This window comes from Marmota flaviventris, chromosome 12 (genome assembly GCF_047511675.1).
Source record: "Marmota flaviventris isolate mMarFla1 chromosome 12, mMarFla1.hap1, whole genome shotgun sequence".
NCBI lineage: Eukaryota > Metazoa > Chordata > Mammalia > Rodentia > Sciuridae > Marmota > Marmota flaviventris.
The window spans coordinates 72,111,360-72,178,520 of record NC_092509.1 but is presented as its reverse complement, the minus strand read 5'-3'; the positions used below and the strand labels follow the sequence as shown (position 1 = coordinate 72,178,520).

The following is a 67,161-nucleotide window of genomic DNA, read 5'->3' as shown; positions in this document are numbered from 1 at the left end:
GTTGATGGTTGCCATACAGAAGTCCAGGCCCATAGCATGGTGGCACATGCCTGTAATCCCAGAGACTTCACAGGCTAAGACAGGAGGATAGAAAGTTTGAAGGCAATAAGGGAGAACCTGTCTCAAAATAAAAATTAAAAAGGGCTGGGGATGTAACCTAGTAGTGAAGGGCCCCTCGTTTCAATCCCTAATACAAAAAGAAAAAGAAATACAGGCCCAGTTTTACCACTGGGAAAGCTAGGTTTTGATGCAAAAATCTACTAATTTTGTATATATTTGCAACAAATTTTTAATTACATGAGCCATATAAAATGCCCTATAGGATGCGTTATTCAGGAACATCTCATCCATCTTGTTGACCAGTATATTCCCAGGACCTGGCATGCAGCAGGTATACAATACACATTTGCTAAATGCATGTGTATTGAGTTAGTTAATAGCACTCTGATTTTACACATGAGTAAACAGAGGCTCATAGAGGATAATCCCCCAGATTACTTGGAAAAATAGCCACAATTGGGTTCAAATCCAAACCTCTGAACTCCAAAGAGAGAAGTTGATGTGCAAGAAAGATGGAATAAGAATAGAGAGAGTTCTTCCTCGGGCTCTCATATAACCCAGGGCTATCCTCACATATTATTGATGTCCTGTGGATGGCTCCACCTACTTTTCATTTCCAGAGAAACTTCTGATCCCACTATCTGGGACTGTTTTTTTCCATCTTAATTTTTTAGACTTAGGAATCCGAGATGAGGCAGCCCACATACCACCTGTCCCTCCCTAGCACAGCGACATCTGCATAATGCTGAGCTGCTAGTGTAACAGTTGCTTCCAGGCTTTTCAAATCCAAAGAAGGACCCACCAGGCCTATGCTGGCCAGATGCCTGGACAGCCAAATCCCTTAGGGGTAGCCAGAGAAACTTCAAAGCTCTATCTTCTCTAGTTCACTATTTACTAAACATTCATAGCAAAGCTGGCGTGGTTGCTGCCTAAGTACAAGAGGAAGGAGGTGGGAAAATAGTAGACTGAGTTGAAGGAGTATTTGAGGAAATATTATACCAGCACTGGAGGCTTCTAAAATAAGAGTCAGTATTTCTACTAAGCTGTCAGTTGAAATAAAAGCAATCCTTCCTTTCTCTCTTCCTCCCTTCCTCAGTCCGTCAGTCAGTCAGTGAATAGTTAATAAAGACCTTTAATGTTCCACATACTCCATAACTGGCAGGTAATGATTTGAACAATGCCCATGAGCTGAGTGTATCTCATTGTTCATATGTCCATGCATTTTTCTTAAGATAAGGAAGGATGGAAACATTGGTATGTTTTACCAACCACATAATTCTTGGGGGAGGGGAGGTGTTGTTCTGTAATATAATGAGTAATTTACCCAAAATGAGCTTTTCTGGAATCCCTCAAGAATTCTGGAAGGAAAAGTTGTGGTTGAACATGCTGCCCCTCTTTGCCCAGGATTCTCCTGCACAGCCGTTGCCAGTCAGTCAACCAGGTTCATCTTAGACACTTTCTCTTTCTTTAAGTGACTCTATTTTCAAGTATATTGGGGGATTTTTTGGTAACATTTAATTTTAAAAAGAATTTCATCCAAGGTCCCAGAGCTGGTAAGTAGTGAGGAGGAAGCTGGCCCCACCTGCTCAGTCTGACTCTAAGCCTTTCCATTAGGTCATGATGGGGGACTCAGGGTTGGAGCTTTGGAATGTTAATCTTGCCCAGAGGCCTGAAGTAAGATCCCAGGATGTGAATTTGTGTGGCCATCTGTCTGTCCTGGGGGTGGAAGAAAGCAATATGCTCTATCCTTGACCCTGGCTGAGCCCAGGGGCTGGATCTGGAGCTTCAAGGGCCTGGGAAATTTTCTACAAGTGTCAGTGTCTGGAGGCCCCAAGAGTTTCACTCTGGCTCAGATCAGACATAGCAACCTCCCAGTCACTGTTCTGTGCTGTGGCAAGTATCAGCTTGTCTTCCCTTCCCCACCCTGCCAGGGAAACCTGCAGCATTTCTAGTTCAGGCCCAGACCCGTCCTGGCAGCCCAGATTCCATCGCCTAGGCAGGAAGCTGATCTCAGCCCAGTAACCATTTCTCTCTGGTTTTTGTCACAGAGGAATTTCCATTCCAGCAGTTTGGGGTGATGGGGGTGGGTGGCCACTGTTCTCTCTGAAGCTATAGAGCGGTAGGTGGAGGTAAGGGTATAGAAAAGAAAAGATGGGAGGGAAGGGTGGACAAGCTTTAGAGATTCCGTGCCTGAGGCTGCTTCACCCCCAAATTCCAAGTGAAAGAAAGGAGCTGGGAAGTGGGAAGGCTGGACTCTAGGTCCAGCTGTCCAGACTTTGAGGTGCTACCCATGAGCTGAAAGGAGAATTCTCATATTCCCAGATGAGGGTGGGAAAGAGGCTGGGCCTGGGCAGGTCTGCAGAGTCCTTGTTCCCTCTGGGGGAACACGCCCAGACTTGCTGAACTCTCAGGTCTGATTCTGTTAGGTCAGAACCAGGTTGTGATCTTGTGTGTGTGTGTGTGTGTGTGTGTGTGTGTGTACGCACATTTCTGTGTGTTTGGGCAATACCTAGGGCAGACTGCCAGATTTAGCAAAATAATTATACAGGAGACCCAGTTAAATTTAAATTTCAGATAAACAACAAATATACAAATGCATTAAGTAATTATTTGTTGTTTATCTAAAGTTCAAATTTAACTGGGACTCCTTGATTTTATCTGGTGATCTCAATATAGGGGGTCAGAGCTTAGAGAAACTGAACCTTGGCTGACACTCTCCAATTCCATCACTCTCCAATCCCAGTAAAGTGAGATCCAGTTTAAAGACACAGATACCCACCTTGCCCCTTTCCCTTTTGGAAGCAGGAGAATTCCTTGGGCATTGGCTTTCCAGGCCCCTGCCTGGGGCCCCAGCCCACACAGCTAGGCTCCTCTGACTTTAGTTCTCAAACTCCAGAGACTTTCATGTCAACCGTTAATGCCCCATCCTGGAGCCCCTTTGAAGATGAAAAGCTCTCCTGAAAAGTGAAATGCTCTGTTGTTGTAATTAGCATAATTAAAAGCAATTTTTCTCATGGTCCCATAGAAAACTGCAACCCCAGCTCTGGCCTCTGTACCCACCCCATCCTGACTTAGACTGGGTTTGTTTTGATTTTTCTTTCCAGACAATTCTTTGGCAGGAGAAGGCTGCCAACACTCCAGGTACAATCCTCACCCTCTCCTGGAACATGTCTATATGTATTTTCCTATGATGGAAGCACCTTGTGAATAGTAAATCCTGGAGCTATCATTTCAACCATAGCCCTAGACCTAGACAGAAGGAGTGACAGATGCTGCAGTGTCACTGGTCAACCCAATGCCCTTCCTGCTAAGAGCCAACTTTTCCCTGATTCTAACAGTCAGGTTATTGCTGTGCAGAGTGACCATAAAGGAGAATATGTAAGCACTTTTCTCCTAAGGTAGCTGGTCACACAATGGTACTAACAGCAGCTAGAGACCATGCCCAGAGGCCCCAGATGATGCCTATTGTCTTAATTATTTCTAGGATGAGCATCCTTCTGTTTTCCTCAAGGAGGCAATATGTTTGTCCACAGGAAGAACTGCAGCATTTTATTCCCTAAAGTCTAGTGTAAAGGAGGTGCTCAGTGTTACTAATTGTGTTGTACTGAATTAACTTATTCACAATAGGCCAAAGAAGCATCTCTCTCTCTCTCTCTCTCTCTATTCTCAGGACCTTTAGCAGATAGCTCTAGGGCTTCCTGGCATATCTACACTATTATTAGTGTCTGTCCTATAATGTGATTGTCAAAATTACAGAAATGTTCTATGTGGCTTCTGTCTCTGCCCAAACTGGCCAGAAGCTCAAGAATTTTAGATCGTAGGCTAATGATAACAAATGAGCAAGAGATTATAAAATGTCCTATTATCCAGGATCTATTTTTAATATCTTTAGGTTGGTCCTGTGTTAGATTCTCTTCAAAAAACACAAGAAAGAATCTTGGAACTCAGATGAATGTGTTCTCAGGACTGGTCTTTCCAGCCTACTCCTCTCTCCCTGATACACACACACACACACACACACACACACACACACAGAGACACCCCTGCATCCACATGCATGCACACACACTTATCTGTGAGCAGCAGAGCCAACACTTCCCAACCCTTTCTGTTTCACTGAGTTCAACTTAACAGGAACTTGTGCCTCAGCAGTAAATAGTGCTCAACAACATAGTACTAGCCCATTCTCTGCACCACTGACCTGGTTATCTTTGAGATTCAGAGAACCAGAACATGTCAGATTAACTAGGGGTGCCTGCGGAGGTCTAATGACAGATAGATGTGATCAAGAAATGAACTTCTCCACAAGAGGGGAGACTTGTGGAGAAGAGAGCTAGCTCTGGGAACAGCAGGAGGCTAACACAGAAACCTTCTAATCCATCTTCCTTGAAACCCTGGGTGGCCTAGGGAAATGGCCATGCATAAGTGAATTGAAGAGCTTAGATCTGAAAGAGCTGCATGATTGGGAGGTGGTCCTGGCCTGGCCAACTTGCGACTGAGCAACTGAGCGAAAGGAGGGAGAATGGAGGACAATATCTGGAGCAAACTAGATTTCAGCAGTGACTGCTTAGGATGAATGGAATCAGCATCTTTGAAGGATTTGGTCAAACCAATGGAAGAGGGGACTTGCTATTAATCTAATCATGCACATGTTGAGCAGAATTGGGATTACATATTAAAAAGCAAACCTAGTTCTTTTAATTCAAGGCTGAAGCATAGAGATAACTTTCAAAGTAATCGTTTTTAAAATAATATGCCCGATTTAGGAAATAAGCCTTAACTATCTTTTCTTAGAGAAAAGACTAGTGTTTTCATTTTTTAAGCAGGAAAACCCAATTCTCTGAACTTCTTTTAATGATTTTTATTTTCAAGGACTTTTTTGTTTTTTGAAGAGCCAGTACTAGTTCTAGGATATATTCCTGTGTGGTTAATATTTTTCCCTTGGATCCCAGCTGACAATCCTCAACCTTACCCCATCTCTTTTTACACTAGAACCTGCCTTCTCCCAAATATATTCACCATCATCCACCTAAGTCATTAAAAGAACCACAGTTACAGTTATATCAAAAGAACCACAGTTATAGTTAGAGGACAAAATTATCCAAACATTACCCTCGCTCCAAATCCCTAGTTGTATCTTCAGACACAGCTAGAGGAGCTGAAAGTTTGAAGAATGAGGAAAATATTCCACTGCTTTTACCATCAAACGATAAACAGGTTTGCAATCTGCCTTTGTGGAATTTTCAATGCAAAAATTTATCATAAACTCATGAAAGGAAATTTCTTTTTTTTAATATTTATTTTTTGGGTGTAAATGGACACAACACAATGCCTTTTATTTTTATGTGGTGCTGAGGATAGAACCTGGGTCCCGCCCATGCTAGGTGAGCGCTCTACCGCTAAACCACAATCCCAGCCCCATGAAAGGAAATTTCTAGCTAAATATCATTTCTAAATGTCTAGTTCTAACCAGAATGAATGCATGGAGAAATAAAATGCTCCAAAAAAATGATGGAAAATACTTTTTTTTGTACTGGGAATTGATCCCAGGAGGCATTTAACTACTGAGCCACATCCCCAGCACCCCCCACCTTTTTAAAAAATTATTTTTAGTTTTCAGTGGACCTTTATTTTTATTTATATGTGGGGCTGAGAATCAAACCTAGTGCCTTGCTCTACCACTAAGCTCCAACCCCAGCCCCCAGCCCTTTTTTTTTTTTTTTTTTTTTTTGGTATTTTATTTAGAGACAGTCTTACTAAATTGCTTTGGCCTGGCTATCCTCCTGCCTCAGCCTCCAGAGCCACTGGGATTAAAGGCATGGGTCACTGCACCCAGCAGAAGATCTTATTTATTTATTTATTTATCTATTGGATACTGGGGATTGAACTCAGGAGCAATTGACCACTGAGCCACATGCCCAACCCTATTTTGTAATTTATTTGGAGACAGGGTCTCACTGAGTTGCTTAGTGCCTTGCTTTTACTGAGGCTGGCTTTGAACTCACAATCCTCCTGCCTCAGCTTCACAAGCTGCTGGGATTATAGGCATCCACCACCACATCTTGTGGAAAATCTTATTTAGGAGCATTGTATGGTTTTTGAAGTAAAAATGAGAAAATACGATATTTCAGGGGCTTTACTATCTAAAGAAGGAAAGTTGTTCCCAAAAACGAAAGGTAAATTATTGCTCAAGGAAAAATGATTAAGATCTCTGACAACTACCATACCGGATGTAATAGGCAGTGTAGTTGGGGCTGAGATGTCAGGCTGCACTGATGAGTCAATTGGTAACAGTCAAAAGTGGGGGAATATTGATTTAGGCTAATTGGCAATTATAGACTCAATTTCATTTAAGATTGTAATTATTAATTTTTACAAGTAAGACCACAGGGCTGGGGATGTAGCGTAGAGGTAGAGTGCTTTCCTAGCATTTTCCTAGGCCCTGAGTTTGCTCCTCTGCAAAAAAATAAAGTAGGACCACAATGTGTATATATTTTGAGAAATTTTTTCTCCTTGTATCTAGAAGAAAAAAAAATTCTCATAAATCATCACATAGATTGATGGTGTTCCAAAAAGTCATAATTTTCTTAGGCCAGATGATGTGTTTAAGATGAACAAGGAAAATCATACTCATCTTTAAGAGGTGTAGCCTCAGGGGAGAACTTCATGTCATTGGTGGTGTGTCCTAGAAAGGGACACCTTCTTATTCTCTTTTACTTACTGGCCAGGAGGTGAATGGTTTTGCTTTGCCATATAACCCTCACAATTAAGTGTGGCCTCACCAAAGGCCCTAAAGCAAAGGGCTCAACCAATCATGAATTGAAACTTCCAAAACTGTGAGCCCAAATAACCCTTTTCTCTAAATTGATTTAGCTCAAGTTTATTTTTCTTATAGTGATGGAAAGCTGAGACATCTTCTATGACTGTCCCCCACTTCTGGCTGTGAGCTCCCTGCCCATAATGCAGTGATACATATTCAATAATTACTCAGTGAACAAATACTCTTCAGGTCTTATAGTAGATTCAGTGGTAAATATGAAGTGTAAAAATCATTTAGCATCAAATGCATGACTGAGATTTAAATCAGGATTCATTTGAATTCAGCACCCTCCATCTTCATCCCATTGTGAAGAATCTGTCAGTAAATGTGGGACATTACCAACTTTCCTTCTCTTCCAGTGGCTGCTCCTTCTTTGTTGCCTTGCTGGTTACTCTTCATCTCTTCAGCCTCTTAAATCTTTAGGGCTCCAGGGTTCAGTTCTTAAGCTTTTTGCTGTTTATACAGGTGATCTCATCTGACCACTGGCTTAGTCTTTTTTTTTTCCCCCTGGTGCTGGTGATTGAACCCAGAGATGCTTTACCACTAGATACATCCTCAATCCTTTTTAAATTTTATTTTGAGACTGGGTCTCACTAAGTTGCTGAGGCTGGCCTTGAACTTGAGATCCTGCTGACTCAGCCTCCTGAGTCTCTGGGATTATAGGTGTGTGCCACTGCACCAAGTGCTCAGTCCACTTTCTGTTGCTCTAATAGGCCTGAGACTGGGTAATTTATAAAATAAAGATGTTTATTTAACCCACAGTTCTGGAGGCTGGAAATTCAAGAGCATGGTGCTAGCATCTGGCAAGGGCCTTATGCAACTTCATCTCATGGCCAAAAAGCAGAAGGGCAAGTAGGCTTGTGCAGAAGAGGTAAAATAGGAGGGGTGGCCTCCCTTTATAATAACCTGCAATTCCTTGAGAACTAGAACTTGCTCACTTCCTCAAGAATTAACCCAGTCTATAAGTGTGGCATTTAATTCCTTCATGAGGGCAGAGCCCTCACAACCAAACACCTCTTAAGATTCCCCTCAACCATTACATTGGTATACAAAACATGAATTTTGGAGAGGAAAAAACCATATTCAAGCCATAGCAGTCCCATTTATATGCGGATCATTCCCAGGTGTGCATGGGCATCTTGAATCTCTCCCCTAAACTCCAGGTGTGCACACAGATGTGTATACCTCATGAAACTTTCCACTTGAACATCTGATAGGATCTCAAGCTTAAGATGTGAATTGAATTATCTGGGTATGAATTGGGCAGATTGTATGCAGGGTCTCTGGAGCCCAGAAATAAAGACAGAAGACTTTAAAAGCTGTGGGGAGTAGGACCTTCAGGTGATCCATGTTATCCCATCAGTTGTATCCACACAGTGACAAGCAAGGATGACATAGATATCATTCATTAATATTTATTGATACACTGAATTGACTATGGCCTGAGATTATGATGCTTCTTTCAGGAGAGACTTGAGATCCTGATTTCAAGAAATGTTGAGAAGTGGGAGGAATCATTTGGTTAAAATGTGAAAAGGACTTCAAAGTCTTAGTGGAAGCATCAATATTGAAGTAATTGCTTGGGGAAGGCACTGGAAAGGAAGATCTAATAGCTGTGCCACCCACACTACATCACTACAAATTCTCTAAAGTCCAAATCTTATCACATAACCCTTTTGTTTGAATGCTTTAACAGCTCTTCATCTTTTATGGGATTGGACCTAAACCCTTCAGCAAAAGACATAGGACTTTCTTGGACTGGAAACTCACCCCACCCCCCACCACTTCCCTGTCTGCCTGAGCACCATGTGCACTTGGAAGTTCTCCAAACACATATCTACACCTTTGCCCATCCTATTCCCTCTGCCTGGAATGTTCTTTCCTTACTGTTTATCCAGGAAACTGACTCCATTCACCCTCTTTGCAGCTGTTTCAGAGCTTTTCTGTCCCCTTCTTACAGAAACAAGTTCTTTATCCTCTAGGTTCCTATAACCCTTTATACATCTTTAATCCCACAACAATGTAATTATTTGTTAATTGCTTTGTCTTCCAAGTAGATTATGAGATCTTCCAAGAAAAGTCTGAGGTTCAAGCTTTTTATTTATTTATTTAAGTACTGGGGTTTGAACCCAGGGGCACTTTATCACTGAACTATATCCCCCACCTTTTAAAATTCTTTATTTTAAAATAGGGTCTCGCTAAAATGTCAAGGCTGACCTTGAACTTGATATCCTCCTATTTTAGCCTTCTGAGTTGCTGGGATTATAGGCATGAGTCATTGCACTGGGGAGGTTTGAGCTTTTTAAATCCTTAGTGCCTAATGTCATGTCTGGAATACTGTAACTTCTTAGTGTTTGATAAATGCAAGAGTGTGTGTGCGTTGCCAGAAAATATAAAAAACAGAGTGCAGTTATACCAATATTCCAATAAAAGGTGTGATGTAAAAATTTGTCCCCCTCTAACACAGAATTTTAGGCTTGTTTTAAAATCTATCAATATAAACTGATAAAAATATGTTTACTTGTAGACTAGACCTAATGTAAATCAGTCCCTGATAATAAGTCCTAAGGAAACATATTTATCAAAAGTTACTGCATTCCAGACTCTGGGTTTAACAATGGATATTTGTTTTGAGTACAGATTAATAGAAAGAGTGGCAACCATAATATTTTACATTTATACATTTTGAAGAATGCATTAATTATAATTTTTTTCAGATATAATATCATTTTCTAAAATCTGTTCCATCTAGAAAACTTATTACTCTGTATACAATAAATGTTGTAGAATCCAGTGACTTTAGTTTTTTAATTTCCAGTTGCCCTACAACACTCATATCCTGCCTTGAAACACACACACACACACACACATACACACACATTGTTTATCTGATCAGCAGAAACTACTCCTACAGCTTAAGATCTAGACTAGTTAGACCAATTTTGAGTTCAATAGAATTTTCAGTGAATATGCCTGACTGACAAAGGCTCAGCCTAAGCAGATTCTTCCAGCCTGGGTAAACACCATCCTGGCTGTTTCCTTAACATCCAGCACTGATCAGCTCATCGTTTATCACAGTGTATTGTAATTGTCTATGTACTTATCTATATTCAGATGAGACGGTGAACTCCTTGAGGAGGCTGGCATGGATCTTATTCTTTTTCCTAGCTTGAGCGGCCATCCTAGCACCTGGCACATGGCAAGGGTTCAGTAAACATTTTTTGAATGACTAAATTAATTTCATAATTTCTCAAAAGTAGTGAGAAACTAAGGGAAGGCATTGGAAAGGAAGATCTAATAGCTGTGCCACCCACACCAGACATCACTACAAATTCTCTAAAGTTCAAATCTTATCACATAACCCTTTTGTTTGAATGCTTTAACAGCTCTTCATCTTTTATGGGATTGGACCTAAACCCTTCAGCAAAGGACATAGGACTTCATGGATTGGAAACTCACCTTGTCTTTTCAACCCCACCACCACCACTTCACCACCATGTGCACTTGGAAGTTCTCCAAACACATATCTACACCTTTGTCCATCCTATTCCCTCTGCCTGGAATGTTCTTTCCTTACTGCCAGCAATCTTAGGAAGAGGCTCAATTGATTTGGGTGTGTAGAGATATATGTGTGATGGAAGAGCTGGTGTTGCATATAGGAAACTTTTTGATTTAGGACCACTAAGAAGACACATGACCACATGCGTGTACAGGCACACACGTGTACGTGCAGGCATGTGTGCACACACACACACACCTCCTCAGAATCTTCTCAACTCTGAAGCTGAAATGTTGAATTTTCATCCATGGAGTTATACCTTTGGATTATGGATGGTTCCCTCTCAGATGTGACTTTGGTAGTGGATACTGGAGATTGAACCCAGGGGATTTACCATGATTATACCTTCAGCCCTTTTTATTTTTTACTTTGAGATGAGGTCTCTCTAAGTTATTTCAGGTCTCATAAAGTTGCTGAGGCTGACTTCAAACTTGTGATTCTCCTGCCTTAGTCTCCGGAGCACTGGTATCACAGGCATGAGCCACCACACCCAACCAGATGTGACTTTTTAAGAATCACAGTAGTTATCATGTTTCAAATCTCAAAAATACCCAGTTTCTCAGATGTACCCTCAAACTGTGCTCCCCTGGCTCTATTGAGAATCTCAGCTACAACCCTGCTTCCTTTCTTTAGTTTATATCAGAAAGTGTTTTTATCTGTTGCTTTGAATAAGATAGCTATATATTGAATAAGTTACTTAAGATCTCTTTAAGTTACTAATTCAAACCATATATATCATAGATTAGGGATTTAATCACCAATGTAACTCCATGAGTTCATTATGATACTAGAAACAAAATCACAAACTCAATTGTCATCATTTAGAATATTTAGTGACCAATTCTTTATGTTGAAAATTAGCAAATGAAGGGAAATAATTAAGCATGTATTCTTCCTATATAAGCTGTACTACTGGGAGATCAAAATTTATGTAAGGGAAAAGTCTGGCAGTAAGTAAAGAAGAAAAGATAGAATTAAAGGAATACATGCAACAGGAATGCAGGAAACCTGAAAGTAAACCTTAGCTATAAAAGAGGGAAGACCTCCCCCTTCCATAGTTTCCACCTCTTGGGTCTTCCTCTGAGGAAAAGTTTTTCTGCTGTGTGTCCTTTAATAAAGCTTCAACTTCCCACTCTAAAAAAAAAAAAAAAGATAGAATTAAAATATTACCCCTAAGGTAGAATTAGAATGCATTAATGAATTTAGACGTTGTGTATCATGTTTGGTAACATCACAAAAGGAACGTAATTAGACATCATATGCCTTATGATAGAAGTATAACATATCAACTCTTAAAAAATTTGATCAAAAGTCTAGGTCCAGTGCTGGGGTTGTAGCTCAGTGGTAGAGTGTTGACCTTGCATGTGGAAGGCACTAGGTTCAAACCTCAGCATCACATTAAAAAAATAAAATAAAGGTATTGTGTCCATGTAATTTATTTATATATATATATATATATATATATATATATATAGATAGATAGATAGATAGATAGATAGATATAGATAGATATATAGATACACACACACACACACACAACATTCTAGGTCTAACAACCAATTCACAGAATAGAGAAAAGCAGAATACATTAAAATTAAACCAACAAAGTTTAAAACAAAAACATTTATGAGACAATCAGAAAATAGAAAACTAATTGAATATATGAAGGTATTACACAACTAATTTCTTTTAGGTAAAATAATGCCATATGGCTATGTTTGAAGAAAGAACAATTGGTCTTTTAGAAGTGGATACTAAAATATTTATAGATGAAATAATATGATTTCTGGGATTGCCTTAAAAAACCAATACAGCATATAGGCAGGGGCAGTGAATATACAAATATGTAGAACAAGATAACCTTGAGTGATAATTTTTGAATAATGGGTAAATGGAATTCATCATACCAGTTTGTCTAGTTTTGTATTTGCTGTACTTGAAGAAATTTTCCATAGAATGTTTTCTTTTAAATTATTAACAGATTTCTGAATATTTTGATATTCCTGTCCTAATGGGTAGTCATCCTTCTCCCAACTCTTGAGATCATTATCTGAGGGAGTCTTCTGGAAATTGCAAATACGCCAGTAAGAGTAACTTACTAATCCTTTAATATCTCTTTGTAAATATGGAAGATTATCTCCTGCACTACTTTTAACCCTGAAAATACTGAATGCTTGTGAGTAGATGTAAAAGGAGAGAGAAAAGGCAGGGATGAGGGAGGGAAGAAGAAAGGGGAGGAACAATCTTGTCTTCATTACAACGTTCCTAGGCCTTTCATTTGTTGGCATATACATCTTTGTGTGAACTATACTAAGAGAACTTCCACTAGGGACATGAAAAAAGTTTGAATTCTTGGTTACCAGGTTCATTTTTCACAAATGATCCCTTTTATCTTGTCAAAAGCTAATATAAATATTTTGGGGAGAGAGAGGGCTGTTTTCCATTACTCAGCCAATAATAGGTTGGGTGGGTCCAGGATGCATTTTTTTACTCAACCTAATAGGTTAGACCTCTACACTGGACCACAAGGATGTGAAAACTAGGAGACAATAAGCAACACCTCAAGTTTTCAAGAATATAATAATTTTTCATGGAAGATCTCTGGAAGAACACCAAGAAACTGGGTGCCTCTGGGGAGCGAAGCTGGAACAATAGTAATATAGTGAAAGGAGAAAAAGTATGGGTCTTTATTCTTACAACCAGGTTATATTATAATCAGCACCTTAAAACATGATGACCTTTTGCAAACAGTCTTGTTGACTTACTCTAGCTTTTATCTTGAACCTAGACAGAAGACAGATGTCTATTTATGGGTTCCTTGGCTGGGCCAGCTGCTTGGCACCACTGCCTGTTTGTACATTGTCTTGATATTTTTTTCCTCTCCTTTCTTCCCCACTCCAGCCTCTTGAACTCCAATTAGAAGTAGTCAGTGGCCAAGAATGGACAACAATAGCAGTCTGGTAGTTGTATTATAACATCTACAGTGTGGCAGGTTGTTCAGCAAAACTCAAGACTTAGAGGAAAAAAAATGTTTTACTCTGGTTATCCTGTGGTCTCAAACAGGCCCGCACACTGCTGTGTATCTGGGTTCTGGGTTTTGTTTTTTTTTTTTTTTTTTGGTACCAGGGATTGAACCCAGGGGCACTTAACTGCTTAGCCACAGCCCCAGTCCTTTTCATTTTTTGAAATACAGTCTAAGTTGCTGAGGCTGGCTTTGAACTTGCAATCCTCCTGTCTCAGTCTCCCAAGGGGCTAGGATTACAGGTGTGCACAACCACACCCAGTTTGCTTTTCCATCTTTGTTTCTTTAGGCATTTTGCAGTACTGGGGATTGAACCCAGGGCCTCTTGCATGTGCTCTAACACTGAGCTACAGTCCCAGCTCCTATATTTAGGTTGTTATTAAAACATAGTAAAATCCACCCCTTTTAAGTGTACAGTTTTATTTATTTTTTTTGGAAATTGTATACAACATGCAAATACCACGCAATTGAGACGGAATGGTTCCTTCACCTTAAAGTTTTTCATCCTCCTTTGCCCGAGGTCAGGTTTGAGACAATAGATTTAGTTACACAGTCTTCTCTAACATTGACTCTCGGGGTGATTTTAGGAAAGTCACTTCACCTCTCTGGATGTGTTTCTGCTTTTTTCAAAAGAAGAATGAGAGGAAAGATTGTTTCCAAGGGGCTCTGATAATACTCTCAGAAAATTCAGGGGTGAGGATGGAAACCTCACCTCTGAAGCTGGGTTCTTCATGTAAAAGCACACGTGTGCATTAGACAAAGTCAGGTTTTTCATCTCATCTCTTGCTAGTGGGTAACCTTTTCATGCTTACATCAATTTCCTCATCTGCACATCAGGCTTATTAACAAGACTGTGACGATGAAGTAAGATGTGACAGCAACCTTAAAAGTTGGTAGTTTTAACATAGTACAATATTAAAGTCACTGCATTCAACCGTTTCTGCTACTACCCATTTACTCTGGCTGCTTCCCACAACCAACACAGAAGCACAAAGCAAATTCCCAGCCTCTACCCAGACCTATTATCCACCCCAGGAAGTCCCTAGGCCTGCGTAGTCAAAGTTCTGCGGTTCAGAGAACGCAACCAGCTCGCGTGCACACTCTTCCAAAGAACGTCGGCAGAGGGCGGGATCTGGACCCGGAAGTTCTAGCGCCGGTCTTACAAGCGCGACGTAAGGCGGATCTGCTTTATGGCACCGTGCTTCCGCCGTAAAGCGCCGTGGGCGAGCCCACATGCTTGTGTTGATGTGACAATTTCCTGGTGAAAACTTGACTGAGGCGGGAGAAATGGGCAAACGCGGGAGCAGGAGCCAGAGCCAGCTACTCAGTAACCTGACGAAAAAACAGAAGAAGCATCTGAGAGATTTCGGCGAGGAGCATCCCTTCTATGACAGGTCCGGAGGAGCTTGCCTGGGGCCAGCTCTGCTGTCGTCTGTCCCCGGTGTGAGCCGGCATTTCCCAGATTGGGTCCGCAGGTCCCAGGATTAGCTGTTCGGTCCTTTTCCCACACTTCCCCGGCTCCCCCAGTGTTCGGCTGGGGAGGATTCTGGAGGCATCACTCTGGGAGACAGGGGTCTTCACGCGTCTTCTAGTTTTTGTTGAGTCCGAAACTAGACTGAACGACACACTCATTCTGTGTGGGCAGAGCTCTTCTAAGGTGTATGTTTAAATAATTGGTTGGGGCCTTTGACAGTATTCACATATCCAATTACCGTAAGGGAGCAGCTGTATCGGTGATTGTGGGTCCTCTGGAAATGCCCGGATAGGTTGTCTTAGGGCTTATCGACCACGTTGGGCTGCTTTATCTGTAGTTAGAAATATATTCTAATTAAGAAACTTGCTTGGAAAAGGTGAACCTCGAGGCTTTTTTCTGCTAAGTTGTATCCTTTTGGTGAGAGCCAGTTACTATGTGACTCGTTTTTGACATGTCATGTCATTAAACTTCTCATTTGCCAGTTACAGGTTTGTCATAGTCTTGTAATTCTTGTCCAAGTGAGTATGCAGTTTTTACAATTTTTTTTTTTTTTTTTTTAGTGCAAATTGAATCCAGGGACATTTTTACCACAGGCACTTTTTCCACTGAACTGCATCCCCAGGCCCTTTTAAATTTTTTGAGAAGGAGTTTTGCAAAGTTGCTCAAGGCCTCACTAAATTGCTGAGGCAGACCTTGAACTTGTGATCCTCCTGTATAAGCCTCCTGAGTGGCTGGATTACAAGCATGAGCTACCACATTGGGTTATAATGTACTTTTGATAGTATTCTGTCCTTTTCATTTAAAATTATAAGACATTTTTGTAATTATTACAAACTAGTAGAGTTTAACATTCCCTGTTTCTTCTCAGGGTTTCTGGAAAGGAAGCCAAACCACAGATTTGTCAACTGGTAATGCTTTATACCTTCTTTATAATAGTTAGTTCTTTAAGATTTTATATATATATATATGGTTTTATTACATTTCTGTTCTCTTCAGTTAAGATGTAAGCTACTATTTTAGTAATATTGCTTAGTTTTTTTAATGTAAATGACCGTAAAAATTCTATTGTGATAATTTGTACAGAAGCCAGAATTTGAGACTGTCCCTTGATGATAGCCTGTTAGACCCTGGTAAAGAAGTTTATCAGAGGGTGTTTTAATGCATTCTTTTTTGCTTAGCATAAAAGAAGTTACAAATAGAGTGCAAATGAACAATGTTCCTTTATTACAACAAACTCAAAGATACTACATTTTTTGTTGTTTTATAATTTTCCTATTGGTCCTTTTAACATGTAGACTAATATCTGGGACATAAATTCAGTCTCATTATAAACTATAGTTCCATGGGGGTTGTTTGTTTGCTTATTGTCTTACTGGGGATTGAACCCAGGGTCCTATTCATGCTAGGCAAGCACTCTATCACTGACTGCATCCCTGGCCCTTTTAATTTTATATTTAACATAGAGTCTCCCCAGCCCAAGCTGTCTTCAAATGTATGATCTCCTGCCTCAGTCTCCTGAGGAACTGAGATTAAAGGTGTCTGCCATCATGCCTAAGTTCTGTTTTTTAAAAGTCAGTTTTCTAACCATGTGGAGCATTAGTGTTCAGAGAATAGAAGAGCTTATAAACTCCAAGCTAGTTTTCCTGTCTTAAGTAAATTTGGCACTGAGCTTGGTTGAATAGATGAAATTGCATAGAAGTGGCAAAGTTTGTTTTCATTTAAGGAAGTCTGAACCTGTTGGCTTGATAATAGTCTTAGGGTGATCATGAGAAAAATACAGTTTTTGTTCTTAAAGTTCCCATTTTCCTTTTAGTCGGAGAGTTCAGATGGTTCAAATTCAGAAAGTGAGTCAGAAAGTGAACCAGAACAAGTTTCTGGGTACCACAAACTACTCGCTTCATTAAAGAATGTTTCTGAGGAAGAAGTTGAAGAAGAAGAGGAGGAAGAAGAGGAGGAAGACAGTGTTGTAGATGATGCAGAAATGAACAATGAAAGTGCTGATGATGATGTCAGTGTGGAAGAAGAAACTGCAACAGCATCTACTAAGATGCAGGAGAGTAAGTGTTTTGGTGTTGACTCGTTATCTTTGCCAGATGGTGCAGATTGGGCACAGTTCCCTCCTGTATGGAGTAAGTTGGGCATGAGCAGAGATTTAATCTTGTGGGGTTTGACTATATATTGAGAATCTGATGGAAACCCAGAGCTCCCTTGCCAGAAAAATGCAGAAATATCATTTTGCTACTATTTCAGGGCCTTTGTCATGCAATTGAAACATTCCCTGACACCAAGGAAGAACATAATTTTTTATTATGACCTCTCAGTTTTTTGAATAGATTACTGTTCCTTCCTTAGGGAGGTCAAATTTGATGAAAGGTAGACAAAAATGCCCAAAAATTTTCAAGCATAAGATGTTGAAGAGATACAGAGTGGTTGTACCATTGTATACTGACAGGATAAATTAGGGAAGACTTAAGGGAAGAACTGGAATTGAAATCCCAAAGGGACTCCATCTCACTCAGGCTTTTTTTTTTTTTAATTCTGGGAGTTGAACCCAAGGATACTTTACCACTGAGCTACATCCACAGTCTTCTTCTTTTTTTTTTTTTCTTTTTCTTTCTTTCTTTTTTTTTTTTGGAGACAGGATTTCACCAAGTTGTCCAGGCTAGCCTCAAATTTGCCATCCTCCTGCCTCAACCTCCTCAGTTTCTGGGATTGTAAGTGTGTACCACTGCCTGACATCACTCAGACTTCTCAGTGACTTTTTTCTTTAACTTTAAAATCAGTTTCATTAGGGGTGTGTTTTACATACAGAAAAATGTGCCAAATTTAAATGAGTTTTGATGAGTGAATAAATATTGCCATCACAAATCAAGATACGGAATATTTCGATTACCTCCAAAAAGTTCCATTTTGTCTTTTTGTCATCAGTTTCCCACCTTTGACATCAGGCAGCCAGTGGCCTGATACCTTTCACTATAGATTATTTTTATCTGTTTTAGAAATTTGTATAAATTGGATCTCGCACTCTGAACCCTTTCCTGTCCGTCTTTTGCTGCTCACATTACTGTGATGCATTCATGTTCACATCTTACTTGTTCATTCCTTTTTGGTGCTGGAGCAGTATTTCATTCTTGAATATATCCAGGTGACTTCACATCTTACTATCTTAATGCCGACTTTTTCCTGTACTTTAAGGTGTCACATATCATTGTTAGTATTCTAACTAATCAACTTTACTGGGATAAAAATTTATTACCTGAGATTTAGAGTTTATGGAGTTTTAGTTTGGATTTTTTGTTTGTTGGTTTTTATGAATTTTTTTCCTTTTAATGAAACATAAAGCATATCTACTATGAAATTTTAAGAGGGTAGAGTATGGTTACCCTCTATCTTTACCACCCATAAATAAGCACCTTTAATATTGTATCTAGAACTTTTCAGACCATGTTTTTTGTTGTTTGTTTGGGCTTTTTTGGTATTGGGGATTGAACTCAGGGGCACTCAACCACTGAGCCATATCCCAAGCCCTATTTTGTATTTTTTTTTTTTTTTTAGAGACAGGGTCTCACCATTGCTGAGGCTGGCTTTGAACTTGCAATCCTCCTATCTCAGCCTCCTGAGCTGCTGGGATTAAAGGCATGTGCCACCACGCCCGGCAAGACAGTGTTTTTATTGATATGTGTATGAGTTCAAGTATGTACTTATATCTGTATGTATATGTACAGTGGTCTCATACATATTTATAACTTATTTTTTTCTTTGATAATTTGCTATAGGCTTTTTCCTATGTCTGTAATGTAACTGGATTCACTTTAACTTGTAACTATCGTGCTCAGTTGTAAATGATATGTGGTAATTTATTTAACATTCCATTTATAGACATGTCATTTTTTTCCTAGTTATTTCTTACCATAATTAGTGCTGCTTTGAAAAGCCTTTCATGTACTTTTTGGTGTACCATTTCAGAGTAATTTCCTAGAACTGGAAATCAGAGTTCTCAGAGAAACAGAATTAATCAGATGTGTTTATATAGAAAGAGATATATTTTAAGGAGTTTGGCTCATGTGGTCATGAGGCAAATGCAGAATATCTGATAGAGGATGCTGACAGGCTTGAGACTCAGGAGGGAGAGAGTTGCAGTTCAGCTCCAAAGGCAGTCAGGAGATTCAGGAAGAGCCTTTGTTGGAGTTAAAATTTAAAGGCAGTTTACTAAAAAAAGTTTCCCTCTTGATTATAGGATATCGACCCTTTCTTTTGTTCTATTCAGGCCTTCCTTCAACAGTTTGGATAAGGCCAAGTCATCCAGAGTGTACCAATTTAAGTGTAAATTTCATCTAAAACACCTTTACAGAAATATCCCAAGTAATGTTTAACCAGATATCTAAGCATTGAGGCCCAGCTAAGTTGACCAAATTAAACATTATACCAGGTCAACAATCAGGCTTAATTTTGAAATCTATGTCTTCCACCTAAAAGTACAGAATAGCAGTGAACATCAATGTTGATATAAGCTAAAGAATTTATATTTTTCAACAAAAGTATTATTATATTTATGAGTAAATAATATAATAAAATATTTTTCAAAATTACAGATGTGACCTTATCTGTTGACCCCGAGGGACAAGATGGGAAAGAACCACCTGGCACATCAGACATATCCCCAGAGGAGTTCACAGATGCCAAACATGAGTCACTGTTCAGCCTGGAAACCAATTTTCTGGAAGAGGAAAGTGGAGACAACTGTTCCCCGAAAGTATCACAAGGTCAGAGCACAGCATGTATTGTTGGAATTCACCAGGTGCTTGGTGGGTGGGGTTAGACACTAATACATGCTTTGTCTCCTTATACTGGAACTAGCAATAATAAAAACATATAATTTAGTGGTTAAATCTAGAGCTGGGAAAAATTACTTCTCAAGATATTTTGTGTTTTTCAGTAGTTGGTGTTGGGGCATAGAGATGTTTAAGAGCGTGAACAGCTTAAGAATGGTAGTAGGGAAGGCCAATTCCCCAGGCCTCACATTTCTGGATTTAGGATTAGAGAAATACTACTGATTTTCTTCCCAAGCAGGAAAAAAAGAAAAAATAAAATGAGAAAGTACTTCCCATTTTTCTTTCTATACCTTACTTATTCTTCCTGGTAGCACTAAATTTTCAGATTTGTGAGACCCAGAAGTGGCCAGTTTGGATGGTCCTTTTTACCAAGGAGGACCTCTAAAACTTAAACTCCTTTTTGTCTCGCTCATCTTCCTCAGTTTCTTAATTATTTCTGTGTCCAATCAGCATTCAGTTGAACAGGATATTCTGTGAAGGCTTAGGCAAGTCTCTCTCAACAGGTCTTTTTTCAGTCTGTGCCTGGGTGAGCCAAATTAGGTTGGTGTCATTCTGTGTTCTGACTGCCTTTCCTACTCCTAGTGCCCTTCCTCAATCTAGCTTTACCATTAACTGAAATTTTACCCCTCATTTGCTCATTTAGTTGTGTTTGCCATTATGCAAGAGAAGGAAAAATAACAGGTAGAATTTATAGAATTTTAGCACAAACTCCAAACATTCTAAACCAACAAAATTTAGAAACCCTGGAGGAAACATTAGGAAACCTAACTGTCCTAAAGTTTTTCTGGATACTTTTATTAGCACATAGAATTCTTACGTAGTATTGTTCACTATTATCTTAGGCATTTAATACAAGTTGTATTTTATTTGAAGTTTTCTCATTTGGATCCTTAAATGAGTCATTTAACTTTTAATGTTCCTTTTTTGGGAGGTTGGGGGTGTTTAGGAATTGAACCCAGGGGTGCTTAACCACTAAACCACATACCCAGACCTTTTTATTTTTTGAGACAGTGTCTTACTAAGTTTCTCATGGCCTCACTAAGTTTCTGAAGCTGGCTTCAAACTTGTTTCAGCCTCCCAGTTGCTGGGATTACAGGCACATGCCACTACACCTGGCTAAATGTTTCATTTCTTTCTTTTTTTATTTTTATTTTTTTATTTTTTATATTGTTGGTTGTTCAAAACATTACATAGTTCTTGATATATCATCTTTCACACTTTGCTTCAATCTTTCTTTTTTTAAAGAGAGAGAGAGAGAATTTTTTTAATATTTATTTTTTAGTTTTCGGTGGACACAACATCTTTATTTTATTTTTATGTGGTGCTGAGGATCGAACCCAGTGCCCTGCGCATGCCAGGTGAGCACGTTACCACTTGAGCCACATCCCCAGCCCTAAATGTTTCATTTCTTAATGAGCAGACTGGGAGAGAAGGTTGTGTAGTCAGCACTTCAAAGAACTAAAGATTATTCAAAATGTAGTACTATCATTTGTATCATTTGCTCATTTTAGTTGAATTAGGTAGAGCTTTTATGTGTATTTCAATATAAGATCAATCTGACATGGAACCTTCCTTCAGGGATCTTGTTCTCTACTAAATGCACATAACATGTATTGGGAGAGGTGAGGTGTGCGGTAGGGGACTTGAGTGGAGAGAGGGATGACTGTCAGTAGTGAACCTAGGACAGCCACTTAGTGGAGCCAATACTTTGTGAGCCCTTGGGAAATATTTATTTTGAGTCAAGGTAATATTGTATTGATACTTTTTAAAAAATTTTTTAAGTTGTTAATGGATCTTTATTTTATTTATTTGTATGTGGTGCTGAGACTCAAACCCAGTGCCTCATGCATGCTAGGTAAGCACTCTACCACTGAGCCACAACCCCAGCCCCGCACTGATACTTTTTGAATATAAAAAATATAAGGTGAAGGAGAGGCTAGAATTCTTAGTTAAAGGAAGGAAAAATACAGAGACAAAAGAATTTTAGGGCCAAATAGAAATTACTAAAGAAGCAGGTTGGAGGTATAGACTATAATGCTCTTATTTTGGGCCAGAAAGTTTCTTCAAAGGTTTTTGAGTTGGAAATAATATGATTAAAGAACCTCTTTAGGAGATAAACCTCTCAGGAACTCTTAGGCTCTGGATGGGGATAGGGGATGGGGAAAGCAGCTGGAAAAAGGTATGAGTGGGCAGCATGAAAATCAGCATAGGGGAAGCCCAGAAAACCCCTGCCATTTGTGTTAAAGGTATCAATATTCTTTATTCTGAATTAGATCCATTTGTACAACATGTGAACAAAGAACTGAAAGAAAAAGAAATTCAGGCTGTTGCCACAAATCCCAAAACTACCCATCAGCTAAAAGTAAGTGTTGTTTGGTAATCCCAGTCATGAAAGAAGAAAACTCTAAATAAAACAGAGGTCTTTGATTTAGAGGGTTCCTAGAATATATGGTATATACCAAATAGTACATGGTTTGTTAGGGAAGCAGGACATTGGAAGGCTGGAACAGCCTAGGGGGACACAGGTATAGCTAGAAGAAGCACTGGGAAGTGGGAGTGGGAATACGGTATAATACAATGATATGAAAGAGATGCCTTGGAGACAGGTGCTCCAGGATTTAGACCAGAATCTGCAAGGAGGGTTGTCACATATCCTATGGCAACTTAATCTTCCTCTTTCCACTTTACTGATCTCAGGTTAGAGGGAGAGAGTGATGCTACCCAAAAATAAAGTAATTTAGTTTACTGAGTAATAATAGTAGATATAAGCTGAATGCCCCTTATCTGAAATGTTTGGGACAGGCGTATTTCAGATTTTGGACTTTTTCAGATTTGGAAATATTTGCATAGACATTACCAATTGATATCTCTAATGAGAAAATCTGAAGTCCAAAATATTCCAAAATTTGAAACTTTTTTTTTTAACTTTAAAAAAAAAATTGTTCTAATTAGCTATACATGACAGTGGAATGCATTTTGACATATTGTACACAAATGGAACACAACTTGTCATTCCTCTGGTTGTACATGGTGCAGAGTCACTCCAGTAATGTGCTCATACATATATATAGGGTAATAATATCTGTCTCATTCTGCTATCTTTCCCATCCCCACAGCCCCACCCCTCCCCTCACTCCCCTCTACACAAACCAAAGTTCTTTTATTCTTCCCTACCCCACCTCCCACCCCCAACTATGGATCAGCATCTACTTGTCAGAGAAAACATTCTGCTTTTGATTTGGGAGGATTGGCTTATTTCATTTAGCATGATATTCTTTAGTTCCATTCATTTACCTGCAAATGCCATAATTCCATTCTTATTTAAGGCTGAGTAATATTTCTTTGTGTATATGTACCACATTTTCTTTATCCATTCATCTGTTGAAGGGCCTCTAGGTTGGTTCCATAGTTTAGCTATTGTGAATTGGGCTGCTGTAAACATTGATGTGGCTGTGTCACTGCAGTATGCTGATTTTAAATCCTTTGAGTATAAACCGAAGAGTGGGATAGCTGGGTCAAATGGTGGTTCCATTCCAACTTTTCTGAGGTATCTCCATACTGCTTTCTATAGTGATTGCACCAATTTGCAGTCCCACCAGCAATGTATGAGTGTACCTTTTCCCCCACATTCTTGCCAACACTTATTCCTTGTACTCTTGATAATTGCCATTCTGACTGGAGTGAGATAAAATCTTACAATAGTTTTGATTTGCATTTCTCTAATTTGCTAGAGATGATAAACATTTTCTCACGTTTGTTGATTGATTATATTTCTTCTGTGAAGTATCTGTTCTGTTCCTTAGCCCATTTATTGATTGGGTTATTTGTTTTTTTGGTGTTAAGTTTTTTGAGTTCTTTATATCTTGGAAATTGGTACTCTGCGATGCATGTGGTAAGGAATTTTTTCCCATTCTGTAGGTTCTCTCATCACATTATTGATTACTTCCTTTGCTGAGAAGCTTTTTAGTTTGAATCCATCCCATTTACTGATTTTTGATTTTACTTCTTACCCTTTAGGAGACTTGTTAAGGAAGTCAGGTCCTAGGCCAACATGATGAAGATTTGGACCTACTTTTTCTTCTATTAGGCACAGGGTCTCTGTTCTAGTGTCTAAGTCTTTGATCCATTTTGAGTTTATTTTTGTGCAGGGTGAGAGATCAAAATTTGAAACTTTTTAAAGATTTGAATTTTGTAGCATTTCAGATTTTTGGAGTAGGGATGCTCATCTTATACCCCTATTTTTCCCTTGTTTGAGATATCTGGGATCGTTCACAAGTAAATTGTTCACATGTTGGGCAGAGTTTATTTTGTTTTTACCACTGATATTGTTCATGAGAGTTGTTTATCCTCTTTTTAATACAAGTTTTTATTGAGGTTTTAATTAAAGCTACACATGCAGGTATAAGAAGTCATGCAGAGACCTATTGTGCCCTTTACTCAGCTTCCCCCAATGTTATTATCTGTCAGAACTACAGTATCACAATAAGGAAATTGGCATTGATGCCATCTATGTATCTTATTCAGATTTCTCCAGTTGTACTCCTGTTCAGCTCTGTATGTTTAGATCTATACAGTTTTGTCATTGTGGGATCCTGTAGCTACTATCACAGTCAAAGTGCAGAACGTTCATAACATCGTGGGTGGGTTCTTGTTGCTCTCTTATAACCACATCTACCTCCCTTTGCACTCTGCATTCCTGTCCACTGGTAACCACTAATCTGATCTCCATTTCTGTAATTTTGTTGTTTCAAAAATGTTAAATGGAATCATGCTGTAGTAATCTATTTTTAGACCAGCAAGTTTGCTGCATGTCCCACAAAATTATATTCCTTTTAGGATTCTAACAGGTATATCTCAAATAAAAGACAAAAAAAAAAAAAGAAAGAAAACATCGTTTTGTTTTCAAATAAATTTGGAAGACTCTGGGTTAAACAACTTAGAGTTCTTGTTTTAAGACTTTCCATAACCTTAAGGATCTAATGTACATTGTGAATCTTGAAGGGAATTAGATTTTGTGATATTTACCAAAGTTATTTGACCACAGAGCCCCTTTTTTGACTCTTCCCCAAATGTGTTCCACAGAACAGTATGGGAAACCCTGGTAGAGTAAAGAGTTCAGATTTGAAGTCAGAAGCCTTGAGCACTAGCCCTCTGTTTCATTCCCTGTTGTGTAAACTTTGTATGGATTCTACTATCTGTGTGTGAGCCTCAACATTTCTTACACTGTAATATGAGTATTATTGTATCTCTTCTGTGGGGGGTTGTGTGAGGATTGAATGAGATGATCTATAAATACTGAAAGTTCTTGGTATATTATAAAGTACTTACTAAATGCCAAGTGTTATTATTGATTTCTAACTTAGTTCTTGATCTGTCTTTCCCCTAGTGGCCCATCCTGGGTCAGATTGTCTTTTCATCCAAGTTTCAGAAGTTGGAAACATTTAAGCCTCCAAAGGATATTGACTTAAAGTCCCTTCATCTCCAGAAGCCTTTGGAATCCACTTGGACCAAAACCAACAGCCAGTTCTTATCTGGACCTCCAAAATCAAATAGTTCCTTCACTCCCCTCCAGAAAGAGCTCTTCTTAATTATGAATTCTTACCGGGACCTATTCTACCCAGAAAGGACTGCCCTGAAGAATGGGGAAGAAATCCGTCACGTATACTGCCTGCATGTGATAAATCATGTCCTTAAAGCCAATGCCCAGGTGCTTGGCAACAATAGCAGACGCCGAAGCCAGAAACTTGGGGTGGGTGATGATGATGACTTCAGGGACCAAGGGCTAACGAGGCCCAAGGTGAGTGACAATAGGAAATTTTGCCCTTAAAGAGGAAGCTTCAAGGTACTGTCATATAGGTGTCTGGCACTTAGCTTGTACTTGAGTGTTTTAATAATTGACTGGAATAATGAATGTACCCCAAAATGAGCATATTAAGTGGGCCAGATAATATCAGAGCAGTGCTATAGACAGCACAGTGGACTATTTCTGACAGTGAAAACTATAAAAAGGGTATAATTCAGGATACTCTTCTGAAAGACAAACCCAGAGCATACACAAAGAACACTACATTATAAATCTCTTCCTTGTGGTTTTTAGAGTTGGATGGGACCTTAATGAACCTTTTACCCAATCCCTGTATAACATAGCTAGGGTCAGAGACCCATATTTAGAGAGGAACTTGTTAAAGAGAACCAGGGAAAGAGTAGCAGAGATGGGATTGGAACTGAGGATTCTTTTCACTCAGCAGCATGAATATGTAGTATTTATAGAGGAACTTGTTAAAGAGAACCAGAGAAAGAGTAGCAGAGATGGGATTGGAATTGAGGATTCTTTTTACTAAGCAGCATGAATATGTAAATCATTGAAAACAAAAATCTGCTTTCACTGCTCTAAAGTTAGTGCTACTTAAAGTTATGACTACATTTATTTATGCTGGTAAGTCTTAAGTTCCATTGGATGTGAGGCTTTAATAGGAAAGGCACTTCTTAATTCTGTCTACACTTTTCATGTTATGGAGCTAAGGCTTTGTCCCCCTCAACCCTTTAGCCTGTGTCTCTCCATATTGAAAAAGGCTTATCTTTTTAGATTTTGCATTGAGCTTAATTGGGTTCTAGGATATTGATACTGATGTGGCTCCTAGAGATTTTTTAGTCAAACTCCCTTGTTTGCTAGCTGGGGAAACCAAATCTGAGCCACTTCCATAGTGTCCCAGCTGGATGATAACTCAGCCCTCTTAATCTTGGTTCATCATTTGTGTACTGAATCACTGCACTCCTTTGACCTACCTGGATGCTGTTCTAGGAAGCTGCCTCAGAGTCTTAAACCTCAGGATTATAAGGTTATCTGTTTGAATTTAGCATTGCATAAAAGAATAAGAAACGGATTACCCATAAAACATATTTATAATTTGGTGAATTGCCTGATTTGACTGGGTTTGCATTCATTAATTATTATATCATTTACAAAAGGATAATTAGAAATTAACCATTTAATAAATGCCTTCTTTGTTCTTAACAGTAACTTTAAGCATTTTTTTCAAAAAGTTTAGAAACCAACTCCTATTTTTCCCATTGAATTATATCAAGAAAAATATATTAGGGAATGTACTAGAAAAGTAATAATGTGTTAATCCTTTTCCTTATCTTCTTTATTTCTTCTCTACATATTACATGTATTTATTCAGCATTTACTTATTGAGTGGTCTCCTGGATAAAAATACTATACTAAGTTCTGGGACAAAGAAAAATGTATAACACTACTCCTTCTCAAAGTCATTGTGTATTTATGTTTTTGAGTTTTTGCTAGTGAATACATCTATTATAGGCATTGTCTTTTTATGCTAAAAGTATTTCTCAAATTCTGTTTGAGGTATGTGTTCCATGGACCCATTGGACTAATGTCCTGTGCTATGGTTACAAAAGATGTTCAGCTTCTAGTACCAAACCATGCCCTATGCAAAGTGGGTGATGTAGATATAGTCAGGGGCCACTGCTGTGTGCAGGCTTTTGTACTCCTCTTCCTCAGCTAGTTCACCTGAGCTATTATTCCTTTCTTTTGTCCCCACCACTGCTGTCATTGCCCTCCCCACACACAGGTACTAATACTGGTGCCATTCCGGGAAGCTGCTTTGCGGGTAGTGCAGCTCTTCATCAGCCTCCTCGAGGGTGACAGCAAGAAGAAAATCATTGTGAGCAACAAAAAGAGGTTTCAGGGAGAATATGGATCAGATCCTGAGGAGAGACCCCCCAACCTGAAGAGGCCTGAGGATTATGAAGCTGTGTTTATGGGCAACATCGATGACCACTTCAGGATTGGTAATTTCTCCTTGTCAAGCCTAGGATACCATGGGACCTAAGCTATAGCTAGAGGCTAGAAAGTTGGAAATTAGTGCTCTCCCAATGGGTCACTGACTCTGCTTTTAATAGAACCAGTGTGCATTAGATATCTTGTTTGCCAGGGCAGGGTGTTGCCTTGACTAATGTGGTAAATGGAGTCTCTGAAGCCACGTGCACATTTATAACAAATGACTCAGTCTACCTGTAGCTGGTAGCACATAGTCAGGGGCTACAAAGGATTCTTAGGGAAGTTGAAAGTGATAGGGGAGGTAGATAGATCTGAGCCGCTGTGCAGAAGGATGGATTTCCATCCTGTCTACTGTGTACAGTATATATCACCCGTCCCTAATAATCTCCTCATGTAATTTAACTCCCACCCAGGTTTTCACTTTCTTTTTTTTTTTTAAACAAGGGATTGAACCCCAGAGCACTTTACCATTGAGCCACATCCCCAGCTCTTTTTTATTTTGAGACAGGAACTTGTGAAGCTGCTTAGGGCTTTGCTATATTGCTGAGGCTGACCTCGAACTTATGATCCTCCTGCCTCAGTCTCCTGAGCCCTGGGATTATAGGCACACACCCAGCATTTTGCTTGTTTTTCATCCAGCTTTCATTTACTTGGTTGATTGTACCTTGATAAAGTTCTTGTGAAAATATGCATTAGTCACGTGTATTCACAAACATTTACTGAGTATCTATAGCATGCCAGGCACCAGTAAGAACCTGGGGATATAGAAATAAAAGTTATGGTTCCTTCTGCCAAGGAAGTCCTGCCTAAAGGGAAAACAAACAATATAGGATAAGAAGTATGCAGTGGGTATTCTGGGACCATTTAAAGCCAACCCTTTCCCTAGATATGGATGGGTGGTTATGTAAGCCATCCTAGCATTGCTGCTATTTCTGTTAAGTTGAAAACTGAGTGAAATTTAGCCTGTTGCAGGGGTAGCGGAGGGGTATAGCAATTGGAATGGAGGAAAATGTTTCAGATAGGAAACTGTCTGTGCAGAGGTATTTGGGTGCCAAAGCCTGAAACAGCCTAGGATTCACACAGGCTTTAGTATATATGCAATGTAAAGTGCAAGGGGATAAGTCATTCTCTCATTTGAAATGTACAGATGTCTAGCAGGCAGTTGGCATGTTGATCTGAAAGGAGGAAATGTGGGCTAGAAATGTGGTTTATGTGAAGGTACTATTAGAATCATGGTTATTGAATATATTTATCAAAAGCTTTATTAGAGTGTGGGTAGAATTGACAGGTGAATCCAGCCAGGGGTCTGTGGAAGAAGCATTTGGATATGGAAAAATGGACAAGGATCAGGGTAGTGATAATCAGAATTAAGTGTTGAAGTTATAAAAACTACTAGAAAGGAAAGTACTATTTCAGGGAAGATATGTTTAGTATGCACATAATTATTCTTGATCAGAAACTCTAAAGAGGGTTCTTTGAACTGGTAACTGAGCACTGTTGGGGACTTCAGCAGGAGTCATTTCCGTGGAGTCCTGAGAATCAGAGGCCAGATGCCAGTGGATTAAGAAGTAAATGGGAGGCTCGAATGAGGAGAAGACTGACTGTCTGGAGAAGTTTGACGGTGGGGGAAAGAAGATGAAAGTGGGAGCTTTCTGAAGGGATTGTAGCCACAGGAGGGGTTATCATCATTGTTATTTGTTAATAATTAAAGCATTTTGAGTCACTCATGGTGGTGTATGCCTATAATCATGAGGCTGAGGCAGGAGGATTGTAAGTTTCAGGCCAGCTTGGGCATCTTAGTAAGACCCTGTTTCAAAAGTGAAAAATAAAAAAGTCTGGGAACATAGCTCAGAGGTAGAACACCCCCAAGTTCAATCTCCAGTACTGCAAAAGAAAAAAGCACTTTGAGCACAAGTATATGATCAGAGGAACAGAGAAATGTGGCAAGTGTAAAAGAGGAGGATGCTTTAAAAGGGCAGAAGGTACTAGCTTGTAAGCGACTAACATGCCAATCTGTACTTGGTTTTGTGTAGGAGTGGCAATACTTCAGAGAAGCATCCGACTCTATGCCCCCTTTTACTCCTCAGACATCCTCATTGCCTCCCCTCTGGGCTTGAGGACTATTATTGGTGGAGAAGGAGAGAAGAAGAGAGATTTTGACTTTTTGTCTTCTATTGAGCTTCTCATCATTGATCAAGCTGACATTTACCTCATGCAGAACTGGGAGCATGTCTTGGTAATGTGGTCATTCACATATAGAGGGACAACATTCTTATTTAGAAAGACAAGAAGTTCGGTGGCTTAAGTCTTAAAAGGTGTAAGTCCAGATCAAAACTCTGTTTGAAGACAGGGAAATACTCCACATTTTCCAGTTTGAGAAAAAGTCTTTTCTTCCTTCTACCCAGAGATGATTCAACAATTAAACTATCTGGAGGGTAAATATTCTTGTCAATATTTTCAAATCTACAGAAAAGACTTCTTCCTTTTAAAGGTCTCTTTCTGCCAGTGGATGGATAGATGCATGTGTGCATGCATAAATAAATAGATGAGAAGCCTCACTAGGAATGTCTTACCTAATAAGTCCTCATTGAGTTTATGCTCATTCTCTTTGGTCTTCAGCGAAGATGGGAAAACATTGCCTAAGATTTCTTAATGTGGGATCTTGTTTTATAGGAAGACTTTATCCCCCTACTCTGTTTATGCTATAATTTTTTGCTCCTCTTCACATACTCTTCAGTGTTGTTGTTTTAGGGTTGAAAAACTGTTCTTTGGGATATCCTTATCATAGAACTGTAGGTTTGGTTATTTAAGGCAGATGGGACTTCACTTTTCCTATAACTCCAGAACTTGCAGCTCACAAGAAGTGAGGGGCCCATAGAAGAGTAATCAGAGTGGCATTTTCAGAAGTTCCTTTTAAGGAATGTTCCTATTCTTAAAGGAATAGATACCATTTTGATCTTTTATGTTTAAAAGTTCAGGAGGTGGCCAGTTTCAACTTAATATTGGGGGTATTTGGCTGATGATGGGTAAGTCACTCATCCTCTATGCCAAAGTTTTCTTGCTGTAATTTGGAAGATAATAGTACATCCTCTATGAGATTAAGAGAGATGATATACTTCTAGACTGCTAAGCTCTGACTAGCAAATAAGTGCTCAGTAGACATTAATGGTAGCATTATCTTTGCTCAAAGCATTTGATGAACCATATGAACTTACTGCCCTTGGACTCTCATGGAGTCGACTTTTCTCGAGTGCGAATGTGGAGCCTCAATAATTGGTCCAAGTACTATCGCCAGACACTGCTGTTTGGAGCCCTGCAGGATGCCCAGATCAACTCAGTGTTCAATAAGTACTGTGTCAATTTACAAGGACAGGTAGGTTCTCTCCATTTTCTCTGGATCTTCATGAAGCACTGTTTATTATTGGATCATACAACAAAAGATGATTTGGTCAACAGGGCATGCCTTACCTCCTAAAGGTTTTGTTAACTGCTGGCAGGTGGCCGTGAGGAATGTTCCACTGACAGGCTCCATTAGCCATGTGCTGGTACAGCTCCCACATGTCTTCCAGAGGATGGAAGCTGAAAACCTAGCTTCAGTGATTGATTCCAGGTAACCCACCCCTCCTTTTGGGCCCTTGGAGGCCACATAGACTTAACTTTGGCTTACAGAGTTAGAATTGGATTCAGTGTTGCTTTTGTGGATTACTGTCTACCAAATTTAATGAGAGAATTAAACTCAATCCTGCAAGTTATCCCATGTCAGCGATTTCCTTGTCAAACCTTTAGAGCTAGAACTGTTTTTCTTTTGTGTAAAATTTTCCTCTTTTTCCTCATTGTATTTAATTACCAGAATGGTGTTTAGCATATGGAAGATGTTCAGTGATTATTTAATGAATGAATGAATGAATGCTATGGTATGGTATATATTTCCTAGAATAATTCTCTGGAAAATAATGGCATTGCATATTTTTTTATGATAAATACTATTGATACTTTTTTAAATGTGCATATCAACGATTATATCCTCATATAATCTCTCTGAGAGGAGGTAAATCATATTGCCCTCTAAAGAACTAATCTCTTAACATGAAATTGTGATTTTCCTGGGGTCACACAGTTAGTGGATACTATTGGATCAACTCTAGACAATTAACTTTGCCTTTTGCCTTTCCAAATCAGGTTTAACTTTTTTGTAAACAAGATTTTGCCTCAGTACCGTGACGCAGTCATGTCACACACACTCATCTATGTCCCGTCCTACTTTGACTTTGTGCGTCTTCGAAATTATTTCAAGAAGGAGGAACTGAACTTCACCCATATCTGCGAGTACACACAGAAATCTGGTATCTCCAGAGCCAGACACTTCTTCCTTAAAGGAGAGAAACAGTTTCTGCTTCTCACAGAACGCTTCCATTTCTACAAAAGGTAAAGTAGTGCCCAGTTTTCACCTCCTTTCTGAAGAAGAGAGGCAGTGCAGATCATAGACTGCTTCCCAGCACAGGGTAGGCTTTGCATTCTTACAGAGAAGCCAAAGGGTTTGGGGGCTGGACAGACTCATCTTGGTAGGTTGGTTGTTTGCTTGGTTTCCTCCCCAAATTGGGCGTTGTTGGAAAGGTTATAGGGACAAGAATGTAACCTGTATGTAAATCTGAAATGCATCTCTGGTTGCACTCTTCAGGAACTACTCAGCTAAATACAGGCAGGGCAGGGACCTGTCACTGCAGCACAGACAGAAGCATTGAGGGCTTTGTAGTCAAGAGAAATATAAGCTGAGCACTGTCTCATGTTCAGAAAGTTGTAGTGATCCTGAGGAGATGTGGATATGGTAACTTCTTCACCTTCCAGAACGGTGGGCCCCTTGGTATTGGAAGGAGGAAAAAAAAGAAAAGGATTTAGAGTTGAATTTTTTAAGGGTTTCAGTGTTTGCTTAGATTCCCCACCAGGTGACAGGTAAAATGTTGCTTGACCTTTTCATTGTTACTATTTTTTAAATTCTAATTAGAGGGCTAGTTAAGCCTTCTGGGACTCTTCAAGATAGTTCAATCTCTTTGTGGCCTCAGAGCTCAGGTATTTTATTGTTTTGCTAAATCTCTCTGCTGACAATAGCAAAGGCTTTTTAAAAATTTCTACTAACAGGGATGGAAACTGCATTATCTTTCTTGTTTCTTTCTGATTTCACAATAACAGCCAATGAATTTAAGTTCTGATCTAATGAATGATGCATTTTCTCAGAGAATCCCAGATGAGCCAGAAGTCTTCTAGGCTTTGGCTTTGGATCACATTAGATGTTGCACCTTTGGCATTGCATGACTTTTATTTTATACTGATGTTACAGTGGTGCTCCCAGCCATGTTCTCTTTTCCAGGATGGTGAGGGAGGAATCCCAGTCGCCCCCTTGGGTGCATCAGGGCTGGCCTGACATGACCTCTTAAGGTAGTCTGCTAAATGGAGAGTTGAAAATTAACTAAATTTCTTATCTGCCATTCTTGGCAGATAAGACTGCTTGGCCAAAGAGTGTTAATGAATGCCTGCTTGTTGGTACCGTTATTTGCTTTGTTCTAATAAGCTATGGTTTCCATTTATGCTGGAAGTTGTTTGGGGCCAGATATATTCACTAGGTGTTAGAAGCTCCTAGCTTTCTATTGCTTGAAAAAAGAAAGATAGCCCTTTAAATGAAGTGGGTGGATTGGAAATCTTCCTAGAATCATTGTCTATAGCAAGTGCTGGGCTAAGGACTGATCTCACATATCTTAGCTACTTTTCAAAGACAGGGAATGGAATCAGAGGAGCCCTTTGTAGACAGGACAGTTTCTTGTCTTACAGTTTATTTACTAGCCTTGTTGCCCCCAAAGTCACCATAAAGACAAATCTCAGTATGTGCCAGTTGTATTTTGCTGTGAACTGACTTAATGGGTATTTCTTGTGCTGAAGATGAATGAAACACAGTAAGGTATTTCAGAGTTCTACGCAGTAATTATCTCAGGGTTTTCAACTATTGAATTTTTTGCTTGAGAGATCACCACACTGATGATGGGTGTTTTGTTCTACAATGCCTTTGTGATTTGGTTTTGTATTTGACCTTAGAAAAAGTGTGCATGTGTGTGCGTGTGCGTGTGTGTGTGTGCATGTGTGCGTGTTGCTAGGGATTGAACTCAAGCCCTCACAAATGCTAGCAAGTGCTCTACCACTGAGCCACATCCCCAGCTCTTGAGGTACATGTAAACTGTGTTATCCAACTCTGAAATTGTTTTATATTCTCTATGACAATTGACAGTGTTAGGAAAATGAGAATTTAATTTAATCCTGAAGATTTTTTTTTCTATAAAGGTGCTGAAACCCCAGATTGGATGGGCATTTGGTCGTGATTGCCCTGCCAAGCATGGTTTACAGGTCTTTTCCTGTGTATTAACAGTGGGTTACCTCAGCAGGGAAGATTCTCAACCAAGGGAAGTTGGAAACTTTGAAGTTGTGATTTACAGAGTTTGGAAAAGCTACTGGAGTACTTCCTGCCCCTATATGAGAATCCCAGGTTATAGAAGTAATAGACTTGGTCTTTCTATGCCATACAAAGGGATCAGCCTTTCAGGTTAATTGTGGTTGCCTCATTAACATTTGGCAGGTAAAGTAGACATCTGAAATGCCCTTGGTTTTAGGTCCTGTCACGTTAGGCTGTATTTGTAGAGGTCACTCGAGATTCAAAGCATTTATGAGGCAGGAGAAAGGTAGATGAAGGGGTCCAGGAAAAGGGATACTCAGGAAGTAAAGAATCAGCACTAACTGCCCCTCGGAAAAGGTCCGGTCACATTGGTCACATTGTCTATTTCCAGGAAATATTTATTCTCTATTGTGGGCAATTTGGGACTAAGAGGTTTTCTTGGATGTGTGGGATTTGCTTTCTTGGTTGTGTTTGTGTGTTTAATATAACACCTAGTGGTTTTCTTTTTCCTAATTACAAGGGTATTGCACAATTGTAAAAACTTGGAAAATCTAGGTTACAAAAGCAAAATGTGATCAACTACAATCTCACTTCCCTGGTAAACATACTGTTTTTTTGGTTAAATTGTTCCTGTTTGGTTTGTTTGTTTATTTTTAATATACAAAATATGTGGGCACACAAATATTTACATTTTTTTAGTACCAAAATTGCAGTCACACTGTATATATTGGGATTCATTTCCTTTATTTTGTGTTTTATGTGCTTATTAAAAAAATTTCAAATATTTTAATATTTGGGAATATATATTTGCAGATGTGGATGTATTTTTTAAGTTAATACACATGATTTTATCACATATCCTTCTTTCCCCCAACTTTTAGTTTGGAAAGATTTCATTTTGTAAGACTAACAGTAAGTGTCTCTAAACCCTTTCACTCAGAACTCACTAGCTGTTATCATTTTATCACACTCTCACATATTCTCTCTCTCTACTTATCTCTTACTTTTTCTTTCTGAAGCATTTAAAAGTAAGTTGTAAGCTGGGTACAGGATGTAGGCTGAGGCAATAGCAGGACACTGTCAAAAAAAAGAGGAAGAATGTTGCAGAAGGCTTCGTGATACTTCTCCCCTAAATATTTCAGTATGTTGCTCCTAAAAATAACAAGATTCTTTCATCTGACTCCAATATCATTATCACATCACTTAATGTTACTTTAGTATCATCTAATACATGATCTGTTATTTGAATCTTCCTAGTTGTCTCCAAAGTAATCTCTGTATTTTTTTCTAATTTAGCAACTCTTTTTTAATTCTAATTTGTTATACATGAGAGCAGAATGCATTTCAATTCATAGTACACATGTAGAGCACAATTGTTCATTCCTCTGATTGTACACAATGTAGCATCACACCATTCGTGTCTTCATACATGTACTTAGGGTAATGATGTCCATCTCATTCCACCATTTTTCCTACCCCATGCCCCCCTCTTTCTCTTCCCTCCCCTTTGCCCTATCCTCCCCGCCACATACAATCCAGGATCCAGTTAAATATCATATATTCATTCAACTTGTTTTTTTGTCTACTTTAGTCTTAACTAGGGGCAGTCTGGCTCCCCAGGAACATTTGGCAGTATCTGGAGATTTTTCAGTTGTTAGAACTGGAGGTTGAGTTGAGACCAGGGATGCTGCCTAAACATCCTACAGTGCACAAGACAACCCCACAGCAAAGAATTTGTGTCTCAGATGTCAGTAATGTTGAAGTTGAGAAATTGTCTTGCTATATTTATTTTTATAACACAATTTTTGGAGAGTCCAATCCAGTTTCCTATAGAACATCCCATAATCTGAATTTATCTAATTGTTTCTTTTGTATTAGATCAGCGTTTCCCAAGGTTTGCTATATTACAATTCCCAGGTTACATCCCATTACTGATTAAATCACAATGTCTGAGGATGGGTGCCAAACATAAATCTGAAGACAAAAATGCCAAGTGATTTCAGTGTGTATCAATTTGGGGACTGCTATTTTAGCTCAAACTTTTTTGGGGAAAGAATTCTACACAAGAGATATTGTGTACTTCATACCTCGACTTATAAAGAGGCACATGTTAGTGCCATTCCAACTGCATGTTGAAAATATTCCAAGAAAAAATTGCATCTGCACTGAACTTGTACAGACTGTTCCTTGGCATTGTTCCCTAAGCAATAGAGTGTAACAGCTTCTTACACAGCATTTACATTGTATTAAGTATTATAAGTAATCTAGGGATTATTTAAAGTACACAGGAGGCATAGGTTATATGCAAATACTATGCCATTTTATATAAGAGACTTGAGCATGTGTGGATTTTGGTATCTGAGAGGGGGTCCTAAAACCAAGCTTATCCAGATACCTCAGGATGACTTTATATACAAGAATGCCAAGAACATGTATATGCATGTATTTTGATGGTATACTTACCTAGTTGTTTCCTTAGGATAGATTTTGAAAGGAAAATTTAGTACAAAGATAGTACACAAGTAAAAATTTGGTGTTCATTACTATTTATTTGCAAGTTCTCATCTTCTCTATATTTTCTGCCCCCACCAAAAACTAAATTTACACACAAAAAATAAATTTTATTCTATTGGCCTATTTCTGTAAAACCCCATAGGATTTCCAGTGGCTTTATAGTCAAAGTAAAACTTCATTTTTTAAATAAAGTCTTTTTTTAGTTGTAGATGGACACAATATCTTTATTTATTTTTTCTAATGTGGTACTGAGGATCAAACCCGGTGCCTTACATGTGCAAGGCAGGTGCTTTATCACTGAGCCACAGCCACAGCCCCCAAACTTTATTGTTTTAATATCTTTTTCTTGCTCTTTCATGTTTTCTGTAATTTTCAATTAAATATGGAGCCTGAGGTAATAATACTTAAAAGTGTGGTGTACTCATCACTAGGCCATTAGCGTTGGTGTGTACTGCCAGTGTACTCTGGATTTGATGGTTACCATGGTGATTTTCTGTACACCTCGGTCTTCAGACTCCTCCAGCAGACAAAAGGCTTAGTTTGGGGTCTGGAGTGCTGCAGGGTTTCTGTCAGTATCTTCTTGATCTCTCAGGTGTCATCAAGCCCTGTACTCCTGTGCCAGAGGAAGACCTGTCTCTGCACTCTTGCCCTTCACCCAGGCTCCTACTGGCACTGCCTGCAAGGCATGAAGCAGCAGTTTACTGGTTCTCCTGGTCCTCCTCAGATTTAGCATGTCATGTTCATTCCAGACTTCACAGGCATGGCACCAGACCTCCACACTCTATTTTGTATCTCTAAAGTGGTGGGAAGAAGTATCTAGTTACTTTCTCCAGTATTGGGAAAAAAACAAAAACAAAAACCTTCTTTATGGAAAGGTGATGTTGAAAGGTGAACCATATAATAGATCACAATTATAATTGGGAAGAAGAGAATCTCCAGAGAGATTAGAATGAGCTGTGAGATAAAAAGAGTAGGAAAACTTAGGAATAAAATAAAATTCTCAAGGTAATATAACATCATCAAGTGTGAGACAGTCTTAACAGGAAAAATCAGAACTCTGTCAGTGTATAAACTCTTTTGTTATGGAGTCTCAGAGGGAACATTTGACCTTGACTCGAACCATACCGTGAGTCCCTAGGGTCTACACCCCCCACCACCACTGAGCAGCACTGTGCAGCAGGGAAAGAGGTGGAAATGTGTAAGCTGTTAAAACTAATTGCTTTCTCATGATGCCTAATGGGTCCTCAGGCAGGATCCTGTAAATGGATGAAGTTGGGACATCTGCCATGGAGCTAACATGTCTACAGGATGACAGGAATAGACTAATGGGAATGCATTTACAATTTGTACAGTGTATGTACTGGGTCTGACCTCATCTCCATTAAAGCAAATCACATTTTTCCTGATTATAATAAGGGTAATATTAAATTGTAAAGGTTTAATTTTCTGTGACAGATTTTTTGTGTGTGTGTGGGGCAGGTACCAGGGATTGAACCCAGTGGCACTTAATCACTGAGCCACATCCCAGCCCATTTTATTTTTTATTTTGAGACAGGGTCTCACTGAGTTACTCAGGACCTCACTAAGTTGCTGGGGCTGACTTTGAGCCTGTAATTCTCCTGCCTCAGCTTCCCTAGCTGTTCTGTGACAAATTTTTTTAATCCTGGTCTACTTTCTTCACCCCACCGCAACCTGTGTAGAATAGCCTCAAGAAATGCAAATTTATATTATCTTTCTCTTAAACCAAATAGAATAAGCTTTGCTCTGCTTTGTGCTGTTGTCTATCCCCTCTAACATCAAGCAGCAAGAGTGAACTATGCCCATGTAAAGCTCTGAGTTAGCTTTTCTGTGAATTGTTTCTCCATAGACAGAGCTTCTGTCTTTTCCATTCTTATAGGTATACAATAAAAGGTATCAGGAACTTGATATTCTATGAACTGCCAACGTATCCTCACTTCTACAGTGAAATCTGTAATATGCTGAAAGCCACCAGCAGAGGAGAAGAAGCCACATGGACCTGTACTGTCCTCTATTCCAAATATGATGCCCAGAGGTTAGCTGCTGTGGTTGGTGTGGAGCGAGCAGCACAGATGCTACAATCCAAGAAGAATGTTCACCTCTTTATCACTGGAGAAAAATGAAAATTGATTGGACAGAGCATGGTATTTGGCATGATGCACTGATGCTGTGCCAGTGGCACCCATTTCTGATTACTTCTGCAGGGGAGGAATTGATAAGAAGGAAGGAGCACAAAGCAGCATCAGCCTTATCTGGTACTTCTTTCTTTTCAGGCCATGTGTTCCTGAAAGGCTAAATGCCAACCGAATTTTGGTAGCCTTTGGAGGTCAAGATGGATCTAGAAAGACTAAAAAACTCACAAATTGAAACTTTCATTTGTGAATCTTTTTGTTATAAGCCATGAATTCTTCTATTATGATTTTTATCTCTAATTTATTATACTTGGTAAATTCAGATTTGCCTGTTTGACACTTTCTTAAAGGAAAGCATACATGTAAAGAAAGCATTGCTTGTGAAGATTTGTTGAGAAAGTGGAATACTTCTTGCTGTTGCATGTCATCTTAATTTTAGATGGCACAGATTTTGTAAAACATATTTTCCCCAGCCAAACTTTTTAAAAATGTTATAAATATTCTACTTTAATCCAACCTAGAAAAGTACATTCACTCACTGATCTTTTTGTAACTCATAATGGTAAATGTTTTAATTTAGTTTAAAATATACATTAAAAATCTCATTATATAAAGATAACAATTCCTACTCTGTCTTAAGAAATTATTTTGTTGGAACTCAAGGTTGAAATATCCATCTTTGACACCAGTGTCTTGACATTTTTTGAGTTGTATCACGTAAAAAGAAAAAGGAAATTGTACTTTTTAAAAAAAAAAAATTTTTTTTTGGTTTGTTTTGGGTTTGTTGTTGTTTGTTTGTTTGTTTTGTGGAACTGGAGATTGAACACAGGGGTGCTCTACAACTGAGCTCTAACCCCAGCCCTTTTTGAGACAGAGTCTCACAAAATTGCCCATGCTGGCCTTGAATTTGTGATCCTCCTGCCTTAGCCTCCTGAGTAGCTTGTATTACAGGTGCATACCACCACACCCAACTCAACATTTCTGTTTTGAAAAATTCTCAAACCCAGGATCTATATGTGCTAGGCAAGACCTCTACCAATGAGTTATACCCCAGCCCTTTTTGTTTTTATTTATTTATTTTTTATCTTGAGACAGGGTATCTCTGAGTTTCCCAGGATAACCTGGAACTTGAGATTCTCCTCCATCAGCCTCCTGAATAGTACAGATTATGAGCAAGAAGTCTTTCCAGGTTTTTCTATTCTATTCTAATTCAGAGCAAAATTATTTGAAAGCTAAGCTTTTGAGTGCTAAGTGTGCTTATTATGGTGGTATTACTCACCTGGCCTGGTCCCTGGTCATCCTAGAAGCCTCACCTTGGGGATATTTGCAGTATGTAAACAGGTATACACACACAATGTGCATATACTAACATCTGAATTTACTTCTCTGTCTATATATTGGAAATCATGAATTCAAACTAATGCCTTCAGTTCTAATCTGACACCCCAGGGTTCCTTCTAATTTTCTCCCTTTCCATATTAAACTCCCTTCTCACAGTCATTCCCATTATCTTCAGTATAAAAACCCATAATTGGCACAGATTATTTTTTCATACTTGGACACATTTAAAATGGATTTTATATATATATATATATATATATATATATATAATATATAAAATTTGTGGGGTAGTTTTCCTGCTAAGTATTTAAATATGTATTTTTACTTTTTTTTTATTCTCTCAGAATGGTAGGTAAAATCATTTATCCCACATATTGATGGGTTCCTAAGTTTCAAAAATTTTAGGTGATAGATGGAAGCCAACAAAACTCATGTCAACAAGAATTTTGTGTCCTTAGATGGGCCCTGTGGTTATTGGCATATTTGAGCTGCTGTTTACCATAGAGTCTATATTTTATAAGAAAAGAAATGAATCTTACTTGCTTAGTTCAACATGACTACTTCTGTCTTTTCCTTCCATATTTTTTTTTTCCCTGTGAATTGTAGCTCATCTCACGCTTTCATTATCACTATTCACAAGAATCTCAAATGTGCAACTTCTCTGGCTCTCTATTTGTGTGTGAGCCTGGATTTCAAGTCCATGATAGTTATAAGGAATAATAATAATAAGTAGACAAAGAGACAAGGTGCAGAGGCAGGAAAGTGGCAGAGTGGCTCTTTGTCCAGGAGGCCACGTTTATTTATACCAATAGGTTATATTAGGTCATTAGTACCATAACTACATTATTGTATCAGTAAGGTTGCTTATTCTGCAGTTACATTTCACATTTACTATATGCAATGTTAAGAGCTTTGTGCAGTTCTCAAGAAAGTTACTGTTAGGCGGGCAGATCCAGGAGCACCAGAGTTTGGTGAACCATTGTAGTTATAAAACAAGCAAGTTCCTTTATTCCCAGGACCTATGTGCCTGCAGTCAAGGTTGAGGCTTGATGAGGCTCTAACACAGGCTTCTCAGGACATTGCCATACCAGTTAGACATTGCATATATATTAGCTATATTACTAGATCCTAAGAAAGATTACAGAACATTCTGAAGGTGGGAAACAGGGTGCCTGTTACTCCCTGGGAGTTTGCTCACCAGGGGAATGCTTCCCTGTACATTTCCGGTCAGAATCCCTATAGGTAGCACCAGAAATACACATTTTATTAAGCAGCCCCTGTGATTTTCATGCTGGCCTAGAGCCAAACCCAACCAATTTCTTCTTGCCTGCAGAGAACACTGAGAATTTCAAGTGCAAACAAAGTAGTATTGCTTTGTTCCTGGCTGAGCACTTAGAAGGTAAGCCTCAGTATTGGCCCTGGCTCTTGAGTGGATTCCAATGAGTTGAGTTGATGGAAAGGTTTTTTTAGAATACCTTAACATCCAGTATCTCACACACATACACAAGGAAGAAGAGTTCATAGAACTGTGGATAATAGTGTGCAAACTGGAATGAGTATCTCTGTTTCTTAGGCTCTTTTGCAACAAACAAGTGCCTATACAAAAACCTGAGAATAGAGAAAGGAACCACCCCAGTCCTGGGAAGAGATAGGAGTCATAAGGTAGAGAACTTACCCAAAAGCATGACTTGTAAACTTTTTCTTTCCTTGTAGTAATAACAACTAGCTTAGCACTTTCTTTTTGAGGAAAAATAAATAAATAAAAGCTTTGAATAGTGAATACTTCTCACAGCTGGCTGCACCATGTGGCAATATTCAAAAAACAAGAACAAGCTAATCATAGAGAACCAGCAGCAGCAAAACAGCCCTCTGCTGGCTCCCAAAGGGCTTATAATTGAGTGCAGATGGCCCCGGCGGGGATGGGGAGTGTGTCCCTGCTGACTCCTCACACCCTGGAGGACCAAGGGGGGCTCCTGAAGGCCCTCAGTCCTGATTGTGCACTCGTGGAAGCAGGGAGCCAGGCTGCAGAGGAAGGAGAGGGAAGCCAGGTGGTTCCTCAGCCTGCTGGCTGCCTTCTGCCCAGCCTTCTCAAGGCCGCATGAGCTTGTCTTCAGGCAGCCCACGTGTAGATTTGATGAGTCTAAGGTCTCAAGAATACAGAAGGCCTGGGGTGAGGGAGCAGGAGTTGGAAGTTCTTTATAATCGTCTGAAAAGCTTCATGGTGCAAGCTGCAGGTAGTCAGGAAGTACCAGAAGCTTCTTGGAAGACAAATGTCAGGGAAACAGAGACTGCTCCTTTCAGGGTGCTTTCTTCAGCAGAGTAGGCTACCACAGTTTGCCTTCCCTCTCTTCTCCCCTCCTCTCCTTTCCCTTTCCCACTTTCTCTTGAAGGAGTATGGTGGTGATCTTCATCCAGACTTTCCACTTTAAAAAGCTTTTTTGGAAGCATGGCTATGTAGAATTCTGAACAAAGTTCCATTTTAAATTAGACAGTGAATGGGGAGTAGATAATCCAAACCTGATGTAATTTTTGGAAGGTGAAAAAGAGAACTCACTTCCTTTTCCTCTGGGCCTATTTATTCTCTCCCAAGTGAGCCCACCATGTTCAGCTGACAGAGAAGCATGTTTCTAAAAACTTGTGTTCTTCCTTCTATACCATATGTTCTAACCAGAGTTGCAATAAAACTGCATTTCATGTTCTGTTTCTAAAACTGAACACATTCCTATCTGCCGCCCAAGTTTGTTTCTGCTTCCCTTCCACAAAGAGCTTCCTTTTGCCAGATGTGGGAAGAGTTGCCTCCACTGGTGTAGCATGTATTTCAGCATGAGTCCTGGGTGCCCCTTATGCCCCTGGCCACATTGCTGTCATCCATGGGAGGTAGCCGCATGATAAAGGAGTCTCCAAGTCCCTCTCAAACAGATGGTGGTGATTTCAATAGCCGGAGGCCTGTGCTCAGAGGGAGTCAGAACTAGATCTCAATGCCACCAGGGGATCTTGCCCTGCATAGAGATCAGAGCCTGCCCATGGTAGAAAGCTGGACTCACTTTACTAGTTTGTCCTTTCAATGGTGTTCACAGTCAGGCAAGAGATGGCACATTCTTAGGTGTTCATGGCTGAGCTGTCCAGGTCTTAAGTCTTGGGCCTCTGCAGCTGGCTGTGACCAGTTGGGAACAGTAGCCTCAGCTGACACACAGAAAGCAGTCTGCCGCTTGGCTGATTTGGAAGCTGCACTGAATTCCTGCCATCTGTTGTTCCAGCTGAGCCAAGGCCAAAGTTATTTTACCTTTTGTCAACCCAGGAAATGACACGGAGTGCGCTATCACTGAGGTGTCTGCCCAGTGTCCTGTGGCCCTTGTCCTCACCAACCACTGTAGCCCTTCTCACCTGCCAGTTTGACTCCCCAGGGAGAGATGGCCCTGGGCTCACAGCTGGTGTTTGGTCACAGATGCTCATGGGTTTCTGTCTTTGTGTTCTCTCATTATTCAAAGCCAGCTCTGAGCTGGGTATTTAGGCCAACATTGCCACTAACACTGGCTCTGAGCAAGTTTTCACAGCTACTTGTCAGTTTTCTCATCTTTATAAAGTGGGGAATAATCCCGGCTATCCTTGCAGGGGAGCCATGAGAGAAAGTGGAAGAGATTGTTATTGTCTGCACTATATTCACCTACTTCCCTAGTACTGAACTCTGGGTTCTAATGGGGTGACAAAATACCCAGTGAAAATACATTTCCCAGCCCTGTTTGCCCTAGTATCATGCTGTGGCCACTGGGACATAAGCACTCACCACTGGGTGAGAGTTCTTTAAAACTTGGGAGAGTTCTTTAAAACTGAGAGGAACACCTGTTTTCTCTCTCGTTGTTCTTTTTTTCCCACTGAGAAAACATAAGTCATGGCTGAAGCTCCTAAGGACGGAAGCTCTGCTTAAAGGATGATGGAGCAGATAACAGGAGCCTGGTTCTCCAAGCATATTCTGTAGCAGCTGTACCAGTCCTGCATGGTCTCCTTTAAATTCCTTTAATGTAAATAAGCCCATAATGTTTTTAAACCACTGAGGCCAGACCTCTATTACTAACAATTTCTGAGACAGAAGACCAAAAATGCCTCCACAGACTTCTGACGTCCAAAGACCCTGCCTATTTATTCTGTTCCCTGTAGGTATCCAGGGGTGATGCTTGACCATTTGGTGGCAGTGAGGAGTGAATGCTAAGGAGTGTCTGTGCTATCCCTTCTGACACCTCCACACTGAATCCATAAAAGGGAGTGAGGATAAGAGTCTTCTCATAGCATTTTTGGAAACAATGATAGTAGCAGAAAAATAACTGGCAAGAAACAGACTTGAACTCTCTGGAACAAGTGACCACTTGCTCTTCATCTAGTGCCTTTCAAAGCAAAAAGGAGTCAACAAATCAGAACCCAAATCAGTAGGAGCTAGGAGGTCTTATGACCCAATCTGCTACTTGATTTATGAACTACCTGAGGTCATCTCTGAGAGGTGGCCTCTAGCCTCTGCTTGAATGCCTTCAAGGTGGTGTGTTTGCTGTGGCTTTTCTGATCAGCTCTGATGGTCAAAGATGCTATGAAACTTTATCCATCAATTCTACTTCTGTTTCTAAAATATAAGTCTTCTTCCCCTTCTGCTGGCCAAACCTGTTTAAAGACATCTGCCATGTCCTAGGAGTTTCCTTTTCTCCAGACCATCATATTTACTTCCTTCAACTCTCTTTTTTCCTGAAAAGTTATTTGTTATTTTTAGTCTTATATAATAGCAACCCATGTTCCTTTAGCAAAGACAAGTAAAACAGTGAAAAAGAAAATTCACAACTATACCTATTTGGTAATAACTATTCTTTTGTTTAAGCATATAAAGCAGGGTTTATTTAAAAATGGGTAACAGACTTCTCTCATGAGGAAAAAGGGGACCATAGCTGGTATCCTGGTATCCCAAGAAGCAAGGTGTTCTGCCCTTTTTATGTGTCCTAGGCTTCCTTTGTTCTCCTGCCTTTCCCACGGTAATAACTATTATTCATGTCTTATTATATTTTCTCCCAGATTCTTTTCTGCAAGAATAATAATAGCTGCCAACAGTGTATATGTATATATAGTGTACACAACAATGTGTATGTACAAATATATTTGCATTAAAAGGTGGTTTTGTTCAGTAATCTGTTTAGCACAGTGCCTGACACATTATAAGACAAGGTAACATTGGTTGAAGCACTTAGGAAGTGCAGGAAACTCTTCTAAGCTCTTTACATGGGTTCAGTCAGTCCTCACACCCATTTTAGGTAACCATCATCCTTTCTTTTCATCCCACAGAGAAAGAATTGGACACAGAGATGTGAAGTAACTTGCTCAGTCAGGAGCACCCCCAGGGTTGGAACACAGGCAGTATGATCCCGAGAGCCTATATTGTTCACTGGACAATTACTTCTCTTAAAACAAAAACAGAAAAGAATAGCTAATGTTATTTCTCTTTTTAAAGGAGAAAGTTTCTGAATTGTTGAACTGTTAGAAGGGCTAAGGAGATTATATTTTCTTGGAGAGGATTGTTACAAAGGCTGCTTTGTGTGCCATCTTTTTGGATTGGATGACATTCTAAAGGGAAATCTGTGCTTCTGAAAAGCATCATGTCTCATATGTCATGGAATTATTTAAAGCATATTTTAAACTTTTTTTTTGGGGGGGGGGGTGGTACTGGGGCACTTGACCACCAAGCCACATCCCCAGCCCTATTTTGTATTTTATTTAGAGATGGGGTCTCACTGAGTTGCTTTGCATCTGGCTCTGGCCAAGGTTGGCTTTGAACTCCTGATAACTCCTGCCTCATCCTCCCAAGCTGGGGTCGGGGGGAGATTACTGGTGTGCACCCACAGCCTGGCTTTTTAACTCCTTGGTTACCCTGTTTATCCTTGGTCCTTCAAGCTTTACCTGGAGAAACTTAATTCCTAATATCAGTCCAAGTAAATATGGAGAAGATGGCTCCTCTTGGAACACATATAGCATAACAGTAGTTAAAATCAGTGACTGAAGCCAGACTACCTAGATTTAATTTTTTTTTTTTTTTTTTGTGCCAGGGATTGAACTCAGGGGCACTTTACCTCCAAGCTACATCCCCCAGGCCTTTTTTATTTTGAGGTGGGCTCTTGTTAAAGAGCAAAATTGTTCAGGCTGGCCTTGCAATCCTCCTCAGCCTCCCAATTCACTGGGATTACAGCCACATGCCACTGTGCCACTGTGCCCAACTGCTCAATAAATCTTAACTAGTATTACATAGACCTTCCCTTTAAAAATGAGTCTTAGACCATTTTAAGTGTTATTTTGTATCACTCTTTCTTATATGCTTATACATTCTCTGTGAAAAAGAGGTTTTTGAGATTAAAGAGCTTCAGAAAATAGATGTGGGTGTTTACTCAGCAAATTCCAACTCTTTTAAGGATTAAAAAAGCTTGAAAATTTTATGCATTATAAACACCAGGTGGCGCTGTGAACAAGAGCAGTAAAGCAGTCTTCCCCTCCCTCGGGCGCCAGCTGCCTCCACTACAGCCTGAGATGTGCGGGTTCCCAGAGTGGAGAAAACCCAGAGATCCAGGGTTTTAAAGAGATTCAAAGACGTAACAAAAAAAATATATATGGTATTGTTTATATATATGTCCACACCTTATTTAAATGGTTATATAAATAGTATGTCTATTTCAGGAAACAATTTTTATAGAATCGTGAACATTGCGTTTTGAGAATGGAAAATCTCCAATAGGTGCTGTGGCATATTTAAACTCACATTTTTTTTTATCCCAAAACTATAACTTTATGAATAGCCTCATTTGGAGATACAGCCAAATTCATATATATGAGGCCCAAACCAAATGGCTCCCTGGAGCCCCTTCACCAGGCCACAATTCTTTTGAATTCTGGTTTCTTGTCTAAGCTTTCACACCAGAGGGGTCAGAGTTTTCCTCACAGAGAGGAAAATTTTCTCTAAGGGGTTCTTTTCTTAGCGTCTTATCCATCTACTTCTTCCAGGCCTAGGTTGGCACTCTCTACCTTCTTGATACCATCCCTACTGTGCCTGCCCCAGATAGGTTCCTCCTGACATTTCCTTTCTTTTGTATCCTCCCCTTGGAAACATTATTTTCTAGGTCAAAAGACATCATGAAACCATGGGGAAATAAGTGAATCAATGCACACTGAATGGGCTGGGGTTGTGGCTCAGTGGTAGAGCTCTTTCCTGTGTGAGCCTCTAGGTTCAGTCCTTAGCACCACATAACAATAAAGGTTTTGCATCCATGTACAACTAAAAAACTTAAATATATATATATATATATATATATATATATATATATATATGAATAAGAGTTCTTAGCCACTGCAAGTGTTAAATATATATATATATATATATATATATATATATATATATATATATATATATATATATATATATAAAACACTTGCAGTGGCTAAGAACTCTTCTGAGTGCTTTATGTGTAATATCTCACAATAACCCTTGAAGCCAACCACTTAGCTATTACCATAGCTAAAAACAGATCTCCAGAGTAGTTAAGTAAGTCTTCTGAAATTTTTTTTTAGAGAATTTTAATATTTATTTTTTAGTTTTCAGCGAACACAACATCTTTGTATGTGGTGCTGAGGATTGAACCCGGGCCGCATGCATGCCAGGCGAGAGTGCTACCGTTTGAGCCATATCCCCAGCCCAAGTCTTCTGAAATTAAACAGTTAGTTAGTAACTAATGACACTGTTTTTTATAGTTGTGGTTTTGTTTTGCTTTGTTTCTATTATCCCGTGTGATTGACTATAGTGGATCAAGAGGTCAGGACCAGCTGCTCAGATGGAGATGAATCTGCAAAGGTATCCCTCCCTTCCTGTTGGTGCCCATGCTTTAACCATTTTATCCATTCATTGCCTCTCAAGCATGAGTTCGTCTCTCAATAGTCTCTTCCTGCCATAATCTAGACCCTTAACCTGATGGCCTGGACTTAGTCCTACCTTTCCCTTTCACTAGGTATGCAACCTTTGGAAAGTCGCTTACTTTGTCTTACCTCAGTTTCCTTACTTTTTAAGATGAAGATAATGATGTGTTTCTTGGGGGCAGGTGATATTATAAGGATGAACTGAAACCGCGTATGTAATTTTAGAGCTCATAAGAGTTCCTTTCTTTCTTTTCCCTTGGGCTGCCCATTGATTCATTCACTCTATGAATATGTACTGAGCACCCACCATGTGCCAGGAATTATTTTAGGCACTTAGGACACAGCAGTGGATGAGACAGACATGTTTCCTGTACTCATAGAGTGCGTGGGAGAGACAGAAAAGAAACAATTGGAAACTGGATAAAAATATAATCTCAGATGGTGCTAAACGCTGGGAGAAAATAAAGCAGGGTGAAAGAATAGAGATCTTTGATCATCCTGCTTCCTGTGCCCCAAATCCCCAGTCACCATTTCTACCTCAGCTGAAATCTATTCATCTTTCAAGGCCCCCTGCAGATGACAATCTCTGAATCTTTTCAGTCCTCACAGTCTACTATCAACTGTAATCATGTCTTCCTCTAGACTTTTCCACTGATTGTGTAAATCTACTGTGAGGTTAAGGACACCCAGTCTGGTCTTACTCATTGTTGTATTGTCCACCCTCAAGAGAAGTCCCCAGCCAGGTACTGTGGCACATGCCTGTAATCCCAGTGACTCTGGAGACTGAGGCAGGAGGATCACAAGTTCAAAGCCAGCCTATGCAACTTAGTGAGACCTTGTCTCAAAATAAAAAGCAAAAAATGCTGAGGATATGACTCTGTGTTTAAGCATCCCTGGGGTCAATCCTCAGTACCAAAATAAAATAAAACAAGCTTCCCAAATATATTGAAGAGGAAAACTGACATTATCACCCCCAACCATCTAACATGCTGGTTTGCATTGATAACTCAATGTGGGTAAGTAATGCGGGAGAAAACAGACAAGCATCCTGGCACCTCAAGATGAGGACAAACCAACAAACTTCCAAACAAATAAAATGAAATATCCCCACAGGGTGTGTGTGTGTGTGTCCATGTGTCTGTTTCAGAGGCAAGGATAGGTTGATGGGAAGAAAAGACCTGTTTTTTAGCAGGAGGGATCTGGTTCTTTTTCCTAAAAAAATAAAAATAAAAAAAAAATTCAAAGCTGCAGAAGGGCTTGTGCAGGAAGCTAGATTTCTGGAAGCCACTTGAATAAAGGCACTTTGCACATCAAGGACATGCAGAGGCTGAGTGAGGTCACCTGGCTCTCAGTGGCACCTGCACTGCCCCAGCTCCAGCACCACAGTAGCAGCTTCAGGCTTTTTAATGAGATACTCAGAGTCTGTGCACAGCTTCTCCCTGGGGCCCTAATTATATCCCAGATAGTGGCTACCCTGCACCCTGGAATTGGAGAATTGGAAGGTTTTTTTGTTTTGTTTTGGTTTGGTTTGGTTTTGGTTTTCCTTTCTACCTCCAGCCACAACAGGGTGAGGAGATGTCAGCAAGAGGGGGAATGGCTATGTAACACCTTTCACAGAGTTCTCCCCAGCTCCTGCGGGTGTTCGGGGAGATTTCCCAGTTTGTTTCTGTCTGTTATGAAACCTGAGGCGAAGACTAAATCTGGCTGCATTATTTAACTCCCATGGTTGGGGAAAGCAGCTTGAGGCTCTTAGGCACAGTAAGGATTCTAGCTCAGCAGTCATCATTTGTGCCCCACAGGAACCTGAACTCAGAGGAAATGCCAACTGAGTCCTGCCTCCTTTGGTGACAGCATTCCAGCTGTACCACCAAAAATCTGGCTTAGAGAGTGTGGCAGCTTCCTTACACTCCATCAAAACAAAGCAGGGTGACTTACCCAGATGCTAATTTATGCTGCTTTTTATTGCTTTAGATGTCCCTGCAAATTTCCACTGAGTTAAATTTCTTTGTGCTCTCTGCCGTGGGTAGCATTCAAAGAAGTAAAGTAGCTTTTTTTTTTTTTTTTTTTTTTTTTAGCTCAGAGAACTTGGTGATTCGTCCTAGAGCTAGAGGACATTGACTCTAGGGTTGGAGGAGAGGAGACAGCAGCCAAGGAAGAGCTTTGAAGGTTTCTTCCAGACTGGAAGGGTATTGCCATGACCCTCATGCCCAAACAAGGCATGAAAGCAATGAAATTGTTCGCTCCAACCAGGTGTGGTGGTGCACACCTATAATCACAGGGCTCAGGGGACTGAAGCAGGAGGATCTCAAGTTCAAAACCAGCCTCATTAATTTAGCAAGGTCCTAAGCAACTTAGCAAGACCCTGTCTCAAAATAAAAAGGGCTGGAGATGTGGCTCAGAGGTTAAGCACCCCTGGGTTCAATCCCTGGTAGAAAAAAAAAAAAAAAGTACAGCACCTCAGGCCTACTTCCCAAGGGTAAATAGTAGGGTGGAGCTCGGAAGCAAAGCCCAAGTGGGAGGCAATTGGCCTCATTCACAAAGGTGGCCACCTGACATTCTGGGATGAGTTGTGCATTCTTTTGCTAGGGCTACAGAAACAAAGAACTATAGGTTGGGTGGTTTTAACAACCAAAATTTATTCTCAATTCTGGAGGCTAAAAGTCTGAGATTAAGGTGGCAGCCCCTTTGGTTTCTTCTGAGGCTGATCCTCTTTGTTTATAGACGGTTCTGTTCTCTCTCATCTTCACATAGTCTTCCCTCAGTATAGATAAGTCTCCTAATTTCTTCTTATGAGGATGCAAATCATATTGGATCAGGGGCCCACTATAGCTACTTCATTTTATTCTCTATCTCCCAATATCGTCACATTTTGAACTACTCTTCTAGGGGTTAGGATTTGAGTGTGAATTGGGGGTGGACACAATTCAGCCCATAACAGATATTCATTCCACTTTCTGCCCAGACCTTAGAGCAATATGGGCTCACCAATCTATCAGGAAAAAAAAAAAAGCCACAAAGAAAGGAGACCCCACTTCAAAGGGAAAGTGATATTAGGTAGGAACAAATACAGGCCTGTGGAGGCATGGTTATTAAAGGGGAAGTTGAAAATCTGCCTCTTGCCAACACAGGTTTTGATATTTGTTTCACCTGGGCTGCAAGGCAAGGGTGTGCAGTGTAGTCCCATGGGTGCCCTTTCACCCACTCCTGCTCTCTGTGAGCAGCCTGGGGAAAACATTCTGATGGTTGGGTTTTCTTTCCCCAGCTACTCTAGAAGAAAGTCTATGGGGCATCTTTGCAGAAGGCTGCAAATATTTTGCTGTAGAAAAGTACTCAAACCTCTTGATCAGCAGTTTTAACAAAACTCTATATTAGACCATTTAGTGGCAAAAGCCTGGCCCTAGAAGATTGGTCCTATGATGGTACTGTTGTTGGGGAGGGGATACAAAACCAGGGAAAGACTAAGTCAGTGCACATAATAAGAATGATTCTTTTCCCCCAGGAGGCTGACTTGTCTGAACCGTATGTAGGGACTCCTCGGGCTCTTAGGCAGGGTCTATCAAGAGGAGCCAGGCGACAGAGTGATCCCACTGAGGAATCTGCCTCCTGCTCCTCCCTGCTAGGCAGCAGGGGCAGTGGCTGCTTTCTCCAGAAATGTCACACCTTCTGTTAGGCCATCCTCTCTGCCACAGTGGCTCCCAGGATTCCCTTTCTTTGCCCATGGGACACTCCACCATCCACTGTTAGGTTTCCCTCGCCATGCCTGTACCTTTAGACGCTTCACTAATCTCTCCATTACTAACTCATTTCAATGTGCCATCTGTTTCTTCTCAAGACCCTGAATGTTCCTATATGCTGAGAAGTTATAAATATAGATATACATCTCCTTTTTAATTGAGGGAAAAAAAAACCAGCTTTGTTGGGATATAACTCACATACCATACAATTCACCAATGGTTTTTAGAATGTTTACAGATTGTGTAAACATCTTCACAGTCAACTTTAGAACCTCACGTCCTTCAGCCATTACCTCCTCTTTCCCTTCTCCCTACCGCTTAGTCTTAAGCAATCACTAATCACCTTTTTGAAGATTTCCCTGTTCTGTCTCTTTTATATGAATAGAATGACATTGTGGTCTTTTAAGACTGGCTTCTTTTGACCTGTGTGTTTGAGTTTCTTCCATGTTACAGCTTGTGCATGCCTATAATCCCAGCAACTCGGGAGGCTGAGGCAGAAGGATCTCTAGTTCAAAGTCAACCTCAGCAGATTAGTGAGGCACTTAGCAACTCATTGAGATCCTGTCTCTAAATAAAATATAGAAAAGGGCTACGGATATGGCTCAGTGGTTAAGCACCCCTGGGTTCAATCTCCGGTACCAAAACAAAACAAAACATGTTGTAGCTTACATCAACATTCATTGTTTTGTGGCTGATTAATATTCCACCGTATGGATAGACCATATTTTATTTCTCCATTTGTCAGTTGATGGGCATTGGGTTGTTTCCACCTTTTGGTCATCATGAACAATGTTGCTATAAACATTCAGGTACAAGTTTTTGCATGGACATAGGTTTTCATTTCTTCTGTGTCAAAACCTAGGAGTGGAATTGCTAAATCATGTGGGGACTTGCCAGACTGCTTTCCAAGGCAGATGCACCAGCAGCTATATGAGGGTTCTTATTTCTTTACATGCTCCATAGCACTTGTAATTCTTTGAATTTTTTATTCTAGCCCATCCCAGGGGGGTGCTGTGGTATTTCATCATGGTTTTGATTCACATTTCCTGGATGACTAATGATGTGAAGCATTTTTTAATGTACTTAAGGGCATACAGATCTCCTCTTTATGCTTACGACTACTTTGTAACATGCATGGGTTATTATCTCCATTTTACAGATGAGAAGAATGAGACATAGAGAGGTGAAATGGCTACAAGGGTATATAGCCAGTAAGGGGCCTGCCTGCTCCTAACCACTAGACACACTGCCTTTACCTAGAAGAACAAGAGGGATTGAGGGATGAACCAGCAAGAAGACAGGGTGGCCAAAGGACTTTTAAGAAGAGAAATATCTTCTGCTCAATTTTAAATATCTATGCTGCTGCATATAAATCTCCTTCATCTCCATGTGTGAATGGTTATTTTGTGGAGAGCAAGGAAAGGGGGCCAAGTTCTTTCATGTCTGGTCTAAAGCCAGGGTGAAAATAGAGGAACAGCCACAAGATATAGGGCAGAGAACAAGAACTCAGCTGGGGAGAAAGCTGGAGCCAGCCCTTATAACACCATAGAGATCTCTTAATAATTCACAGAATGGGAGAGGGCACCAGCTTGCCAGAAGAGTCCACACAGTTCAAACCAGCCTTATCTGGATCTGAGGGCCTGGACCACCCCCAGCTGGATTTCATTTCTAAAGTTGTAGCAGAAGTATGGCAGATTTGTCTCCACTCCTCCCTGTCCTACCTCCAATTCTTGGTCTCTTATCCAAATGAACATGTGGGTCCAAAAGCCTGCTCTTTCCTCCTCCCCTCTTTGTATTACAAACACTGAACACCCTGGCCTTTATTTCCCACCTCAAAGAGATAGGAAAATCAACATCATTCTCCAAAAACATTTCTCCAAATGGGCTTATAAGAATTCAGGGAAGGAGGGCTGGAGTTGTGGCTCTGTGGCAGAGCACTTGCCGCGCATATGTGAGGCACTGGGTTCGGTTCTCAGCACCACATAAAACATAAATGGATGAAATGAAGGTAGGTATTGTGTCCATCTACAAAACAAAAGGGTGGGGGGGATTCAGGGAAGTTGGAGGACTTCTTCTTAGAAGCTTTCTGCCCTCAATCTAATCCCAGAGTCTTTCCTTTTTACCCCAAGTGCCCCCATCCCCACCTTCAAAACACACACACACACACACACACACACGCACACACTTCCTGCTTTGCTGTCAGGCTGCCTGATGATTCTCTCTGATGTGAGAAGCCAAGGTAACGAGGAGGGAATGAGTTTGTAAAGCAGGTATATTGTCCGAGTGTCCATTCTGTCTCCCCAGCGTGTGGTTGCTGATTTATCACCAGAGCCAGAGATGGTTTAGGAATGATGGACAGTCCTCTGAGGAAGCAATGCCAGAAGCATGATGAGCAGAAATGCTGAACAAGATGCTGGCTGGAGGGGAAATCAATCTCCCAGGCCGATTACTTTGGGTGGGAGCCAAGAGAGGCTGAAACTTGTTACAGCTACAGTCATCTTTCTTGCTACTTTCGCTCCCCTCCCAGGTCCTAGGATAAAATCAGATTAACCTCAAAGCTCAAGGTAGCTAAGTGGTCCACACATGCCATAGCAAATGTCTCAAAGCAGATGACTGTTATAAAAATGCACATAATGCATCTCCCCATTTGGTCTGTAAGTTACTTAAGGACAGGGGTGATGACCTTTCTTCTGTAATTTATGGAGTAACCAGCACAGCACTGGGCCTAAAAAGTCACCTAGAAACTTGCTGAAATGAACTGTCTTAAAGTAGACATGAAAGGAACTTTCTTTGCTTTTCTTTCTTTCCTTTTTTCTGAACAAAGAGACTTTGTCTAATCTGCCAGCTGAGAAATGAAAGCCAGATGAGTCCAATTTATCATGATGCATAGAGAACAATATGGGTACTTGTAAATAGGGAAGCCCATGGTGAATTTTGGAGGAGAAAGTTTCTATACAGTGTTCAAAATATGATTCTCATACAAATATATAGTCAAAGAATTTTTTTTCTCATTAGTGAGAGAATCAGCAGGAGAAGAGAGTCAACTCAAAGGAGGAAACAAAAGATCATTTTCTATGATCCTTGTGGAAGCAGGTTCGAAAAGCTAGACAGAACTGGCTAACGTTCTACACAGCAATAAAATGAGAACCTCTGGGTTGTTTCTATTTGACAGAGTTCATTTGCATTTCTACTTAACAAAAGTAATTTGCAAGTCAGCAATCTTCTCAAGAAAATATCTAACTTTGCAGAGTCTGGTCCCTAATCATTAGTAATTAGTAAGTCTAAGTTACTCCCCTACCATCAAATGACTATCAATTGGGCTTATTAGACAATGTGACACCATGACGTTAAATGGCACTTGTAACATGTTTGTCTTATTTTCAAATTTTGAATAATTTTTCTGAACACACAGCTTCATTCTTGGCAAGATACCCCTTGCCATAAATAAAATCACCATATATGATTGCATGTAAGCCAAGGAAATGATTTTTAGAAGTGATCAAATCCAAAATGCAAACCCTCCCTTTACTCTTCCCGTTTTTACACTTCCCAACATGCTCTTTAGTTCAGTGAAAACTTATTCCTCTCATGCTGACTTGTTTTAAGTCCTAGATTTATAAGTTGATATTTCCTATTATGGTAGGCAATCCTAATTGCTCAACAAGTGTTTGTTTTTTGCTTTTTTCCTCACAGGTCCGAAGCCATTTCTCTGGATCCCACTCAAGCTCAGGCTGGCTATGCCAATACCATCAACTCCACTGACTGTATTTATAGACAAGCAGCATCCGACAGTGGGTGAATTTCTTGTTGAGTGGCTTGGAGTATATCCCTGTCCTATTGAACCAGGATTAATAAACTCAGTAATAGAGTTTTGGAGGCTTTGCTGTCCAGCTCTCAGGCTAGGACTTGGGAATAGCCCATTTGTCTCTATGGCACTTTAAAACTGGCAAAGGCAGGTGAGAGGATTAGCACTTGTAACTGCTACTGCCACCTGCTATACCAGCCTGGGATCAAAAAAAGAACATTTCTGTGGTTCAGCCCCATTCGATACTATGAGCCCTCCAGCCTGCTCATTTTCTTCCCTGGGTTCTAGAATACCCTGAGAAGCATTTCACATGGGTATATAGAACGGCCCCCTGAGTTATCACTATCATCCATTGCTTATTTCTCGACCTATCCTGGCTTGCTGTGCTGAGTTCTAATATAAGGATCACATGTGTCTGGGAAGCCACCTGGAAACAATCACAGAGACCCCCATTCATTGGTGCCAAAGCCATTGGCACTGGGGTCACAAATCCCCTGTGTTGTTTGACGCCCACCTTGTCCTTGCTAGTGATACTGAAAACTCAATCCTTGTCCCTGATGCCAATTTCATAATGAGGACAGGGTTTTGAGAAAAAGAAAACGTTTTATGGCTTTTCTGGCAAAGGAGAAAGGCAACAGACTCATGCCATAGAAGCTCAATTCTGACTGCCAAACGGAACAGAGAGATTTAAAAAGGAGGGAAAGTATCATTATCAGTATATCTAACTAATGCTTAAATTATGTCCTTTAAAGAGCTATTGTTCCAGTTTCCAGGTCCAGAGTTTCTTTATTCTTGTGGACAGTGAGCAGAAGTCCAGACAACTTGGCTTAGGACAGGAAGAATGTTAATCTTGTTTCCCTGGTGGTAGAAGAGGGGAAAAGGGAGATGAGAAAAGAAAAGAAACATGTCAATTTAAGAATAAGCCTCCAGGGATCCAGCAGTAAGGTTTATATTCAAAGCATGAAGTGGACCCTTATTGCATGAAAGAGACCCCTTTGTACTAGGTTCTATGGAACAATTCCCTTAATTCTTTCCTTGGTGTGGCCCTTTCTCCCTAGGACTCAGGCAGGTGTCCTTAATGCCACCTGAATTCCTCTGCTCCTCACGCATGGACCCAGATTTGTAAACTCTACCCTTTATCCTTAAGATAAACTCCTTCCTGGGAGGTTTATGGGAAATGCCCTTTAGAGGGCCCATTCCATGATTCTCCACACATGCCCATGGAGGTCTGTATGCAAGGAGAACAAAGCTGGGGGTCAGGTCAATGCTCTGTTACTCCTTAAAACTGATGTTGTGGGAAAACAGGACATCACCCATCAATCCTAAGAAGGAGACTCACAAATATTTCCTTTTCCTTTTAGTAAAGAAAGGAAAGGGGAAAGTTTTCTGGTGTCTTCTGAATTGAATCTATAAAGTGAGATTTTGTTATTGAAGGGAAGAAATAGAAGGATATTCCAAAAGAGAGACAGAGTAGTAAAACCAAATGTGGAGTCTCAGCTGCATAGTTAATGAGTTTGGGCAAGTTACATGGTTTTCATGGCTTCATTTCCTTATACATCACCTGAGAGTGATCCTCCAGATCATGGGTTGACAAGCTTTTTCAGTGAAAACAGAGACAGTAAATATTTAGGTTTTATGGGTCATTCTGCCTCTGTCACAGCTACTCAGCCCTGCTATTAGTTATAGCACAATAGCAGTTCTAGACAATGTGTGGCTATATTCCAATAAAACCATTTATAGAAATGGGCAGTGGACTGGATTTGACCCATTTACCATAGTTTGCCAATCCAGGGTCTAGATGACCTTCAAAACTTCTTTAGATTTCAATATTTCTTCAGGTTAGAAGTAAATTTCTCTGACATCATACTCACAGTTCGTTTAAATATAAGGTCCCAAATACCATAGCACCAACAATTTAGTTATTATTTTATTTATTTTTTTAAAGTGTATTTTCCCCTTTCTTTTTTTTTAATTCTTGTTTTTAGTTGTAGATGGACACAATAGCTTTATTTTGTTTATTTATTTTTATGTGGTGCTGAGGATCGAACCCAGTGCCTCACACATGCAAAGCAAGTGCTCTACCGCTGAGCTACAACCCCAGCCTCATAGCTATTATTTTTAGATATTTTTTTTTCTCTTCTCCAATGATAACTTGAATTTCACTAGATCTATCAAGAGCCTAGAACGTGCCAGGTGATGCTCTTGCTGATGGGAAATCTAACAATAAACATGACTAAACCCTAGACCTCAAATCGTTCACAGTGTAATGAAAGAGACATACACGTAAAATACATAATTGGGAAGCATCACAGTAATTGCTATAATCATGCTAAAATCCAGTATCAAGACTTAAATCAAGTTTTATTACCCCAAGTTTTATTACATCCAAATTTCAAACTCTAGAGGGGACCAGGTTCAAGGACATTGCAATGAAACATGTATAGAATATATAGAAAACTGAGTGGGCCATCGGAAGTGCATTCCTGTGAGAATTTATGGTCACAACTTTTTAGGGAAGTCCTGACTAGGACTGGTCCACACACCAGACCACAATAGATTGCGCTGGGTGTTGAGAGACTGACCACCTGTAGCAGAAGTCAGACCTTTGTTCCACTGCAAAGAAGTCAAGCATAGCTCACGGCACAGGACATGCCATGAGAACTTCCTGACCTGGAGAGCAGCTTGTGACAGTCCTTAGGAACAGAAACATTAAAGAGTATTGTGCTTTCACTCTCACAGGGCACCTCCCTGGCTGCACACAGTGTTTTATTTCTTGCTGTGTCTTTTTTCAAGGGAGATGAGGGACTGGTAGAGGAGATGCTTGGACCACAAGCAAGTTATTGTGCCAAGAGTTCATCTTTGATGTATTTATTTCTGAGGTGTCATCATGACTTGATATATCCTTTCCACAAAGTCTGCAATAAATTTGAAGTTCCTCTGACAATGTGACTAGTTGGATCAAAAGGCTTCTCTCCGTCAAATCTTGAATAGCCACTCAGATGTAATTGGAGGAACAAAAACGGTGGTGATTCGAAACACCCTCAACTCATTTCTAGTTCTCTTTGGTATGTTGAGCATTTTGGTAGGAACATATATATTTATTTTCTACATTTTATAGATGCACAGAAACTTAAAATTTTACCTGAGGCTTCATTGCACAGATGATGAAAGGGAAGTTTAAAGACCAAAAAATGAAGTACTTGCCTTAAGGTCACATAATTAGTTAATGAAAAAATCAAAATCAAAACCTCAGCCTTCAGGTGTCAAATTGCAAGCTTTGTGAACCATTGTAAGGACTGCATTTTACCGTGACATTTCTTAAGAAAAAAAAAAAACTGGTATTTTCTGTTCTGTTCTCTTCTAATTAATGATTTCCTTTTAAAACGTGCAGGTTGTGGACGATGAGATCGACTTCACAACCCACTACAAAGTCTGAGCTGGCGTTTTGGGAACGCTGCTCTAGATCAGAGTTACTCACATGCCATCCTGGCCAGACACCAGATGAAAGGGGTGCTTTCTTATGACAGTGTGAAAAAATATTTTCCTTTGGAAGGTTACATTTCTACTGGCACTTTTCACAAGTGAATAGAAAGAATTTGTGACTCTTTGGTTTTCTTGGGGGGAGGGAATTAAATATGCATAAAAAGCAAACTGCAAATCTGTCAGGTATTTTCAAACTATATTTAAAATTCACTTCTCCATGGCAGACCAACCTCATGAAGCTCTGATCCTCTCAACACTGATGTACACTGTTGCAATACATTCATTCATCCTAAACCTCATTTTTATCCCCTTTCTTCTAGGAAAATTGCCTCCCCCCCCAAAAAAAAAAATTCCCATTGGCATCTGGAAAACTCTCCTCTTTCCTTATTCCCAAATCTAGAAGGGGTGAGGATGGAGACTCATGTATATAATGCTAAATTACAGAGCTTCTATCTATACATGTCAAAATATTGTATATTTCCATATTGAAAATATCATGGGAATACAACAACAACAAAAAATGTCAAAATCAAATGGTCCAAAATGGAAATTGGGCTTTATTTTTTAAAATAAAGATTTTATTTATTTATTTATTTATTTTACTTATTTTTATTTTATGTTTTGATAATTTATTTTAATTAGATATATGTGACAGCAAAATGCATTTTGATTCACTTTACACAATTGCAGCATAACTTTTCATGTCTCTGGTTGTACTCGATGTAGTTTTATTTTATTTTTTAAAATCAGATTTCTAATGCAGTTTTTGAAACTTTTTAGCCCATGGGGAATACAGACCCATCTGGATTCAACCTCTCACTTTTCCTCCTTTTCAAATATCCTTCAGAGTCACACACCTCCAGCAAGGATCCCTTTGAAATTCATTTTGTTTTTCTCAGCCACCAAGGCTGCAGGAGACCATGGTTGGGAGGAGCAGAAGGGAGACAGACACACGGGAGCAAAAGACTTGAAGCCTCCTGGCACTGCAGAAAAAATGCTATGCATGAGAGAATGAGCCTGAAGCAGGAGATTCTTTGAAAAACCTCACAAAATCACCTCAGGCCTGATCTGTTTCCTTTCCCAGCTTGAGCTGCTGTTTCCTAAAGTGGTTTCACTTTCCTCCTTCTCCAAGAGGCGGCAGCAGAAAGAAGGGAGAGGGAAGGCAGAGGCCACCCGCTCATCTCAATGGCTGCCTCAGCCATACTCTGACAGCCGAGCTGATGGGAAAATTGCTCCTAATTAAATCACTTCATAAAAAAGACACCATTTTCCATCTGAATGCACTCTGCAGTTCTCACGGTGGGTAATTTGTTGTTTTTAATAAGCTGGAGAGGTTGAATTCCAAGGTTGTAGCCGCTGACAGTCCACAAAAGCAGGGACCAGATTTTGGCAATGCCCTTGTTCTGTGGAGAGTTCTGAGGAAAGCTGACAAATGACAGTTCCTTGTGATAATCCTGTTTGCTGGAGACCTGGGGGCTGAGATTGTTCCTTCTTAATCTGTAGGTTTAGGATGATTCTGGGCCAACATGATCAAAACAGAACAGAAATCCAGAAAAAGCCTTTTCTTAACTGAAAAATAGATAGGACAAGACTTTCCTTTTGTAGATCCCTCTGGGATGGGGCAAGAGGGTGCCCCATCAGCTGCATTTGAACAGAAGCAGGTTCATCTCTCATCTTCATCCAGCTCAGATTTTAGGGCAACTGGAGATGCAAGGCTGATGGTTTGAGGCTGTGGGCTATGAAGTTTGACCAAGTTCATTCAGTTCAGTTATTAAGGCATCCTGACTGTGTGAGCCTCTCTTTTTCCTAGTCTATCAAGAAAGAATAATACCTACTTCTTGGGAAGTGATGGCAAAGAGTAAAGACTATCATATTTGTGCAGAGTCTGGCAATAGAAAATACTCATTAAATGGCAGAGGGAGAGGGGTTTCCCCACTTTACCAGTGAAAAATTGGAGGATTAGTGATAAAGGAACTTGGCCAAGATCATAAAACCAGTGGGTCTGGGTTCTGCATGGCTGAAAATCCAGGCACTGCGGCTGCACGTTGGTGGTACAGAGACAGCACTTAAGTATACAGTTTTATTGGCTGTGAGCTGAGAACTATTTCTGACATACCTGTGCAGGGCAGGCCAATCACGCAGCACACAAGATTCTACTCTTTGCAATATATCCTGGCCCAAACGATACCAATCCCATTTGGATCTTGGGCCAGTTTACTGAAGGATTCTATTGCTGAGCCTATTTTTCTTGAATTCTGGAACATTTGATCTTTGGGGGTTTTTTGTAGCCACAGTCTCTGTTCCTTCAGTTTTTTTTTTTTTTTTTTTTTTGTTGTTGTTGTTGTTGTTGTTGTTGTTGTTGTTTTTCTTTAGCAACTAAGGAAAGAGAGGGGGAAAAAAGATTTCTCCCTTAATTTCCTGAGACCCTAAAGAATATTGGTGGTCCTGGCTCCCTGCCCTCTGATTTCTACTTCTCTCCCCAGTTTCCATTTTAGTTTGACCTCAGTGGAAAATTCCACTGTGGTCTTCTATGGACAAATGCAGACTCTTTTAATTATATTGAATCTACAGAGATCCATTTTATAGTCCTAATAGGGTCAGCCCCTGGTTCCTGTGACCGCTGGATGATCCATTCTGCTGGGTATAAGGGTCCCTCAGGGAAGCTAATTGACAGTGGCCAGTTATCTGTCATGAATCATTTCTATTGTGCTGGAAAAAAGGAATTTATGACTTTGATCAATAATTCCCCTTAGGGCTCAGCATCCTCTGGCTCCCTTTCTTTTTGGCACTCTGAAGCAGCAACAGGGTTGTTTTGTTTTGTTTTGTTTTTCTATTAGAAATAGATTCCTCTTTGGTACAGTTTCTCTGACGGCCTTCATTGAAAGAAACCAGAAACTGTTATAATTTGGGTTGTGTTCAGTTCTTTCTCCCTCACTTAGATTTCCTTTCTCTCTGCTTCCTGCCTCTTTTCTTTCCTCCCTTTTTCCATCCTGTTCATTCTCTTCATCACTTCTCTTGCTTTCCTACTCTCTCTCTCTTTTCCTCTACTTCACAATATATATATATATATATATATATATATATATATATATATATATATATATATATATATATATTTTTTTTTTTTTTTTTTTTTTTTTTAACCAGGGATTGAACCCAGGGGCACTTAACCACTGAACCACATCCCCAGCCTCCCCCCACCCCCACCCCTGCCACCTTTTTTTCTTCTTTCTTTGATAAACAAAAAGCAATACATAATAGAGTTTATTTATTGTGATTAGTAACTATTCACGAGTAAGAATCACAGGCCCTTTGGGGGGCATACTGACCTAGATGTATATAGATACCTAGATACAGAGCTATACATATTTATTTATTTATTTATGGGTTAGAATTGCTCATATTTTATCCAAGATTTCCCATCTAGATTCCTGAGGGATGGATACTGGCCTCTGATTGTTTCTTCTCTTGTATGTTATCATCGTCAGACTTTGGAAGGGTAGTGCAAGTCTAATAAAATGTTTAAAAGTGTACACGTCTTCCTGAAAACCATTTAGGTCTGCAGCATTTCTTCTTTCTTTCTTTGAAAAATTTGGATGTATTCATGTTTCTTTGTGGGCAATTTTGTTAAAATTAATTTGATTCATGCAATAAATTGAAGACATTCAGATCTTCTATTTCTTGTGCAATCAGAGTTGGTACCCCCAGCTTTTAAGGAGCTCCTTCCATCTGTCTTGTGAATTTTGTTAGCATAAAGTGGCTCATAGCATTTCTTTACTATTCTGTAATGTCACAGGCTTAGTACTGATATTTTCACTTTAATTACCTATATTTGTGACGTATTCTTTCTGTTTTTCTTGTCCACAGCCCTTTTTTATATTTTATTTGGAGACAGGGTCTTGCTGATTTGCTTAGGGCCTCACTAAGATGCAGAAACTGGCTTTGAACTCATGATCCTCCTGTCTCAGCCTCCCAAGCCATGGCATGTGCCACCACACCCAGCTCACCATTCTTCTTAATTCAAAGACTATCAATTAGGCATTCAATCAATCGTGCTAGGTAACTGAGTATCCAAGAATGAAATGGTTCTCAAGGGACTCCGAGTTTATAACCAAATTAAAAACTTTCCTATATTGTCTCCTTTATTCCAATTTATATGAAAGCCTAAAAAAATTAGATATTACTTAGGGTCATTAAATATTTTCTTATGAAAACTCAAAAATTCTTTGAGAATTCTGGCTTCATTAGTCATTCACACATTAGTACGAACTAATTCAATAAGATTTCTTTCTATATATTTAGTTAGGAAACTGCTTTGAGGGCTGGGGTTGTGGCTCAGTGGTAGAGTGCTCGCCTAGCATGTATGAGGCCCTGGGTTCGATCCTCAGCGCCACAGAAAAATAAATAAGTAAAGGTATTGTGTCCAACTACAACTAAAATATTCTTTTTTAAAAAAGAAACTGCTTTGTAAAAATATGAATTCTGATTGGGGAAGGAGAAATAGGGGATTATAGGTTACAAAACATCATTTGGAGATTTGACAGCCTCAGAGAAGCCCTCACAAAAGCATAAGAACAGTGCTCATCATGAGAGATTCTTTTCACCCAAAGCTCATCAGATGCTTCTGTGACCTATGTTTTCATTTAAACCAAGATTGTATCAGAGAATTTGGAGGCTTTATCATTTTTATTTCTCCAACCACAAAAATCTCTGATCTTACTCTCAGCTGCAATATGTGGAATGGATTTTACTGAATGTCTTCCCCACTAGATAGTGAGTCTATGAGATCAGTGGGCTATCTGTCTTGTTGATAATTTTGTCTTTGTTGCCTGGAACAATGCCTGATCCATACATAATAGTGCTGAATAGATATTTGATGAATGAATAAATCCATGAAGAGTCAGATACAAACTGCTACAGGAGCACAAAGGAAGGCGGAAATTAATCAGGTGGAAGGTTTGGCTTGGAAAAAGCTTCACTAAGAAGAGTTTTTCAGGAAGAGCTAGTGGACTATTTGCCTGGAGCTCAAAGACAACAGAGGAAGACAATACCTTTGCTGAGAACCAGCAGGAAACCTACCCAGTTGAATCGATAACACTTCAAAAGAAGGAACAGTCTGACGATGAACTCTTCCTTGAACACAATGGAAAGTGTAGCGGGCTGCACGCCTGATGAACTGGTGGGTTGATTCCACTTCCCTTCTGAGCAGTGTGGGAACTCAGGAAAGCAGAGGTAACTTTAGGTTAGAAGGGGTTCCCAAACGAATGAACCACCTGTGGTCCTGGAGTCACAAAGTAGAGCCTCCCTCGAGGCCTCTGTGGACCATTGGAATTCTCCAAAGGGACTGAGTGCTGTCTTTCTCCAGGGTTATCACTCCTCCAATCCAGGACTCTTCTCCAAATGGGTTTTATAGGGTCATGTCTTTCCAAAGTGAGCAACAGGGTGATCATGCAGTCTCTTTTCAGGGAAGTCTGTCCAACACCCCAGGCGGGCATGGGTGTGAGGATGGATCTGCCTCATAGCAGGGAGAAAAAGCAAAAGTCCCTTGGTGAGCCCATTTGGCCTGAGGTTCCATGGTTACCACACATGACTGGCTGCATAAGCTGACCTAGTTTTCAGCTCCCCTACTGCTGGCAGGTGTGGTTAACTCAACAGATCTGCATCCTCTGCTGCACATCACTCCCTTCCCCAACCTGAACCTAAGGTTGATTCCTTCCTGGTGTCCTTTCTATTTTCTTTGTCTCAGAAATAACGAGGAGTCATGAGCCTGCCATACATCACCCTAGCAGCAGAAAGTGGCGGTTTCTGATTAGTGGGATCCACAGGAGTAGCAAGAGGACCGCGACAACGCTGGCTGCTCTGCTTGGCAGCCCTGTCATCCCTCAGAGACTGGCGTTCTGTCTCTGACAACAAGAATCCGTCTGGGTATTATTCATGTAGCCGGACATAATGAATTCAGCTGTTTGCTAGTGCAGCAAATGTTTTTTTTTTTTTCCAGTGATATTAGGATCAAGCTGAGTAATAGGATGTGTCCATACCCAAGTAATGTCCATTTATTAGCTTCAGTGGGAACACACTCATTAAGAAAATCACATTTCATGTGGCTCTGGAGCCGAGAGAACTGCTTGTTAAAAATTTCCACTCAAGCAACCTCGAGCTAAGGATTTGTATTCCAAAGAGCTGGACCTATTTCACAAAAGTATATACTTGAGAAGTAGAAAAAAAATCCCACAAGCTCAATGAGCTCAAATGACTCTGCCTTATATAAAATCCCTATGGGGAAGTTAACCTTAGTGGAGGAGAAAAGCTATAGGTCTACAGAGAGGGCAACCCAGGGGAAATGGCTGACACATGCTGTCTTTCAACATAATGTCAATTGGCTTTTTAAAATGGTAACATGAGGTTGACTTTAATTGCCTGTGAGGTTACACTGGGGACAAGAATAGGCTTCTAAGTCATCAGGAGGAACAGCGACCTACTTGATTCCAGGGACTGGGGGCAGGTTCCTATAGTCCTCCTCAGAAACTTCTCAGCAGCTCAACGATGACTAAAATATCACCATTTTAGATTCATTTCTTGGCTCAAGATGTGCTTCTTTCCAATGAAAGATACCACTAGGAAGTGCCACTCACATCAAGACTTTTGACTTTGTACCCACAATTTTATATTGTGGACCTGCCCAGCATTCTCAGCAATGGATGATTTGAATTTCTTCCCTGTGAATGAGGTTTGATGGAAGGGAGAGTGAAAATTGGAAGGCTCTGGGATTTAGTGGAGGGGAAAGAGACTACAGACAGGTAGGGAGTGAGGCAGAGTTTCAGAAAGGTAAGAATAAGCAGGGCAAACCTGTCTCTTCCTTTTGTAGCATAGAGGTCCCAGGGTAGTCCTGAATGACAGGCTGCTGAACAACTCCCTGTTCCTCCACGAGTCTGTCAAGCATGTCTCCCACAGAAAGAGGCCCCCTTGGCACTAACTTGGCATTAGTAACAGTCACTATTTTGTGACCTGGTGAAACTAACTGTCCATGTTCCCTGGCAGACAGGTAATGCTTTTAGCTCAGACCACCAGGTCAGAAGACGCCAGGGTCTCTTGCTAGGTGAGCACCTCTTTCAACCCATCTCCGGGGCTCTTAGTTCCCCTTCCATTGCAGATTCCCCTCCAGGCATCAGCTTGCATTTCTTGCCTTCTCAGATGTTGCTCCCACCTACTCAACTTCTGGGGTCTCCTTTTCCTCTAATTTCTGAGTGGGTTACCAGCTCATCAGCTGCGCTCATTCTTCCTTGCTTTTCTAAAAGACAAGCACAGACCTCCCCCGACCCCTACCCTCAGTTTTTAATCACTTGCCACCAGGGGAAATCAGCCAGGATGTTATAATAATGGGGTGAATACAACGTTTCCAGAATTTTGCCCCGTCCTTCTGGTCACTGGCCCTCTGTTAGGGTTTGTATGTGAGGTGTCCCCCTGAAAGCTCACATGTGAGACCATGCAAGACAGTTTGCAGGACAAATGATTGGGTTATAGCCTTAGCCTAATCAGCGAGTTAATCCCTGATGGGATTAACTGAAGTGGTAGGGTGTGCTGGAGGGACTGGGGAATTGGGGCGTGGCTTTGGGTATATATTTTTATCTGGAGAGTGGAGTTTCTCTGCCTCCGGGTGTGAGCTGCTTTCCTCTGCCACAGTCTCCCGCCATGAGGTTCAGCCTCACCTTAAGCCCTGAGGAATGGACCTGGCATTTTATGGACTAAGACCTCTAAGACCATGAGCCCTTGAGTAAACTTTTCCTCCTTACAGTTGTTCTGTTCAGATCCTTCAGTCACAGCAGCAAAAGAGCTGACTAAAACACCTCACCAGAAGCAAAGCAGGTGCCAGTGACCCGCTCTTGGACTTCCCAGAGCCATGAGTGTGCTACAGTTTGAGTCTGGAAGGTCCCCTGAAGGCCCATGTGCTAAAGGCTTAGTCCCTAGCTTGGTGCATTTGGGAGGTGTGGAACCTTTAAGAGGCGGGGCCTAATGGGAGGTTTTATGTCAGGGAAGAGGGTGACCTTGAAGGGGATATTGTAACCCAGACACTCTTCTTCTTCTTTCTTTGCTTCTTAGTCTCTCTGAGGTAAGTAGCTTACTCTACCACATACTCCCCACCCTGATGTTGTGCCTTATCATAATCCCAAATGGAATGGGTCCGCCCTACCATGGACTGGCCA

The 67,161-nt window shown here is 40.2% G+C and overlaps 1 protein-coding gene across 1 annotated transcript; it reads left to right on the top strand.

Moving 5' to 3' along the window:
- The first annotated feature begins 14,657 nt into the window (after positions 1 to 14,657).
- Utp25 (UTP25 small subunit processome component) lies at positions 14,658 to 39,293 on the top strand. The gene is made up of 12 exons (XM_027934796.2): positions 14,658 to 14,855; positions 15,804 to 15,843; positions 16,749 to 16,992; positions 19,528 to 19,698; positions 22,041 to 22,129; positions 25,154 to 25,564; positions 27,363 to 27,582; positions 29,605 to 29,807; positions 30,762 to 30,944; positions 31,069 to 31,181; positions 31,751 to 31,996; positions 38,419 to 39,293. The coding sequence occupies exons 1-12, from the start codon at positions 14,749 to 14,751 to the stop codon at positions 38,660 to 38,662; spliced, it is 2,271 nt and encodes a 756-aa protein (XP_027790597.2). The 5' UTR covers positions 14,658 to 14,748; the 3' UTR covers positions 38,663 to 39,293.
- The last annotated feature ends 27,868 nt before the right edge of the window (positions 39,294 to 67,161 follow it).

Excerpts from the sequence above, each read along its gene's own strand:
- Utp25 (XM_027934796.2), top strand. The coding sequence starts at position 14,749 with ATGGGCAAACGCGGGAGCAGGAGCCAGAGCCAGCTACTCAGTAACCTG. Across the intron at positions 15,844-16,748 it reads AACCACAGATTTGTCAACTG|TCGGAGAGTTCAGATGGTTC; the intron begins GTAATGCTTTAT and ends TTTTCCTTTTAG. Across the intron at positions 22,130-25,153 it reads AAACTACCCATCAGCTAAAA|TGGCCCATCCTGGGTCAGAT; the intron begins GTAAGTGTTGTT and ends TCTTTCCCCTAG.